This window comes from Pelodiscus sinensis, chromosome 23 (assembly GCF_049634645.1).
Source record: "Pelodiscus sinensis isolate JC-2024 chromosome 23, ASM4963464v1, whole genome shotgun sequence".
In the NCBI taxonomy this organism is placed as follows: Eukaryota; Metazoa; Chordata; order Testudines; family Trionychidae; genus Pelodiscus; species Pelodiscus sinensis.
In genome coordinates this window covers 14,770,129-14,841,967 of record NC_134733.1, presented here as the reverse complement: position 1 = coordinate 14,841,967, position 71,839 = coordinate 14,770,129, and the positions used below count along the sequence as shown (strand labels likewise).

At 48.6% G+C, this 71,839-nt stretch overlaps 1 long non-coding RNA gene across 3 annotated transcripts; it reads left to right on the top strand.

The window, feature by feature from the left end:
• The first annotated feature begins 16,591 nt into the window (after positions 1–16,591).
• On the top strand, positions 16,592–63,241 carry LOC102463651 (uncharacterized). Of its 3 annotated transcripts, none has more exons than XR_012897322.1 (3): positions 16,592–16,723; positions 59,001–59,089; positions 62,770–63,241. It is a non-coding gene; the product is annotated as an uncharacterized LOC102463651 (long non-coding RNA). The 3 variants fall into 3 exon arrangements; XR_012897323.1 differs by lacking the exon at positions 16,592–16,723 and adding an exon at positions 21,237–21,488; XR_332332.4 differs by lacking the exon at positions 16,592–16,723 and adding an exon at positions 58,597–58,724.
• The last annotated feature ends 8,598 nt before the right edge of the window (positions 63,242–71,839 follow it).

The window sequence follows — 71,839 nt, the reverse complement described above, 5'->3', positions numbered from 1 at the left end:
GAGACTTGGTCAAGATTGGCAGGGCAAAAGTTCAACCTGCTCTTTTTTTGCTGTTGCTTTTCTGGCTTGGTAAAGGCTCCAGAAATGTTCAGTTCTTGGGTTTTATTCCCCTACAACTGCTTCAATGTAAAAAACAAAGCATATGCCACTCGTGAAAAACCAACAGACATAGCCCCAAACACAGAAACACCTCTACCAAAGCAACCGAGTGTGTGGGGTTAGGGCAGCGTTCCTCCATGTGGGCCACGGGCCCACATTGGGAAAGTCACTAGTGGGCTGCTCTCCACTCTGTTTATCTACAGACTCTGTAGCCATGGAGCCTCGCAGCTCCCCATGGCTCCGGTTCGCCATTTCCAGCTAAGGGGAGATGCAAGGCTCCATGACTACAGATCCTTTAGGTAAACAAAGTGTCCTGGGTTCGCTAGCAGCTTTCCCAAAGCAGACCTGTGGCGCATTTTGAGAAACATGGGGCTAGGGTGACCATATGTCCTGTTCTGGACAGTCCCATTTTAATCCCTGTCCAGGCTGTCCAGATTTTTTTTTTTTTTTTTTTTGGCTAAAGTGGGTGTTTGTCTCCTTTGTTCTTGGCAAAAGCAATTATGGGACACATGCCCACTTTTGCAAAAGAATGGGATGCAGAAGAACATGGAGGGGAGGACGAGCCATGATGCCAGACCCAGCCTTTGGAAAATAGGGTCACTCTCTAGGATGTGCATCACCGTTGGAGAAGATCTGCCTGCCCACCAATGAGGATGGGGGCGTGGGTGAGCAGCTCGGTCAGCCTCTGTGCATAGGGGTGCTCAAGCTGGCAGGAGAAAGGAAAGGACCAGGCCTTCCTGGTGTTCTGTTTCCCTTTGGGAAATAAGGTCACCCTATCTGCAGGGGTGGCCTGTCCATATAGGCGAACTAGGTGGTCACCTAGGGCACCAAGTTAAATAGGGCGCTAAATGGTGGCAGAATATCATTGAAGGGTTTGGAGGAAGGGGCACCAGTTGCATGGTTCGCCTAGGGTGCCAGTTGCTGGCAGCTAGTCTAGGGCTGTCCCTGCCTATCTGGGACTTATGGTAGAATCCTTACAAGAGCAGACAAATACATACGTCTGCCTGAGTGCTCAATATCACCCCATCCACCAGCAAACTAGAGTGGAGCCCAGTGCACAGGAGCAAACAACAACTCAACACACACAGAAAAGTAATTTGAAAATAAAACCAACTTGTTGCTCTCTCTCTAAATCAGAGCAGTCTGTAAGCTAATTTGGTGGGAGTCTGGAAATACGTAATTTCCAAGGGGAAAACCAAAATGTTAGTGGCCTAACTCTGTCATCTCCTGGGGTTTTATTCATGATCGATACTGGTGCAAATGGAGAAACAGGCCCCAAATCATTGTTTTTTAATCTGGCTTGAATGGAGAATGGCTGAAACTTAGCATCTAACAGCTGCTTGGTGGCTACTGTGAGGAGAGTTGCGGAGAGCCTTATTATAATTATTATTAGCCATTTCTCTTGTGGTAATGTCTATGGACCTAAGAAAGGTTTAGGCCTTCATGGTAAAAACAAATAACACTGAAGTTGGCTACGTCTACACTGGCATGAATTTCCGAAAATGCTTTTAACGGAAAAGTTTTCCGTTAAAAGCATTTTCGGAAAAGCGCGTCTAGATTGGCAGGATGCTTTTCCGCAAAAGCACTTTTTGCGGAAAAGCGACTGTGGCCAATCTAGATGCACTTTTCCGCAAAAAAGCCCTGAACGCCATTTTCACGATCGGGGCTTTTTTGCGGAAAACAGTACTGTGTTGTCTACACTGGCCCTTTTGCGCAAAAGTCTTTCAGAAAAAGACTTTTGCCCGAACGGGAGCAGCATAGTTTTTCTGGAAAAGCACTGATGATTTTACATGAGATCGTCAGTGCTTTTCCAGAAATTCAAGTGGCCAGTGTACACAGCTGGCAAGTTTTTCCGGAAAAGCGGCTGATTTTCGGGAAAAACTTGCCAGTGTAGACACAGCCACTGTGCCTGCCCTAGAAAGCTCACAGTCCAGGATCTGTCTGTTTCTGGTGGACAAATATCCACATTACATGCACATGTACAAAATGGGAAACGACTGCCTAGGAAGGAATACTGTGGAAAGGGCTCTAGGGTCATAGTGGAGCATAAGCTAAATAAGTCAACAGTGTGACGCTCTCGCAAAAAAAGCAAGCATGATTCTGGGATGCATTAACAGGAGTGTTGTGAACAAGACACAAGAAGTCGTTCTGCTCTGCTCTGCTCTGCTCTGCATTAATTAGGCCTCAGTTGCAGTATTGTGTCCAGTTCTGGGCACCACATTTCAAGAAAGATGGAGAAACTGGAGAAGGGCCAGAAAGAAGCAACAAAAATAATTAAATGAGGGTTACAGGAGTCGGAGCAAGAAGTCCTCCAGTTTGACAGTATTTTGATATTATATCGAAATAACTGCCAACTGTGTAGTCGCGGACTACATTATTTCAAAAAGCCTTGTTCAACATTTTTATTAATGACCTAGATGAGGGGATGGACTACACCCTCAGCAAGTTTGTGGATGACACTAAGGTAGGGGGAAAGGTAGATACACTGGAGGGCAGGGATAGGGTCCAGAGTGACCTATACAGATTAGAGGATTGAGCCAAAAGAAATCTGACGAGGTTCAAGTGCAGAGTCCTGCACTTGGGACAGAAGAATCCCAAGCATTGTTACAGGCTGGAGACCAAATGACTAAGTAGCAGTTCTGCAGAAAAGGACCTGGGGTTTACAGTGGATGAGAAGCTAGATATGAGTCAACAGTGTGCCCTTGTAGCCAAGAAGGCTAATGGCATATTATGTTGTATTAGGAAGAGCATTGCTAGCAGATCTAGAGAAGTGATTATTCCCCTTTATTCAGCTCTGGTGAGGCCACGTGGAGTATTGTGTCCAGTTCTGGGGCCCCCACTACAGGAAGGATGTGGACACATTGGAGAGGATCCAGCAGAGGGCGACCAAAATCATGGAGCACATGACCTATGAGGAGAGACTGAAGGAGTTGGGTCTGTTTAATCTGCAGAAGAGAAGAGTGAGGGGGGATTTGATAGCAGCCTTCAACTTCCTGAAGGGAGGTTCCAAAGAGGATGTAAAGAGGCTGTTCATAGTAGTGACCAATGGCAGAACAAGGAGCAATGGTCTCAAGTTACAGTGGGAGAGGTCTAGGTTGGACATTAGGAAAAACTATTTCCCTAGGAGGGTGGTGAAGTACTGGAATGGGTTACCTAGGGAGGTGGGGGAATCTCCATCCCTGGAGGTCTTTAAGTCTTGGCTTGTCAGGGCCCTGGCTGTGTTGATTTAGTTGGGATTGGTCCTGCCTTCAGCAGGGGGCTGGACTTGATGACCTCCTGAGGTCTCTTCCAGTGCTCTGATTCTATAATTCTAGAGACTAATAAAATATGAAGATGGTATCATGAGCTTTTGTGGGCACAAGCTCATGATACCATCCACATATTTTGTTAATTTCTAAGGTGTTTCAAGACTTTTTGTTAAAGTTTTTCTAGTTACAGACTAACTCGGCCACCCCTCTAAAGCTTTTAAGAGCAGGTTAGACAGACACCTGTCAGGGATGGTCTAGATGGTGGTTGGCCCTGCCATGAGGGCAGGGGACTGGACTTGATGACCTCTCAAGGTCCCCTCTAGTCCTATGATTCTGTGATTGTCATAGAATCATAGAACACTAGAATTGAAAAGGACCTCAAGAGGTCATTGAGTCCAGCCCCCTGCCCTCATGGCAGGATCCAGTACCATCTAGACCATCCCTGATAGATGTTTATCTAACCTGCTCTTAAATATCTCCGGAGATGGAGATTCCACAACCTCCCTAAGTAACTTCCAGTGTTTAACCACCCTGACAGGAAGTTTTTCTTAATATCCAACCTAAATCTTCCTTGCTGCAGTTTAAGCCCATTGCTTCTTGTCCTATCCTCAGAGGCTAAGGACACCCTTTTAGATACCTGAAAACCACTATCATGTCCCCTCTGTCTTCTCCTTTCCAAACTAAACAAGCTCAATTCTTTCAGTCTTCGTGTAGTCTAGACCTTTAATCATTCTTGTTGCTCTTCTCTGGACCTTTTCTAATTTCTCCACATCTTTCTTGAAATGTGATGCCCAGAACTGGACACAATACTCCAACTGAGGCCTAATCAGCACAGAGTATTGGATGGTTCACTTAGATTGCAAGGCCTTGATCCAAACGACAGGGAAGTAAAGGAACTAAATATGTGGTGGCAATGAGAATAGCTCCACTGACTTCAAGGGGCTTTGAATCAGGCCCAAAGCTTTTGGAGCAGGGATTCTGGCTAGATCTTGCACCCACTGGTGGTCATGAATTGGTCTCCCGCTGAACCTGGGCTAGCCAGGACTGTCCATAATGGGTTTGCAGCCTGTTCTTGGGATGCTCTGATTTCCACTCTGTGTCAAAAGGAGTAAGTTCCATGCAAACGTGTGACGGTGTTGAGCCTAACCAAGATAAGGTCAAGGGGTGACCAGATCACAGTGTGTAGAAGTACTGACATGGCAGGGATCTTCAGCCTAGCCAGCAAAGCTCTAACAAGATCCAAGGGCCAGAAGTATAGCAAGGTATAGCTAGACAAAATGAGACAAAAACACAACACCGTTTTTCAACTGTGAGGGTAATGCACAGTCGGAACGTCTTACAGGGGAGGTGGTAGCTCCTCCGTCACCAGCAATTTTTAATTCAAGATTGGAGGGTTTTTTTTGGGGAAAGATATGCTCTAATTCAAACAAGAACTCATTCAGGGAAGTCTTATGGCTGGTGTCATGTGGAGGTCAGACTAGATGATCACAGTGATCTCTTCTGGCCTTGTAACTAGAAATTTGGCCAATTCCTTGCATTTGTTCATCATGGCACTTTAAGGGTCCAATCAGTGCTCCCTGTAAAGCTGTGCACTTGTGCGGCTGCTTAGGAGAGATTCCAATGCTGCCCCACTGATTAGCAGAGTGCCCCCAGCTGGGTTTTCTTTCTACTGGTGGTGCACATTCCCACATGTATTGGTGCATATAACAAAATTTAGTCCACACATGCATGGGGAAAAAATCCACACCTGGATGGAGAATATTTGGGATCATTTCTGCACACCTACTGCTGTGACTGCAGCCTCATGCCCTAACAGAGCAGCTTCTATTCCTTACATGCCTGAGTGGCTACACTGCTTAAATCTAGGCCTGTCTAAGTAAATAGGTTTAAGAAATAAACTCTACCTGCCCTGTGTGTTAATGAAGTAGGGGGCATCTTGTCTTCCTTTCCTTTCCTTTCCTTTCCTTTCCTTAGTATTGTTGCAGATTGAACCCTGGCTCACCCTCCTTTTTCCCCGTCTCTTTTAAGCCTTTCTTTTAATCGTTTGTTGACCCAGAGGTTTAGCCTCCACGCTTGCTTTTTAAGCCCAGATCAGGTGGAGAAAGAGAAGAGTCTAATGAAATATTTAAGATTTCAGGGAACAAGCCTTGGAAGTGCTGACAAAGGTTTTGTTTGTTCCCCTTTTTTGGTGAGAATTATGGGAGATGCGGCTAGAAGCAAGTTTCAAGGGAGACAGGGTCACTCCATATTGACGGGAGCTGTGTTGGCATTGGTCACAGCTGTGCTGCCTTCACTCCCAGCTGAGCCACCAGCCCCTCAGCCTTTGTCCCACATTGTGAGCGGGACACAGCGCCAATTTTACACAAAGTTGATTGCATGGCTCTTGCTTTGTTCCCCCCACCACCACACTCCCCTTCTGGATGAAAAAAAAAGGAGGAGGTGGTGACACTGTGATGAATTCCTTCACTGCTGGGCCACATAACAAACTGAAACACTGCAACTCCAGCTTGAAAAAAAACAAAAAAAACCAACCCCATATCCCACTGTTTTCCTCCTTGGAACCTGATTTTTTCCCACTAACTGCTCCCTGATTTATGGAGTCTCTCTTGTGTAGAGCATATGTGGCTGCAGGCATTTAGCATTCACTGACATTTCGCTTAAACAACTGTGAAAGGGCAAGTTTTCCTTGAAACTGAGCTGCAGAAGAAACACATTTAGCTGCTCCCCTGCATCTCACTCCCTTGGTGCAGTAATGATGCACATGAGGGTCCTTTTCAGAATTTCTTAGGGAAACAGATCTAGGTAGGAATGGTCCCCTGCCACCTATCTGTGCAGTATCCAGCTATAAGTGGTTCACAATCTCCAGTTGGGACTGAGACTATTTACCCCCCCCCCCCAATACTTTACAGCCGTGCATGATTTTAGCCTTTTGAGAAGGAGGTAAACTGAGGCACGGAGCGGTGAAACAACCTGCCCGAGCACATGCAGTGAGTTGCTGGCAGAGCTGGGACCAGAACCCTGGCTGGAGTGGGTGACACTTACCTCCTTGGGCTTGTGTTATAAACCATCAGGGCAGGGCAGGATGAGCTAAAGTCTTGTTACTTTCTTTTTATTCTTATACTATATGGATAGCCGTGGCCTCTGCCCTGCATCCTCCCTCCTCCCTCTCTGACTAGCTCCCCTGCTGTGCTGACCCTTTGAAACCTTGTCACATTTCACCTTTTTTAAAAAAAAAAATTAAACAAAAGAGCATTAGTGAACAGGTCAGTCTGACGGCTATAAATCTTCACGGGGGATGCTTTCCATGCATCACTTTAAACTAGCCCAGGGGCTGCTACTGAACGTGCGACAGGCAAAGAGTTTCTAATGTCAAATCAATAGTGAATCTGGCCTTGTATAATAAGGGCGCCCAGCTCTTTTAATCTTCAAAGCCGTTTGAACCAGTCAATCAGCATGATGCCCCCGGAGGTAAGGCAGTAATTATCATGTCCGTGGCATAGATGAAGAAACTGAGGCACGATGCCAGAAAGTGAAGCCCTTCCCAAGATCTCAGCTGGAATTGGTATCGGAAGCAAGATTCGCTCTCAGGCACTCCTGGCTCTGCCCTGTGTTCAGCCGCTAGGGTTGCCAAGTGTCCGGTTGTTTTTGCTCAACAACTTTGGTCCCCTGGTTTTGTTGTTGTTGTTGTTGTTGTGCTCAACCAATTTTTTCCCCGCCCGTTCGGTATTTTTTGTGAAAGTGTCTGGCAACCCTATCAGCCGCACCTCTGCCCGGGAACAGCTTAGGCCTCCATGTCGCGTCTCTGCTGCTTTGTGGGTAACTCCACAGCCCTGGGCACGGCTGATGATGCCTTAAGAAAATTCTATCATGTGGCCCTGCTGGACCGCGAAGGGAACAGCCACTTCCTCTCCTGTGTCAACCTACTGTGCAGGCATGAGGCCTTCACCCTGTGCTCATTCCATTCAGGGCGAGTCTTTGTTTTTTGACTGACTTCAGCCTGCATTGAGTCAGGCCCTTAGACCAGGCTGTGAGATCTTTACAGTGGGGATGGGCCTGATTTTCTTGCTTGCACAGCCCCAAGCACAAATGGTGGTACAAGAGTCTGCAAAAACGACTGAATTTTGCTTGGATTTTTAACTTCTATTTGCTCCTGGTGGGGGGTAATGTAGGCAAGGCCTTCCCATAGCTGCCGGGGAAGGCTGGGACCACTGCATGGTAGCCCCAGTTCTCCAGGTGGCCAGGAAGGATAGGGGTGGGGATGGGCAGGGCTTGGCTCCACAGGAAATAGGGGGAAGGTTGCTGAAGAGGCGGGGCCTCCGGTGGAAGGGGCGGGGCTGACGCTTGCCTTCCCCAGCTGGAGAAGGCAACCCATACCTTCACCCACCACCCATGCCTTGCCCTCAAAATCTTCCATATTCACTCATGCCATCTATAAACTTCATGTAATGTAATGTTGACAGTCCAGCTTCCCCGATTTTTTTCATGAGCCCTGTGCTATTTGATGTTCTCCCTAAAGTCCCAACTCCTGGAGCAATGCAGATATGTGAGAATTTCAGCTTTCATTTAAATAAAATCTCTAGTCCTTTTGCTTTCAGAGAAAAGCTTGAAGACATGACCCGAGTGAACCCTAAAGGCTAAACAGCGTAAAGGCCAATCCAAAGAATCCCAAATGCATTATTGTTAAAAATGAGATTTAAAAAAAAAAATTTTTTAAGCTAGTCTCCCGACATTTAGAGACTCATGACTTTTGAATACTTAGAGATGGCAATGCTGCTGCTAAGGGCTGATATTAGAGAGACAAGGTGGGTGAAGTTGTATCTTTTACTGGACCAACTTCTGTTCCCAAGAGACGAGCTTTCGACCCTCTTTTCGTCAGGTCACTGAAGGCTGGTACACAGAACAGAGCGGATAGAGATGGAGGAATCCTGACAAGATCACTTATGAGCTCCATCGTTCCATTTAATGCTGGATTTGTTTCTAATATATTTTCTCCAGGGCTCTGTCCCATCTAATTCTAAACATTTCCATCATCTCCTTGGGGTAAATGTATTCCAATACATAATTACCTAAGATCAGTGGTGGGCATCCCGCAGACCATTGGGGTTCTATCTGTGTCCCACGATACATTTTGTTTTCTATAAACTTAAAAAACAACAAAAGGTCTGGCAGCACTTTATAGACTAACAAAACATGTAGCTGGTATCATGAGCTTTCATGGGCACAGCCCACTTCTTCAGAAGACCATTGTTTTCTGTTTCCCATGTGCAGGGTTGCCAGATTCTGCTGGTTTCCATGCAAGTAGGTTTTTTCCTACTGGTATGACTAAAGGGACATGCACATAAAGCCAGGGCACGTGAAGTGAGGTGGGTGCTGATCGTGCACATTGACTGTGAGAGCCGTGCGCTCCCTCAGCTTCCAATCAAAGCGCGGCTCCGGTTCAATCGGCACCTCCCGCGAATTCTAGTACGCACGCACAGCGAGCAAAAGTGCCCTCTCCTGGGAGATCGTCCTGGTTACAATCTTGCAGCCCACAGACATGGAGAGCCACTCGTGTGGCCTACTCACTAGCCTAGGCTGCCCATCGCTGCTAAGATACATTCAGCTGGAACCCCAGCAAACAAAGCGAAGAGACACCCTGCAAATGCAAGCAACTGTCTTTAAAAAGAAAAAATAACAGTAAGGTGGGACTCAGGCGACCTGAGTTAAATTCCTACATTTGCCAGTGACCTTGGTCAAGTGCGTCTCCCCTTTGGGACAGTTTTCCCATATGCAGAGTAGGGATAATAATAATACTGACCCTCTTTTGTGACTTGCTATATAAAAGCTAGGTTTATTTGCTATTACTTCCTAACAGCAATGGTAGGTAGTGCTAGGCAGGCTTGCATTTGCAATCCATTTCCAAAAATGTTAGGAACTTGTTTAGCACCACAACAGAGCAGGTTAGCACTCTGAAGTGAGCAAAAATTGTTCTGACAAATGCCAGGCTTCCCCAGTTAACTGCTGTGAATCGGCCTGGATGGTGCAAATCACATTCAATGTGCCATTTAAATAGATGAGATGCCATTTAGCCTGAGTGTAGAGGACTTGATTGCACTAAGGCCAAGACTCATGTCCTTGCCTTCAGGAAGGGGTCAGTGTCTGGGGATAGCTCTTTGGTTTGAGCACTGGTCTGCTAAACCCAGGGTTGTGAGGTCAGTCCTGCAGGGGACTATTTTAGGGATCTAGGGCAAATCCATCAGGGATGGTACTTGGTCCTTCTGTGAAGGCAGGGGACTGGACTTGATGACCTCTCAAGGTCCCTTCCAGCTCTATGAGATAGGTATATCTCCACATAGTACCTGGAAAGTTACTTGGCATGGAGACCATTTTAATAAAAGAACTTTAAAAAGGAATCTCTGGCTCTTGTTCTATTATGAACTCTAACACCTTCCCCCTGTAAACACACACATTCATCAGGTCAATGAAAACATCCCAGTCTGAAGGTTATTTCTCCTAAATACAGAGAGAGTAGCCTGGCAATGGTGGACTGAGGTGAGAAGAGGCATGCACTTTGGACATCTCTGTCTTGTTGCAGTTCTCTTGTACGTGAATCAGATGGTCTACGGAAATGAGTTTTGTCCATGAAAGCTCATGATACTACAGTACTTACTTTTTTTTAGACTCTAGTCTAAGGTGCCATGGGACTACTCTCTTTTTGTAGTTCGCTTACAGACTCCAACAGAAACTCCATACGACTCCTCTCTGCAACTCCTCCTGGCCCCCAGCAGCCAGTCATGAGGTCTTGAGGTGTATGACATTTCCATCTTGCACACTGAACAGTTTGGGGAGGGGACAAGTGCTCAGGATGCTGCATGAATTTAAGCTTCCTCTTGTCATAGGTGCAACCACCTCAGGGAAGGGCAAAAAGAGGATTCCATCTCCCTCCATCCTCTTCATCTTCTTTCTCAAGGTGGCCAACAGGCTTGTGCAGTCTCCAGCATCATTTCTCCAGCCCTTTCTAGGAGCTATGTCTGGAGCAGGATGTGGAGGGCTCCGTCCGGACATCACAATAGCTTCATCTCCATTGGCTTCAGTGGGAGCGGAAGCCTAACTTAACAGCAGTGCCCACATCCAACAAGAATCAAGCCCCGAGAGCATGTTCGACAAGGGCTGTGTCCAGGGTTCCCTGTAAGCTGAGAGCTTGTGGGCCACTCAGAAAAGATTCCAAAGCCACTCAGCAGATTAGCAGAGCGCCCATCAGGAGCAGCCTGAGGCCGACTGTGGCAGCTGGCGCCCCAGGCAGAACGCACGATTGGCGCCCCCGCCTGCAGGGCCATCAGTGGATAGATGTCATCATCGGGCGCCCCAGGCGGCGGTGCCCTAGGCGGCGGTCGAGTCCACCTATAACCACGGGCTGCCCCTGGCACCCACTGCTAGGTTTTGTGATTCTCCTGGTGGTGCACATTCGCACCTGCCTCAGCACATAAAAATATTCCACACGTGGATGGGAAAAAAAATCCAGACATAAATGGAAGAGATTAGAGGAAGCATTGGCTGTGTCAAAGCCTCAGAGGTTCTTGATCTGTTTTAACCTCCCACATCCAACCAAAAATGCAGCCCCTGGCCAAATCAATGGGAAACAAGAGTTTCACAGAAACCACAGCTGCTAAATATTCTTTGCATAAAGGGACAAATCACAAGGTATCTCCTTGAATTGGCTTCACTTGCGCGCGCGTGCAAAACCCCCTCCCCCCCACCAGCAACAAGCAGATTGTGTGATTTCTTTAACCTCCAATGCACTCTGAATAAGCCTTCTCAAAGGTCAGAGGCAAGTTGCAGTTTTTGCACTGAATGAAAAGGCCAAATACAAGGCCTCAGAGTGGCCCAGGGACCCGAATCCTCCAGGGATTTTATCTGCAGGAGTTTGCAGATTTTTTACACTTGTCTGATTTTAAATGCCTCCCAAGGTTTGTTCCTGGAGAGGCATGACACTTCAGATGCACGAGGAACCAGGTAATGAAGCAGTTCTAGATCGTTGATAACAGACAGGGTCAAAAGACTCAAGCCAATTATGTGGGCTTCCCTGAAATCTCTTCTCTCCCCCGCCCCCCCCTCCACACCTTTTTTTTTCCTTTCCAGAATTTATTTGCAACTTAATTTGACATAATCAGTTGGGGAGTGCCTGAGCGGCAGGTTCATTTTTAGCTGTTCGACGTGTCAGGATTTTAAGACAGCAAAGACACTAATGATCTTATAACGAGCAACGTCGAGTCATTTCCATCCCGGAGAGGGTGATGTCTCTTTTCCTAAAAGAGGGAAACTGAGCTGCCACCGTGCTTCCCATCCACCTGTTTACGTTCAATGCAAATCTCTGATGATGAATATGCAAGGGACCCCCGTGAGATTATAAAAATGTGCCTGTGTTGGAGAAGATTTGCAAAGCAAGTACTGCTTTCTGGAGCCCTAGAGTAAAAGGCATAATGCAACCAGAGGAGCTGACAGCCTGCTCCTGTGCAAGGGGGAAGAGGGAATGGCTCCATGCGTCCAGAAGGGGTGGGGCCACGGGGGAAAGAGGCGGGGCTGGGGCAGCCAGCCCACAGCTCCGCCCAGAGTGCAGCATGCTCCCCAGCCCTTACAGCGGCACAGAGTGCACAGTATGGCATCTGGCGGCGATTTAAAGGCCCCGGAGCTCCAGCCACCGCCACTGCCATAGTAGCAGTGATGGTGGTCATAAACCTGGGCCCCTTAGAATCACTATGCCCCAAGGCAACTACCCCCTTTTCCTCCCACCCCCCGTCACTGGGCCTGAATGCAACCTGGTTTTCAGAAAGTGTTAAGCACCACCTTCTGGAAAACAGGCCACTGTTATGGATATCTGGCCCCAATCGCTGTAGTATCTGAGCATCTCCCCATTTGTAATGACTCACAAGACCCCAGAGAGGTAAATCTCCAAGCACTTTACAAAGGAGGTTAGTACCAGATAGGGAAACTGAGGCACGGGTGGATGCTCAACGTCACACTGGAAGAAAATCAAACATACATCACCTGAGTCCTAGATTAGCCCCCACTAGACCAGTGGTGGGAAACCTGCGGCCTGAGGGCCGCATGCAACTCGTTGAGGTTCTGTGTGTGGCTGGCCAGATATTTTGTTTTCTGTTTCCTGTGTGCAGGGTTGCTGGATTCTGCTGGTTTCCATCCACATAGGTTTTTTTTCCCTACTGGTGTTACTAAAGGGACATGCACATAAAGCCAGGGGATGTGAAGTGAGGTGGGTGCTGATTGCACACATTGACTGTGAGAGCCGTGCGCTCCCTCAGCCTCCAATCAAAGCGCAGCTACAGGTCCATCGGCACCGCCAGTAAATTCTCGGTACGCAAGTGCAGGGAGCAAAACTGCCCTCCCTGGAGATCATCTTGGTTACGACAGTCTTGCGGCCCTCTGAGATGGATCGTTCATGCATCCCACTCGCTAGCCTCGGTTGCCCTTCACTGAACTAAACCATCCTTCCCCGTCTCTGCTCCTTCCTTTTGACTAGCACAGGCTCTCCTCTGTCCCTACACACAATATCGCTTTTGTTCAAGTTAGATCCTTTGCGAGTGAGATCCTTTCTGTTTGGGACAATATATTCCTGTCTTGTCGTTTTATTTCTAATCTCCAGTGGAAAACCCTCGGCCACCACCTTGACATGTCTCTCTCCTTCTGCTAATTATTTTTCTCTGGTGTTGTGCTATTTCACAGTGGAAAAACACTCTTGGATGAAACTTGAGGCCTTCTCGTAGAAATGGTCACCCAAGAGGAAACGAAGAATTAATCTCTCGCCTGCTTGTGGCTGCACCGCTATTCGTAACCGCTCACTGGAAAAAGAAAAACAGGCCAACTGTAGGGGTGTGGTTCCAGGAAAATTAGCCCATCAATTACGTGCCCAGCAAAACAGAAGACGGATAGATGCTCAAGTATTTGGTTACCTTTTATTCAATACTTACACTACGTTCTTCAGCAAAAATTCTGCACACCTGTACAAATTGTTTTTGAACATTGATATTTGATAGCCATGTCTAAATATGTGTGTACAGGCATTTCACTCCATTTAACAAAATCACTAGAAATGGCATCTCATGATGATGCTCCTTCTGTAATATGGTACCGCCCTGATAGACAGAAAGACCAGGTGACTACATTCCTGTAAAATGTCTCCAAACAAAAGCTCACTGTTGTGATGATTGGTTTGTTTGCTGATATTTACATGGCAAGGATTTCAACTTGTGCAAACTTCCTAAGTACATGGTGTTAAAAAAATACCCTCCAGGTAGGATGAAACTTGCGTGAGCATGGGGGACATGCTTCAAGATGCTCAGATGTGCATTTTTAACCCCCTTGATAAACCATACATATCAGGATTGGGAATTAGATGTTCTGGAGTCTATTCCCCGCTCTGCCATGTGACTCCCTGTCGCCTCGCCTCTCCGTGCCTCAGTTTCCCGATCTGAGAAATAAGAGATGAATTACTTCCCTTTACAGCCTAGAGGGGTGACGTGGATTGACTTGTTAATGTCTCCTTCAGTGGTGTCTAGGGAGAGTGACTTGTGTCAAGAAGAAAATGTGTATTTGCTCACAAGATGAAAATACGTGATCTGAGTTGTGGTCTACAACTGAAACTGAAAGAAGGGTTTGAATCTGCCCCATTTCTGTGGGAAGGCCTTCCCCAGTTGCCAGCTGTTGCCTGTCCTGCAGTGCCAGGGCAGAGGGGAAGGGCAGAATAATTCTGGCTGCTCCAGTGCTGCCACCCCTGCCATGCTGGGGGAACCCAGAAACTAAGAGCAGGCGAAGGTGGAGAATGTCTGTGCCTGAGTCTAGGGAAATAATACAAGGAGTGGTTTTTTTTACACAAGGCAGATGGTATGTAAGCACCCTCTAGAAACACCTGCCAGAGACAGTGCTTTCTATTTTCCATGACTTGAACATTCATGTGAGCACCACGGCCAACTCCTGAAGAGCTACCACAAGTCTTGTGAGAGGGCTGATATCTTGCTTCCGCCCCTAGCTCCTGGAGTCAAGTGAATCTCATGACGATCTCTGCTTTCATTGAAAACAAATAGCACATGTCTAGCTGCCCTGGCTGCAGAGAAAAGTCTGAGAACAAGAAATGAGTGCTCCCTGAGGGGTGAAATACCACAAAGCAAAGGGAAAAAAAATTTTAATAGCTTGCGATTTTTAAGCCAAACTCCTGGTTTTTGAATGCCTGTGGTTGGCATAACATGAAAGAAACCAGAATAAACGTCCTGCAGAAACCGGTACCTTCTATTTATCTATGGAACAGCTGCAGCAGAGGGATGGCTGGGATAATTCATTGATAGTGGCATGGAAACCATTTTAAGAATGGGGATGCTGACACCCCCTTACCTCTGTCCTGCCCCCCGCCCCTGGCATGCAGGGCCAGTACATGGGACCCAGGGCACAAGGTAGCAGCAGAGCCCCCAGCACACAGGACCAAAGCAGAGCACCCCCAGCATTCAGGTTCAGCAGCTGGGACCCCAGGACTGAAGCCAGCAACAGAGCCTTAGGCCCACAGGGCAGCAGCTGGAACCCTGGGTGTGGAGCCAGCAGCAGCACCCCTGAAGCGCGGGGCAGCAGCTGGGTCCCCAGACATGCTGCAGCACCCTCCCCACCCGCACCCCTAGTTCCCATGCCTATGCCACATGGCTCAAATTGCAGCTTGGGGGAGAGGGTTGTTCAGACTCCATGACTCCTTTAATTCTTGTCCTCCATTGCTGCAGCCTGCTACCGCGAGGGGTGTTAATGAACGGCACTTGTTGTGGTGATGCTATGCCAAACTGTAACACCTGTGAGGAACTGGGCTAAGGACCCCAAACTCAGTTCTTGGAGAGCCATCCACTTGGAGCTAGTGAAATGATACAAAAAGTGCTCCATGCATGTATTCACAAGTAAGCATGGCAGGCTCTCTTTCTGGGTATTGCATAACCTGGTTTACTTGTAAAAAAAAATCTCATAAATTGCAAATGTTTCACAGCTGATGACTTAGCCACACCCTTGTACCTGAAAGTGCCGTGTTCACTATTGGTTAATCTCTTCTTTTTTAAAAGCTTCAGATATCCAATCAGGGAGCAGAAATAATACCATGTGATTGAGGTGGTTGACCACACACCATTGCTAATGAATGGAAAATAGTCAAACTGAGTAAGTCAGCAATTCATAAGCTGTGCAGCAATTGTATAAACAATTTGATGGACGTTTATGTGTAAAGGCCCAAATTCAGGACTGGTGTGACTCGAACAGAGTTGTGTCTGACTTCAAACAGGTCTGAATTTGGCCCAATATATGCATTCATAGAAATCGGGATCTCTTCCTAAATGTCCAGAAGAAGAGAAAAGGACTAAATTAATTGGATGCTTTATCCCCAATAATAATTCATGTATCTGGTAGGGCCCTGAGATCTAGGCCCCATTGTGAACATTGTGCACATCATGAAAAATTATCCTTACCCCTAAGAACTCTCTAGACAGACAGGTGGAAAGGAAAACTGAGGCCCAAGGTTACACAGCAGCTGAGTAGCAGAACTAGGAATTAAACCAGAGGTGAGTGAATAATGGATTTCTTTCCACTGGCAATTCTAGAAAAAACAGGTTTTTGGTTGAACCAAAAATTACTTTTTTTTTTAATTTTCAGCAAATTGCTTTGGCTCTACTAAAATGTTTCATTTTTATTTCAAGCATTGTAATGTGTTTTTCAAATGTCATTCAAATTAAAGAAAATTTCTAAACAAAGTCATTTTGAATAAAAAAAATCAAAACCATTTACTTTTAAAGCGACCATAAGGAACACTTTGATTTTTTTTTTTCCAGAATTTGTTTGTGGGGGGTTGGTTGGTTGGTTTCCCTGCCCTTCTGCCAAAACAGTTCAGTGAAATTGACACAAATTCATCAACTGTTTTTGTCCGAATCTGCAATTTTTCACTGAAAAAAAAAAAGTTGGGTCGAAAAAATTCACCTAGCTCAACTATCCACTAGACCACACTGCGTCTTAGGAAATGATTCACCCAGCTGAATTTGAGCTGCCATCATTTCTAAATGCACTATATTTAATCCTGCCTCAGTGCAGAGGGCTGGACTAGATCACCTCTGAGGTCCCTTGTAGCCTGACATTCCAATGACTCTAGGAGTCTGGTTTGATAAATATCCCTCTTGTGAGCAGAAGGGTCAGTTTCCTACTGTATTTTTATCCTTGCTGCATCACAGTGAAGTTTAAGACTTGGAACACATGTATTATTCCTTCAAAGGGCAGGAGGGATTCCTTTTATGCCCAGAGAAGGAGGGAACCTGTCCTCCATTCCGTTATCTCGGGTTTTATATGGGTGTGTCAGAAGGAATTGCAACAGGAAGGTAAGAGTGAGGCCATAAAATTGTGGCCGTGGTGGGGGTTTTTTCCCTGTGTGTGACAGCGCTGCCATTTCAGGCTGGGTTGGCACGCAAGGCTGCATAGTTAGTTGTTATTAATGATCCTTCTGGCTCTCGTCTGATCCCGGAGAGACATTCCGACTTTAATAAGCTGCAGCTGGAGGGAGGTTTCCGGGCCTGCCGCTGAGGGGGAGAAAGCGCACGGGCAGGAATAAGTAGGCGGACCACAGGCCCAGCACACGTCAATGTCCAACGTGTGGCTTCCATTTCCCGAGTGGGGTGGAATCAAAGGAGGGGAGGGAACCTTTGCCCCACCTTGGAGACGGGAAACATTCCAAGCAGTCCCGTCTCGTCCTCCTCCTTCCCTTCTGTGTGGTGGGGGGGAGGGGTGATATGTCCCGAGGGGCTGATAAAACCTGCCTTAAATCACGAATGTGGGTGGAAAGGGAGGAGATGCTCCCTTGCCACGAGGGGAAAGGGAAGAAATAAATGGTAGCATGCCTCCGGAAAGCTGGAGAGAGAGACAGCAGCCGCAACACAGCCCTGAGCGTGGGGTCTCTAATGTATTCCCCCACTGTCAGATTGAGTCGAGTGAGCTAAGGCATGAGTGATGACCTTGACAAGGAACCATGGCTGACTTCCATGAGCCGGAGCGTTAGCAATGCACCTTCTCTTCAGTGTGTACACAAGGCGCGGGGGCTGACGCAGCGACCTCAGCCCTTGGCTGCTGACCAGCCGGCTGCACAATTTGGCAGGGAGAGCGTGAGAAACCAGGGGGCGACACCCAAGTGTCATCACAGCTGCAAAAACTGCTGAGCATAAAAGCCTAATTACAAAAATATGCGCCCCGAGGCTTTTCCGCGATGGAAACAGAGCCGCATTTACCCTCGCCTGCCAAAAGTGCAATGTAAGTTATTCTCTGCTATGCAGAGTGGGATCTTTTAACTAGACAGGGGGGTCAGTGGAGACAAGGTCTCCATAAAGCAGAGTTGTCATCGCCGAGTGTTGCAGATCTGCGAGATGACGGAGGAACATAACACACCCTATTAAAATTAACAAAGCCCTTTTTCTTCCTCCTTTCCCGCCCCCCTTCCTATTTTTTTTTCCTTCTTGGCTGAAGCTATTTACAAAGCGGCTTTAGAAAACGAGTGTGCACATTAAACGTGGCCAAACACCGCCCTGTCTCTGCCCAGCAATGCTCAAAGGAATACACCACGCCCATTGATAAGTGATATTAAAACGGATGTACACACACAAAACACGGCCTGATTCTTCATTCTGTTGACACCAGTTTTATACTGGTGTAACTCCCTGAGTCAGTGGACTTATATTGATTTGAAACGGGTGTCAAAGTGAAAACCTGGCCAACTGTATGAAGGTGTGTGTGTTTTCTCTTGCACATTTACACACTCACATTTTGAGCCCTGCTTGCACAGTTCTTATGCTTTCCTTTCAAGCAATTGGTCCTGGTTGTCAGACGTTGGAACCGGATGAGACTTGTGTGTTAACCTCTGATCCTGTAAGTCAGGAGCTGTGGTCAGAGTTAAGGTTATGCTTTTGATTCCTGTGGACAGACTTCTAACCAATGCAGTTTGGCTGATTCCGTGTCCAAAGTGCAAGGGTGCTTGTTGGTGGGTAAGTGAGGAGTCTGAGAACACATTTGGTGATGTTTGACTGCTGCAGTGGGCGAAGGAAAGGTACCATCTCTGGCATCTTTCCATAGCCGAGTACTGGGGCAACCTTAACTTGAAGTAAACAGAGATTTTTGTTTGAGGATAAATATAAAATATATATCTTTTTTTCTTTCTCTATCTAATCTAGCTTCCCGATTATCTTTATTGCCATGCTTGTTTAAATGTTTGCTTTTTTTTTTTTTTTTTTTTAAACCAGCCAGCCCAGGAGATGCCATAAATTCAAGAATCACAGCCTGCCACTGGAGCTGTTCTCTCAAAAGCGCATGTTATTCCAATTAAAATCCAGCTGGCTTCTCCGGGGTTCAGTAAATGTGCTTCCCCCGCCCTGATCTCTGCCCCAGTACCACCACTGCCTGCTTCTTGAAAATGACATGCTTAAAAAACAAGTATTTCCCTCCCCTCCCCCCATCCTGCCCCCATGTATTCCTCAATTAAGTCAAACTAAAAACAACGAAGCGAACCTGACAGCAGCAGCATTAATGAGGCTTCCTGTAGGCCACCAGCTGTTTGCCAGGCCATGGATCTAAAGGCAGAAAATGTCTTTGTTTCCAAACACATTCTTTTTTCTGTTTAAAGTGCATTGGAGCTCTGGAGAGAGGGGCTAGATTGACAGGCCTGCAAGACAAAGTTGTCCCTTTCTATACAGAACAGGTAGCAAAGGCAGAGTAGCTTTCCCACCTCAGACCCTACTCCGAAGAAGGTCAAATCTAGGGATGAAAGTTCAGTCTCTAAGATTCCTTCTGGACCTGGCCTCTCTGTTGAGACTGACCATAAGGGAGACAGTTCTGAGCAGCTGACGTGACCTTTCTCAGCACACAGACATGTGTCCCTTGGGAAATGGACTGAGACCATCCACCTCTTCCCTGCAGGCAGCTGAACATTTATCAGATAGCAAGAACCTTTGGTCAAACTCAGACTTCGTGACCTTCCCGCCGGGCAGGGCGCTCTGTCCTATCGCCAGCCCCCGAGACGTCCAGTTCCCTCTTTGGATGGTACAGAGTGGACTTCCACACCCCCCGCCTCCATATCCTTGGGCTTGTTGACCTCCCATAAAACCCAGAGCAAATCAGGATCAGACGGGTGTGTGTCAGTGTCGCGGCTGAGTAGGTGAGGACCAAATTCCAGCCATAAAAGCATATCAGCGTGTTGACGGTGCAAAAGGGCAATTCAAGATACAGGACATGAGTCACCTGTTCGGAGCTTTCCTAAGGAAGCTGTTCTAAATCACATTTTAGTGAGTACACACACAGTCAGGTATACTTGTGCACACACATGTGCGCACATGCACGCGCACACAGGAAAAAAAGCAGCAGACCAGGGATATATCATAGACTCATAGACTTTAAGGTCAGAAGGGACCATTATGATCATCTAGTCTGACCCCCTGCACAGTGCAGGCCACAGAATCTCACCCACCCCTCCCAGAATAATCCTCTCACTTATATCTCAGATATTGAAGCCTTCAAATACTTTGAAGACCCCAAGATGCAGAGAATCCTCCAGCTGTGATCTGTGCCCCATGCTACAGAGGAAGGCGAAAAACCTCCAGGGCTTCTGCCAATCTACCCTGGAGGAAAATTCCTTCCCAACCCCAAATATGGCGATCAGCTAAACCCTGAGCATGTGGGCAAGACTCATCAGCCAGACACCCAGAAAGTTCTCTATAGTAACTCCTATCATCCCTCCATTGACCTATTCCCACTGATAATGAATGGACAATTAGTTACCAAGATCATGTTGGAGAAGCCTTTGAAACCCATCAGTTTGTTTACCAGCTGAGGAAGGGAGATTCTGCTCCTTAGCAGAGCATCTATTGCCACATCCCCATTTCATTTATGTTTACTGTCCAATGACCGGTTTAGTTGCAATCCAATCCAGTCTGCCTGCCAGACAAACAGTGGAGTAGAAGGGCAATGGGAATAACCTCGTCCCATGAAGAGGTAACACATTGTTTGAGTCAGGTCCAATGTTCCCACTAATCTTTTCCATTCATTTGTGGATTTTTTTCCATCCATGTGCAGAATAATTTTTATGTGCACAGAGGCAATGCATGTGCACCACCAGCAAAAACACAAATTTAGCTGGGGGCCCTCTATCTCCTGTGGAATTGCACCAGTGCCCAGCTTACAGGGGACACTGGACAGGTCACATACCCCCAAATGCGTCAGGCCCTGGATTTTTAAAGCCACAGTACCCTTTTACAGCGCTGGCTATGTAAAAACGGCACATTTTTGCACAGGGTCTAGTCCCTGTGTGCATTCAGCACTGAGTGTGCTGATTTTAGTGACCAATATTGGCATTTACTGTTTTTTCACCCTGATGAGCCTTGCAGAGCAGCACAGATTAGCCGGTCGTCTTGGGCATCAGTCACAGATTTGTTTACCAAGTTCTAATCAGCTTTCCCCATGCAAGCCCGCTGGAGGCAAGAGGGTTCATCAGTGTAGCTGAGGACGGTGAAGTAAATGGGGTTGCGCAAGTCCCCAAGGGGGCCTACAGTGGCCTGCAGCACACTGAACCCTGGTGGCTGGGTTTGCGAGGCCGGTGGGTAGAAAAAAAGTCTGTTCTTGTGCAATGCACGAATGTGCTGTCGACATCTCTGCACCTGGGGGCAAACACTGGAAACTTGCGGTGCCATTTTCACCAAATCCCTTTTCAGCGCAGACCCAGCCTGTAAGGGGCCAGGAGGCTCAATTAACAGCCCTACGTAACACAAGGTGTATAATGAAAACTGCCACTTAAAAAACCAAAATCCTAATACAGGGAGTTGCAAACCTTTCTGGTACCTCCTGCAAGGCAGACATGACATTTCCAGGACTGATTTATCCTAGCTTTTTCTCTCCACCTTTATTTCAGGAGTGGCAGGGTTTTCTCTGGTTTACATCCTGATTTGTGGAGAGAAGCCCTCCTTGGGCTTGTGAAACATCTACCCCGTAAGCAAAATTCTTCCTCTCCCTGTAGCTTCTGCCTCTGCCCCCTATTAGCACACAGTGGGAATTAATTATTTTGTGTTCCTCGCTCGACTGCCTTGCCACCCTCCCAGCCTGGATGCAGACGCGGTGAGTAATGAATCAAGGTGGCCTTAGTCCTTTGAAAAATAACTGAAAGAGGAATTTGAGCGGCTGGTGACTGCTCCGGCAGGGAGGGGAGAGGAAGGGGAGTGGAGCGAGCTACCACAGCCAGTCCCATAGTGACCGCTTGCTTTGTGCGGTAGGCGGTCTGCTTCGTGTCTGGGCTGGGCGAGCCAGGCACGCAGCCTTGTGCAGCCGCCCACGCAGCTGGAGAGGCTGAGCCGCTGTCGTGTGTCAACGGAGCGCATCGTCAGCCACCGTCCTCACTGCCCCTCCCCCATGCCCCTCTGGCTCTGCATGGCGCTCGGCTGCCGTTTCTTCACCGTCACTCCTTCGCTCTCAGTCACCCTCCATAGTATGGATGCGCTAGTTATTGGTGATTAGTTATCTGTTGTGTGATCTCATCTTGAGGCACATCCCCCCCAACCCCTATGGCTGACCAAACAAATTCCACACCAGCTACTTCAGATGAAGGCACAAGAAAAGCCACGCTATACGCCCTCTGGTATAAAAGAGGAAGCGTCTTCCTAGCTGCAGGCAGTTAGCAGTCAGCATAAGCCACAGAGCCCTAGGATTTATCCCTCCTATATATTTCTAATGATGAATGTCAAAACCTGGATGATTGCTGCCTTCTTTCTGCTTCTTTCTTTCTGCCCCAGTCTGAGCTGTCTTGGGGACTGATAAAGCACCAGCACTGCAAAGTCCCTTCAAAAGGGGGTGTTTGGCACCCTTAAAAATCAGGCCCTTTGACAACCAGACAAGTGGCCCCTTCTGAAAATGGAAGCCCTGATTTTCCATTGCATGAGGGGGTCTGCCCATGCCGGCTCAGCTGCAGGATCGGGACCTTCGTCTACACCCACTGTGATCGATGGTGTGTTTCAGTTGCCTTCTGGAGAAGTCAAAGTATGAGTCTCCCTTTAATTGCCCTCTAATCTCCCCTTCGCTACAAAAGACATTGCCCAGCCCTGCCTTTCAGCAGGTGTGTTAAAATGAAAATGACAACAGGTTAAACAAATGACTTTTAAAAACAGAACTAAGCTGCTCTAAAAGAAGAGAGAGACTCTTGCTACACTGCTTCCTGCCCATAATCCAGAGCTCCTGCCCCTTGTACATATTAAACTAAAAGCAACTGGAGTCAAAGAACCTTGGCAAACAGAGGGTATGTGAAACGAGGAGTAACGGTAGTTCGGACTAGGAAGCCTAGTCCGAACTACCTAGTCCGTGCCGCGTGTAGCCGCGCGGCATGGAGTCCGCACTAGCGGACATTTAAAAATGGCGGCGCCCGGCTTTATGCAAATGAAGCCCGGGAAATTCAAATCCCGGGCTTCATTTGCAACTCCGGTTGCCTACATTACCACCCTAGTTCGAACTAGGGTGGTAGTGTAGACATACCCAGAGCTCTTTAGGCCTGGCTTATGCAGTGTCCCATGGGAAAAAGAAAGCTCTGGGTTCTTTTTGTCTTAGCCCTTCTTTTATTTTCTGAAGTTAAGCCCTTGGAGTGAATGTATTAGCCAGTATACCGGAAACCTGACTCATTTTCTGACAGCATGAGTTAATTTTTTAAATACAGATACAAGACAGCTTTTGCTTTTCCCTGGGACAAGGAAAATGGCCCACTCTTCAGTTCTATATATCGCCTACTGTTGACCGTCAAAGCCTCCACTCTACTGGCTCTGAGCACTGCCAGGCAGACAATCCACAGCTCAGTAGGCTAAGGCAGTTTACAAAACCCCGCTCACTAAACATGGGGAGTCGTCTCTTGCAAGTGGTTTTTGGCCAGGCCACATCCGAGTATAAAACCCAAGTTTGTCATTGGCAAGAGAAACAAAGATGCTAAAAATAAAAACTGCTCCTTGGAGAAAGGAGCCCATGCCATGTACAGGGAAAGCTAAAATAGTCTTTCTGCTGGCACCTTTTTTAACTTATTACAGTAGGATACTGGAAATCCCGCTCCTTAGCACTTCTAACTCTTTCTGCCTTGCTGTGTGGCCTTTGGCAAATCACTCACAACCTTTGTTTACCCACCTGTAAATTGTGTATAATTCCTACTTCCCCAGGGAAGCTGGGAGGGTTCATTGTTTGGAGAATGCTTTGGGCTCAAGAATTTGTAGGAGCGCAAAGTCATATTCATATACAAATTTGGCATGTGCCTATCACCGAGCTATCCCCCTTTGTCCTATTTGCTGCACTGGTTGTCAGCATTTTGTTCGCGCTGCTTTGCTTTGCTTAATCCATTTTAATTACCTTTGGCTGATTGCTTTTGCCTTTTGTTAAAACATTTCAGATTCCTAATTACATCGCTGTGTTCTCCCCCCACTTGTTGTCGTGACTGGCTTTCATCAGCTTGACGGATTTTCTTCCCGATGCCCCCCTTTACTTGGGAACGACAAAGCACCCTTGAAACCTGATGCTGGGCCATGTTTGTTTGTTTGCTTTTTTGGCGCAGGGACTTAAGTAGGGTTTTACAGTTTCTCCAGGAAAGAGGCCACCCATTTTGTGGTCTGCACTTTGCTAACAGACAATTTAAGGTCAGGGAATAAACAGATGATTTTATCTGTCTCCTGTTGTAAATCAGTGGTTCCTGTGCTTTTGGGGGTCAGCTGCGTCTGCTAACCAGGCTGGAGATTGCCGGAGCAGTCTGTACTCCGCAGAAGAGGCATCAGCACACAGGCTCATCATTAAAGGCCACTTCCAGGAATGTGTGTACAGAGGACCCTCTGTGTGCACAAGGAGGGTCCGTCCCCTCTGCAGTGTTGTAGCCACCCCATCTTAAGCTTGTGCAGAGGGCTCTGCTAAGGGTAGGTAGCAAAGGTGCTGAGAGGGATGCCATGTTGGGTGGGAAATACGCATAGTTCACCCATTGACCTCAGAGATACCCTGGGGGTTTCTTTTCTGAGGCACCCCTTCTGCACAAAGGGATTAAAAACCAATCAGAGTCCCTGGTAGTGCATCTGTATTGGAGCCTACTGTCAGGAAGTGGTGGGGAGGAGGAAGACTGCCAGGGTAGGGCAATCTCCTGCCTCCACCCCTCTGGAAGATGAAGGCTTGGGAGGGTGGTCCAGGGTTCACTCTCTGAGTGGACCATCTGGAGCAGTGATGGGCAACCTGCATCTCATCAGGGTTCTATGTGTGGCCTGTGAGACATTTTGTTTACTGTTGCCAGATTCTGCTGGTTTCCATCTGGGTAGTTTTGGTGGTATCACTAAAGTGACACAAATATAGCAAGGGCATGTGCAGGGAGGTACGTATTGATCGCACACAACGTTGACTGTGAGAGCCATGCATTCCCTCTGCATCCAATCAAAACACGGCTATGGTTCAGTCAGCTCAACCCGCAAATTCTAGGTACGCAAGTGCAGTGAGCAAAACTACCCTGTCCCGAGAAACCTTCTTGGTTATGACAATCTTACAGCCCAGTGCAATGACTAGCTGAAGGTGCCCTTGCTGATCTGAAGGAAGTAGTTCAAACACACTGAAACAGGCAGAGGACAGTAGTTCTCCCCCTTCCCGCCAAACCAGGGAACCGAGGAGCAGACCTCCCTTTGCTTTTGCAGAACAGGGGGAGTTGCATGTCTGTCTGTGCTCTCCACCCTAGGAGTAGCATCGTCCCAAGCCTTCCTCTCCCTTGGCAGCTTTTAACACCAAAGGAGCATTCTGCCACAAAGACCTAGAGGGGAAGCCTGGGGCATCTTCCACACCTCCTGAACAGCAGCATTGCCAACTCTCTCGATTTTCTCACAAGTCTTGTGATATTTGGTGTTTCTCTTAAGGCCTCAGCTCCAGAAGTCATGTTATTTCATAAGACTCTTGGCTTTCACTGAAAAATAAGCAGGTCTCTTAGCCTGAGGGCTGCAGAGGAAGTCTTGAAAACGTGTCCTGAGTTGCACCTTAAAGGCTGACAAATCCAAGAAATACAAAGGACCCAGCTTTTTAAATATCTCTCGATTTTTAAGCTAAGTTAGAAAGCAAATCAGACAATTCCGCATAATTTATTATTTAATCTCGTGATTTTTTTTTTGTAATACATGGGGTTAATTATATCAAAGATTTCCCCTGTGGAGAAGCCCCTTTAGAATGTAAAACAGATGAAACTAACAGAGCAAGAAGGTGGTGGGTGGGCGCGGAGATGACAGCGTAATGAGACTGCGAGGGTAGGTAAATGTATGTGGAAGAGGCGAGTGGCTGTGTTTATACTGGGGGTATTTTTACGTTGTGTGTTTTTAGTGAGTGTACATGAAGCGTTAGTGAACGTGCATGAGGTTTGTATGTGGAGGGCTTGTAAAGGACGCGGCATTGCATGCACAAGTGTATTAGCGTGAGTTGATGTGTGCAGCATGCCACAGCGTGACTGTACAGTGTGTCATGGTATGCGGGGGGGGGGGGTACATGCATGCCAGGGTCTGTGCGTGTCTGTGCCACACTGTGGGGTGGAATGGGGAGTGCGAGTATGCCCCAGTGTGTGCACATGCCATCATGTGTATGTGTGTGCATGGGGTGCATCCATGCCTGCAGGGTCTGTGTGCACATGCTATACTGTGTGGGGGGGGTGCACGAGACGGGTGTATGCATACCAGAGTGTGTGTGTGTGTGTGTGTGTGTGTGTGTATGTGCCATTATCTGCCTTATTGTGTGAATGTGCATGGAGCATGCATGGCACGGTCTGTGGGTGCACATATTCTACAGCGTCTGTGCGCGCGCGCGCGTGTTCCACGTACTCGGCTGTGTAAGCGCGTGTGCATGGGGTGCGCGTGCCACAGCGTGTGGGTGGTGCGTGCGTGCACTGCACGCCCTGCCGCGCGGTAGGAGGCGAGCGTGCGCACGTGCTGGCGGGGAGCGGAGCCGGCGGGATGTGTTGCAAACGCCACACACGCAGCGCCGCCAGCCCTGCGGAGCGAGCAGCGGGGAGCGGCTGCCCCTGGCGCCCTGCAGCGTCCCCGCGGGGGAGCCGGAGGCGCGAGCGCTGAGCCCAGTCCCCCGCCCTTTCCTTCCTCCTGCGGCCGCCGGGCCTGCACAGCGCCAGCCGGCTCGGGCGCGTGGCCCTGCTCAGCCGGCGGCGCGTGCTGCGGCCCGGGGAGCTCCCCCGCCAGGTGCGGAGAGCGCAGGGGCCGGCTTGGCAGGCCAGGGACTGGTTTGCACCGGAGAGCAGCCCTGTACGTTCGTCATCCATTGCACGGGGGGGAGGGGAGCGAGGACATTAATATGCAAATCGCAATTAATCTGATCTTGCTGATCACTGCAGCTGGGGGACGTTGGAAGGGCTCCTGTCGGTGCAGTCTGGTGCCTCTTTCTTGGAGTCTCTCCCCTGTCTGCCCTGCAGCACAGTTCGCCCAGGCGGGTACAGCTTCGCAGACTCTGCCATGTGCGTGTCTAATGCCTCTTTCTACCAGCATCCTTCCTGTTCTTACTAATGATTTTTGTTGTTAATACCCCCCCCCCCAGCTTCTGTGTGCTGAACACCAGCCACATTGGCTGCTATATTTCCTGTGCTCCTGTTTCTATTAAGAATATAAGAACAGCCATACTGAGTCAAAATACAGGACTATGTAGCACTTTAAAGACTAACAAGATGGTTTATTAGATGATGAGCTTTCGTGGGCCAGACCCACTTCCTCAGATCAAATAGTGGAAGAAAATAGTCTCAACCATATATACCAAAGGATACAATTAAAAAAATGAACACATATGAAAAGGATAAATCAAATTTCAGAACAGAAGGGGGATGAGGGAGTCAGACCAACAGTCCATCTAGCTCAGTATCCTGTCTTGCGGTCAGTGGCGAATACCAGATGCCCCAGGGAGGGAACACAACAGGGAATCCTCATGTGATCCCTTCCCTGTCACCCACCTCCAGAGAAACAGAAGCTCGTGACACCATTCCAACCCATCCTGGCTAATAGACATTGATGGACCTATCCTCCATGAATTTATCTAGCTCTTTTTTGAACTCTGTTAAAGTCCTAGCCTTCACCACATCCTTTGGCAAGGAGTTCCACACGTTGACTGTGCGCTGAGTGAAGAAAAACTTCCTTTTGTTTGTTTTAAACCTACCTATGAATTTCACTGTAAAGAGATGAAACCCGTTCCATTTGGTGCAACCTGGGTAGGCAAGACCCAGTTATCAGAAAATGGACAGGCCTTAGAGACAGCTCTGACCAGTGTGTGAGCGGGGAAGGATTCCGCATGGCCAATTCTAAAACTTCTGGGTAATTCAGTGGCACTTCTGCCTATTTCAAAGGTTCTTCTGAGCCATGAGCCACCTCCATTTCCTCAATGTGTCGGTGGCAATGAACTTTACACTCTTTGGACTTAGTTCTCCACCTTCACTCCTGACTGTCACCAGACAGCACCTCAACTCATGCACAACCTGCTCTTCCAGTCCGGGCTCGCCAGCAGATCTGCCAATGCACTTCTTTTATCCTTGACCTGCAGCATCAGGCCTGTGTCATTCTGTAAACTTCTGCTGTTTCACCACTGTCTGGACCTGTTGCCTTCCTATTCCATTCCTGCTCCCGTCTCGCAGTTCTGCATCTGCACTGGCCTGCCATATTGTCTGCCATTCCAGTACTGGGCTTCTGCACAGTAGGGAAACTCAGTGGGCCACAGGTCTCAGAGGGGTGGCCGTGTTAGTCTGTATCTGTAAAAACAACAAGGAGTCCTGGGTTTTCTTGGATCAAAATCACTTTGTCAGATGCATGGAGTGGGAATCACAGAGGTAGGGAGACACACGCACTCAGGCTACTTCTACACGATGAGTTTTCTCTGCAAAAAGTATGCTAATGAGGGACTCATTTGCATGAATCACAATCTCATTTGTGTATTTTCTGCCGATCCGTTTTTGCGCAAAAACAAGTAGTGTGGAAGTTTTCTTTTTGCACAAAAAATCCTTTTTCCATAAGATCAGTGGGGCATAAGGATCTTGCAGCAAAATGGGTTTTGCGCAAAAAGAAAACATCTGCTTGTTTTTGCACAAAAACCCCAGCGCTAAAACGGATCAGCAGAAAATATGCAAATGAGATTGTGACTCATGCAAATGAGTCCCTCGTTAGCATATTTTTTGCCAAGAAAACTTGTGTAGACGTAGCCTCTCTCTCTTGTCTGTTAGGAGGGTGAAACCACCAAACGAATTGTCACCTGTGTCCAACCATAGGTTTTCCACTTATCTCTTCGGTGATGGAAATGAAGGGGACAAAACATTTCTGCCCCTGACTTAAAGAAGAACACTTCTGCCCTTGACTTAACGATCCGTTGACAGGAAAGATCGAGTAGACAAATCTAACTTCTGGAACCTCTCCAACTTGAATTCACAGGAACCCAAGCATCTGAGCGCTGGAAAAGCAGCAACAGGAAACGAGGCCAGGAGGCAGGGGGGAGAGTTTAGGAGCTGCTGAGAGGGCTGCAGTGTTTTACATTCCCAGAACTCAGCAGGCAAGCAGCTGTCTGGGCTTAATCCTTTCCCAGCTTCTCTCCTGGGCCGTGCTTCTGTTACGCTCCATGTGGCCTATATTGCCGACAGAGCCCTCCCCCCCAGTAGACTCCCTTGTTGGTCAGACACAGGGAGCCACTGACGTGGTTAAATGCCCCAAGATCTGTGCAGTAGCACTGGAAAGGAGGAGGGGAGTTTGCTCACCACAAAACCCAAGCAAAGCAACTCAGGCCATTATTGGACTCCCCAGCCCCTGACTGGACTCACTGTGGAGGTGGCGTTCACAGAACAGAAAGGAAGGACCCTAATAGATGGCATTGCTGCTCCATAATCAAAAGGGAAGCCTGACTTGCTGAGCCAGTGGGAACTGTGCTAAGCTGTTCTCAGCTGGAAGTTGCCATTACCTCCATCCTATTTTTCTTCCCTCTTGGCCCAATTACGGAATCTACTGGCCAGGCACCCTAAGTCGACTTGGGCAATTAGCAGATGTCTCTCCAGGCCTAAATGGAATTCGTGCATCACAGCGGCTGTGTCAAAGGAAGCTTAGAACAAGTCGTTCTATCTAAAAGCCCATGGGCCTGGTCCAGCCTGAAGGATATCCCGCTGGAATGGGTCAGGAACTCTTGAGCTGCCCTCCCTGGAGGAGATCCTTTTAGGTCAGGGTTGAGACCTCTTAGCAAGGCAGAGTGGGGGAAGCTGTGCACCAACAGAACTTATTCTGTGTGGATAAACAGAGGCTGGTCTGACACCAGCGTGATCCGCAGGAACCCCTCTTGTAGACACTACCTTGGCATCCACAGGTTACCACTGATCTCTGGAATGGAGCCAGCTCAAGCAAATCTCTGCTGGCTGGTGGCTACCTATTGAAGTCTGAGTAGAAAAAGCCCAATTTTCCTTCCTTGTCTCCCCCCCCCCCCGCCCCAACTTTGTCAGTAGCCCATCATAGAACATAGCCCCGCCCTTTTCGGTGGTCACATTCCATCGATATTTTGTAGGAGCCTCCAACTGCTCCACTCAAAATTTGAAAGGTAAGACCGGTTGAAAACGAACACACCCCCATGCCCCAGAGCTAGGAGTTGGGGGCAGGAGATGAGAGGAGGGTGGCTGGGTGGTTAGGAAAAATCTCCTGCTGGCCTCTTTAAAGGTGTGCTATTTGTTCAAGGCTGTCCAAACATTTGCAGAGCGCCGGCAGCCCCGGAATGTGCTCCGCCGAGAGCACAGGCAGCGTGGCCTAGGCGTGGGAAAGCTCTGCTCTCCTCAACCTTTACAGGCTTGTTCCCCCTCAGGCGGTGATTCAATAAAACCAGCGCCAGAGATTTATTGAGCTGATAATGACAGCTTCAGTCAGCAGGCAGACACCGGCGAGGCTGGGAGAGAGACTCCGAGAGAGGAAAGAAACATTAATGCTTAGCCTGTACATTACACAGGGCCTTGGTTTAATAGGGTTTTAGTGGGGGGGAGGGAGGGAATCGTTAAAAAAAATAATACTGGTGCGCTCCTGTTTCATTCCCGAGGTGCCTAAGACCTGTGGCCCTCTTTCCTGGGGTAATTAGCCCTGCCATGCCAAAGAGAGAGTGTGCCTCACAGGTGTGCAACAATAGCCCCAGTGTGAGAAGAACCAACCCACTTCCTAAAGGGCTGACTCCCAGAGGTGCTGGGCACCAGAGCTCCCATTGACTTGTAACAGATAAGACAGCATGGGCCAATGGATAGGGCGCTGCACTGAGAATCAAGAGACCTGACTACTATTCCTGCCTCTGCCCTTGGCCTGCTAGAAGACCTTCCCCTCTCTGACCTTTCCCCTTATTATTCTGGTTGCAAGTGTCAAGGGGCAGATCTCTTATGTGATCTGTGTACAGCACTTTGCACATCTCAGCCTGCATCTCTAGGTACTATTGCAGTACAGGTACGTGCTCAGCCGTGCTGAAACGTCTGCCCTGTACACCTCTACTACAGCTCATTTATCCCCAGAGTTACCCCGGAAGTCCTCCTGAAAACCCACTTGGAGCTAGGAGCTTGGTTTTGGAACCTGGTGAATTAATGCTGCCAGGTGTGACCAAAGGCTTGAAGGGCTCCAGTGCAGTGTTCCCTGTAAGCTGTGCACTTGTGTGGCCACTCAGGAGAGATTCCAACGCTGCCCAGCTGATTGTAAGATCCACACAGCTAGGTTTTGTGTGTCTGGTGATGGTACACATTTGCACATGCCTCAGCGCACACCAAAATTATTCCGCACATGAATGGAAAAGTTTATAGGGAACGTTGCTCCAGTCTGAAGTGAGACATCCGGGGAGCCACTAACCTTTGTGGTATGATTATGGGGGGCATTTTAGAGAGCAGGGACCTAGCTGGCTCACTATGGCTGGGTCGAAAGTGAGTAGAATGCATCCAGGGGGAGGAGGAGGAAGACCTTGGGCAGCTGTTGGCTGGGAGAGGTTGTGAATAGCATGTGGCACCCTAGAGCAGTGGTGCGCAAACCATGGGTCGCGACCCTCAAGGGGGTCGTGGATGTGTCCCTGGGGAGTCGCTGCACCATGCGTCTGCCAATGGCCGGGCCCAGCTGTGGGAGTCGCGGTTCAAAAAAGGTTGCGCAACCCTGCCATACAGGACATGCCCCAGGACTCTAAGGCTGGTCTTATGTAGCGCTCCAGTGTCTAGAGATGGGGAGGAATGACCAGTGAGAGATCACTGCAGCCGGAACTATCGCTTAGCCGGCTGGCCATGGACAGGATGGCCACAGTCACATGACAACTAGGCATTGGTTTCCCCTTCCGAGCATTCATGATTGTTTCTTAGATAAAATACCAGGAAATACATAGCAGGGAAGAAGCCTGGGTAAGCCAGGGACAAGGTGGCCTAGAAGCCCTAATAAAACTCAGTGTCTTTGCATCTCTGAACATCCCATAACCCTTTATGGCCTTGGCACCATCTACTTTATTGTATCAAACCTGAGCTATTTATCTTCACTTTGGAGGCCCTTCCCAACCTGACCCCACCCTATCTATCCTCTCATTCCCAGTTGAGAGTTTGATGCCTGCCTCTGATCGGCTCAAGGTGCCAGCCTCCATGCAGGACCCTATACTGCCCCTCCCACTTGGGAGGAGCTCCCCATAAACATCACTTTTCCTCTTTCAGGCCCATCCTCACGCTTCTGCTCTGCCGCAGTGCCCACAACAGTCTTGACATTAGTTATTCTGTTGGTGCGTGGAACCGATGGCATTTCATGCTGACTTGTGTTCTCTGAGGCTACGTCTACACTGCAGGCTTCTTGCACAAGAAGCCTTTTGTGCAAGAGTTTGAGCACAAAATCTTCTTGCGCAAGAGCACGTCCAGACCTCAAAGCGCATCGCAAAAGAGATGTGCTTTTGCACAAGAGAGTGTCCACACTTGCGCACCTGTGCTTTTTCTCATAGGAGCATCTACAAAAAAGCTCTGATGGCCATTAACAGAATGGCCATCAGAGCACCCGTGCTTTTTCTCATAGGAGCATCTACACTTGCCTTTTTGCGCAATAGCTGTAGCGCAAAAGGGAGTTATGCATCATAGAAGGAAGTTTCCCTACACGGGCAAGCCCTCTGTTCTGCCGTTTTACTGCTGATTTACTTGCGCAAAAGCACATTTGAGGTGTGGACGCTCCTCGGGTTTTTGCGCAAAACACCTAGCAATGTAGAGGTAGCCTCTGTTTGTACGCTCCCCTCGGGCAGTCCCTTACCCATTCATTGGCTTTTGTCTTATGTTGCAGGGTGGTCAGAGTTTTTGTTCTGTGTTGGCTCGGCACTGAACACATTGGGGTTCGGGGTGCCTCGACGTTAACCACCAGTGTATTTGAGAGTTTCAGCAGCTCCATTTGAGTAATGGGAAACCTGGGAGATCTTTTGCCCACGAAGACACAGTGGCTGTGTCTAGACTGGCAAGTTTTTCTGCAAAAGCAGCTGCTTTTGCAGAAGAACTTGCCAGCTGTCTACACTGACCGCTTGAATTTCCACAAGAACACTGATTTCCTACTGTCTGAAATCAGTGCTTCTTGTGGAAATACTATGCTGCTCCCATTCGGGCAAAAGTCCCTTTTGCGCAAAGCTTTTGCGCAAAAGGGCCATTGTAGACAGGTCAGATTTGTTTTGCGCAAAAGCGCTTCTAGATTGGCATGGACGCTTTTCTGCAAAAAGTGCTTTTGCTGAAAAGCGTCCGTGCCAATCTAGACGCTCTTTTGCGCAAATGCTTTTAACAAAAAACTTTTCCGTTAAAAGCATTTGCAGAAAATCATGCCAGTCTAGACGTAGCCAGTGAATCAGTGAATCAAACCCAAGAACCCTAACTCCCACTTTTAGGCTTTTTTGGCACCAGTGTCTATGCAGGGGAATGCCAGCTTTAGTGTGTGTGCATGTGCATGTTTGTTTACGGTAAATACATGAGACAGAGGTGTGGAAATGTGACATTTCGAATTCCACACTTGGTGTGATTCTTACCTGGTTTGACCAGGCTCTAGGGTATCTAATGTGGCCAGCTCACATAGCTTCTTTCATTTAATTATTACTATCTGGGTTCTCTTGGCTTTTCTAAGGTTTGGAGCCAGGGAGCTGACTTCCTTATGTGAGTGCAAAATATTGTTTCTCAAGCAATAGCACACTGTGGTGCAGGAGGGGATGTGTCTGGGTGATCAAAGCCTCAGGCCTGGAGGATGGAGAATATTTCTCAAGCAGCATGTTCAAATCCCAACAGGGTCTAGCCCAGGAGTGGGCAATAAGCCGCCTACGAGCCAGACACAGTTTGCCAGTGTTAGCCCTTGGCAGGCTGCCAGCCCTTGATTTACCTGTGTGTCCACGGGTACAGCTGCTTGCAGCTCCTGTTGGTCACCTGTCACCATTCCTGGCCAATGGGAGCTGCAGGAAGTGGCGCGAACCTGGTGACTCACAGGCAAATAAAGCGCCAGCAGCTCGGCAGAGCTAACCTTATTGCCCGCCCCCAAGTCTTTTTGTGCTGTCTAGAGAGCGAAATGGAGTTTTGTGGGTGTTTCAGACCAAACCTTCACTCTGCATGGACATTACAAGACATTGCTAGATTTAAGTCCTGCCTTGAGTGCAGGGGATTGGACTAGATGACCTCTCGAGGTCCCTTCCAGTCTTTTGATACTGTGATTAATGTTTCAATGGGTCTTTTCACTCACGCTGGCAGCTGGGAGCAATGACTAACGTCAGTGTTCCCTGTAAGTGGTGTGTTTGTGCAGCCCTTAGGGAGAGATTCAGATGCCACCCAGCTCATTAGCAGAGTGCCCACTGCTAAGGTTTTTGTTTCTTTTGATGGTGCACGTTCTCTCGTGCCTTGGTGCACATACCAAAAATTTATTCTGCACATGGATAGAAAAAATCCTCACCTGGATGGAAGAGATTAGAGGGAACATTGACTAATGTGGAAAGTTTCAAACAGCAGAAATACAGCCCTTCTTTGGGCAGGTGTAATTTGCATCAGAACTTAAACTTGAGCATTTTGGGGTCCTTCTCTATTTTATTGATTTGCAGCTTGTAAAAGCTGGGACCTGGATTTTGTGGATGCAAATAATGTTCTTAGGCCTTGTGGGCATTTTGTTTCTAGGTTTTTTTCTTTTAAAAAGAGGGTATTTTTAGCAAATATATGAAAAGCACCCAAACTGATCATTGTTGGAGCACTTACCCCTGTCATTCCAGATGTGCAAATGCCTGGCCATCCGCCCAATTTCGCCAGGCAGTCTGAAATTAACCAGCAACAGCAGCAGGGTAACAGCTGGTGAGACAAAAACCAGGAGCTAGGTGAAAACTCTGAGGGAAGAGGCTGGGGGTGGATTTCAGCTTTAGTTGCTACGCATTTGAGGGAGTGTTGTCTGGTAAGGAAACTGGGAAGCTGAATTACTGGATTCTGTTCCCAGCCCCACCACTGAGTTGCTATGCGACCTTATTTGTCATGCGTCCTCTTTGTGTGTGTTTCTTCCTGAACAAAAATGACTATGAGTTCGTATTCTAAATGCCGTGTGAGCCTAAATCCATAATCCGGTCTTGTATTGCAACCGCAGTCATTGCAGGCCTCAGGAACGCAGGAAACCAATTATGTCAGTAGGTGAGAGAGACACATGGGCATCCTAGTGGAGACACAACAAGGACAATGAAGAGGGATGTATTCTATAGAAAGATGGTATATTATTAAACACTGCCTCACCCTAAGGAAGTGGGGGGGGGTTAAGTCACTGGGAATTTGTGCAGTAGGAGGAGGAATACATTCATTTAGTTCAAAAGACTGGCAACAGCCATGGGACAGGTTCTTTTAGGAGACTGGCAATGGGCGTGTGTGAACAGATCTACACTACGGGGGCAATGGTGACCTAACTTATGCAACTTCAGCTATGTGAATACTGTAGCTGGAGTCGACATACCTTAGGTCGATTTGCCGCAGGGTCTCCACTGGGGGAGGAGTGTTGACGGGAGAAATTCTAAGGCCACAGGCGACTGGTGCAGAAGTATCTGGGGAGCTGCTGGCCGCTTGACCACTCGGAGAAGGGCCAGAACAATCCCCTTTGCCACAGACCCTACCTCTCTCTGCCCTCCCCCCACCTCTTCCCCCAACCAAAGTGGCTCGAGGAATAGCAGAGCCAGGGAGCCCCTGCTGGTGCCAGGGTTCATCCGCCTGCCCCCCCACCCCACTCACTGGTAATCAGAGCAAGGGGGCCCCAGCTGCTTTGTCGTCTCCTCCCCCCCCCCCCCCCCCGGGTGTGTTGCTCTGCTCTTTCCAGGAAGCGTGGGGGGGGTGTCTTGCCCCCTCGCCTGGAGCAGTGTGGCGGGGAGAGTAAAGCAACTGGGGTCCCCTTACTCTGTGTGGGAGGGTGTGGACCCCTGCTGCCAGCACTGGCCCTCCAGCCCCACTGGTCCTCCTGCCAGCTGCTGACCGGCTTCTCCCGCCCACATGTTAGAGGAGCACATGACTCCTCCTTCCCCCTCCACTCCCATCGACTTCCCTTATTCTATTCTGGTGGTGTACCAGAGTCGAGGAGAGACCGACTGGCGACCAGTTTAACAGGTCTTCACTAGACCTTCTAAACCCCTGGGGGATTGATCACCACAGTGGAAATCCCCCTCCCCCTCATGTGCCTTATGTATTGTTCCAATATGTGCCCTATGTATTGTTCCAGTCACATGTAGGGCTCTTAATGAGAGATAAAGAGTGCCATTGTACTAGGAGCTGCACATAACAATAGTTCTTGCCTGACTCTTTCTCCTTTCTCTACCCTGCTTTGAGCAGACGGAGGGCCTATGTTATTCAAACTGGTCCCTGGTCCCAAGTGCTACCCCCAGCCATTTAAAAGGAAAATCCAGGGTGGCTCTTTCAGTCTGATCATCTGTGACTCCATGGCCCTGAGGCACCCGCCTGGGGATGAGTTGTGTGCCTGTGTGGAAAGCTGGAGAAAACGGGGTTCCAACATGCGAACGGAACCCCACTGCAGAGAATGGGCAGGGATGGGTGGCTCAGAGCATGAGCTCTGAGCCCTGCCGGCTTTGACAGGGCAGCAGAGGCAGCCAAGCAGGGCTCGTGTTAGGCAGGTTCCTGTGTCAAAGGCGTTCCAGGGGTGGATTTATCCCACAGTTCAGCAAAGGAAGGCCACTGGACCAGCAGGGTGCCTTCCCTCCTGCCTCCCCTGCCAGACAATAGACCAGCAGTTGGGAACCTATGGCCCAGAGGCCGGATGTGGTCCCCAGCTTGTCTGGATTTGGCTTCCAAGGCTTGGAGCTCCAGAGCATCGGGGAGCTGGGCTGGCACTTCAGACTTACACCTGCACCCCCACTCCCTCTCTGCTCCTGCACCCTACCTCCCACCCACCTTTCCTACCCCCGGCCTGCTCCTGCACCCTACCACCCTCCCAGGCCTACCAACTCCCAATTCACTCCTTCACCCTCCCTCCTGCCCAGCCTCCACTTCCCACTAGTCCCTTCCCTCAATTTTGGCCCCACCCCAGAGTGTAAGGGAGGCCCATAAAATCTACTAGCCTGGCCTCCCTAGGCTCTGATGTGCAAGGGGAATGTGGGGAGTGTCTTTCTCCTTCTTTGGGTAGTGTCCCCATGGGTGCTCCACTCTAGGTGTCAGGCTCATCCTGGCGCCGCAAATCGGAGACTCATCAGCCATGGTTCAGCCAGACCGCGCGTGCGAGGCAGCGGCACATGCTCTTCGCGCTGTTTGTGAGTCTGCGCGCAGTCCGGCTCCTGCCAGTTCCTCCTAACCGTTCATGGTAGTAGGTGGAGCAAACTCCTTCTCCTCAGTCTGACTGGAAAAACCTGTAAAAGTTGTAGATAGTTAGCCGAAAGTTTGTAGTTATAGTTTTAGTCTGTAGTTTAGAGTTCATCTTTTCTAGTTCTTGATTAAAAAAAATTCTCATATTTGTTTATACCTATATTCTTTTTACTTAATCAGTATATAGATATAGTCGTCTACTGAACTTTTAGCTTACTTAAAAAATCTCCGACATGCCGGGGTCTCCCGGTTTCAAGAAGTGCGCAGCATGCCACGATGCGATGCCAGCATCAGACAGACACTCAACCTGCATAAAGTGCTTGGGAGAGGATCATATCCCTCAGAAATGCCTGCACTGTTCTAAGTTGATGGCCCAGGCCAGGCACGACCACGAGATGCGACTTAAAGTGCTCTTATTCAGTAAGGCGTTGCAGCCTGCTGATACCAAGCCGCCCAGACCTCCAACGTCCTCAGGAGCATCATCGGGCAAGAAGTCACCCACTCCCCCGACACTCATCCTCCTCTCAGAAAACTGTGGGTGATAAGCTAGATACCTCAGGATCAACCATAGTCCAATATGCTGAAAGGCACAAAACAAGCCGCAGCATGTCAGAGCTGAGTCCGACCCTTCATAGGGAATTGGCTCTGATACCAGTCACCATTCCAAGGCCTGACTCCGCCCCGGCACCGACAAAACAAAAGCCGGTGGCACCGACCACTAAGGCACCGTCGGGACTGGTCTCAGCACCGACACCTGCAGTCACAGCAGCACCAAGCCCAACGGCCCCGGGCACTATGGCACCATCCTCGGCACTGTCCCCGAGCGGCTCATCTATAGCGAGCTCAGCACCGATCGTCACAACGGCACCGAGTACAATGGCACTGGGCTCACTTGAGTTATTGGCGCCGCACACAACAGCACCTCCCCTGCTTGCATCGTCGGCACGGCTACAGCATACATCGCAGCCCGGCAGACACCCTTCCCTGGTGCTGGGGAAAGCCAAACACAAATCCAGAAGGATAATAACGCCTTCTCCAAGCCCAAAACCAGCTGTCTTCTCTCTACAACCGCAGTCACCAGCCTCTGTTTTCTCAGTGCCACTACAGCATGAAAGCTGCACCACGTTTACTACCCAACAACACAGACGTTCCCCACAGTATTCACCATCACCACAACAGTACCACAGGCACTCACATTCCCCATTGTACACGAGAGGCAGATTTCAATCTCCTAGATCACCCACACGATCTTCTTCGTGCTCCAGATACCGCTACGGGGCTAAAAGGAGGTGCTCGCTGGACTATTCCCCAAGAGGGTATTACCATGACCGATACCATCAACATCGAGACTACCGCTACCGGCACCGCTGTTCTTCAAGCCATTCTTCTTCGAGGTCTCCGCAACACTACCGATGGCAGTCACATAGCAGTGTGAGATTACCAACACCTCCTCGACCACCTACACCTTCCGGAGATGTTCCTCTGCCAGCATGACAACCAGACCCAGTAGAACCACTGGCATTGGAGCATACACAGTCCCAAGTGCAGTCTCCGACTGACCAATCTTCTTCCTCACCGGATGATGCAGTTTTTCCTGGTGACTCTTCTCCCACAGATGACATCCATCAATTCCATGACATTTTTAAGAGAGTAGCAGAGTCGCAAGAAGTGCAACTGAGTGAGGTTCAGCAGAAACAACACCACTTCCTGAAAAATCTTCAACCATCACAAAAATCCAAAATGGCATTATCATTAGACGACGCAATTCTAGAAATTGTGAATGAGATTTGGCAGACACCAGCTTCCTCTCAGCCCACACATAAGAAAGCAGACAAGGAATATTTTATTCCCTCGAAAGGGATGGAATTTTTATTCACGCACCTACAACCGAATTCTTTGGTTGTTGGTGCAGCTCAACAAAAAGCCAAGACGCCGCAATATAGAAACGCAGCTTCCGATAAAGAGGCTAAAAGGTTAGACCTCTACGGAAGGAAGGTTTATTCATCCGCCACACTAACCCTGAGGATGGTGAACTATGCCGCTTCTCCTCTCTAATCACAACTTTGATAGTTATACAAAGTTAGTGACACTTTTGGAAAACTTACCTGAGGATAAGTGGCAGACTTTGAAATCAGTAGTCCAAGAGGGCTACACAGCCTCAAGGGCAACCTTACAAATTTCCCTGGACAATGCGGACACAGCGGCTCATACCACAGCAACATCTGTGGTAATGCGAAGATCGTCTTGGCTCTAGTTGGCTTCAGTGCCTAAGGAACTGCAGGCCAAAGTGGAGGACTTGCCCTTCGACAGGCAGAGTCTTTTTGCCAAAAGGATTGATCAAGTTCTCCACTCAGGCAAGGACTCGAGGACAAATTTGAGAACTTTAAGCATGTACGCGCCACCGTACTGCCGCAAGCATTACACGCCGTACTACAAGCAGAGTCTTATACTCCGCACCCAGATACAGGCAGTATGATGCACAACAGTGCAGTAAACCACGCCAACAGAAATGCCACCCTCAAACGGGTAGGATGTCCAGTCCTCAAAATAACAGGCAGCCAGTTTGACTGTCTGGTCAAGGGACTGCAGACCATTCCCCAGAATCACAGAAGCTATTTCACCATCATCTAAGACCGTAACAAGTCAGGTGGTTTGCCATGACCACCAACCGTTGAGTCCAGGAACTAATAACATCTGGCTATACAATACCACTTCTTTCTCTTCCTCCTACCTCCCCCCTATCCCCGTCCCTCTTCAGGGACCCATCTCACGACACCTTCTTAATGCAGGAGGCTCTGCGCCTGATAAAGATTGGGGCAGTGGAGAGAGTGCCCGAACAATTTCAGGGCAAAGGATTTTATTCTCGCTATTTCCTCACCGAGAAAAAATCAGGAGGGTGGAGGCCTATCCTGGACCTTTGATGGCTCAACCGGTTTCTGCAGAAGCACAAGTTCAAGATGGTGACATTAGCTTCTGTCTTCCTGGCACTGAACATGGGAGGTTGGTTCATAATTCCTCGATTTACAGGACGCTTATTTCCATGTGACGATACATCCAGCACACAGACACTGCCTCAGGTTCATCATAGGCACACAGCATTTTCAATACAGAGTCCTTCCATTCGGCCTATCGTTGGCACCCAGGGTCTTTTCCAAAACATTATCAGTGGTCGCCGTGCACCTACACTGCCAGGGTATCATGATATTTCCATACCTGGACGATTGCCTAATCAAGGCACATATGTACGATCATACACTTCTGGCCACCGAAATCACAAAGTTATTTTCAGCTCTGGGTCTTGTAATCAATATCCCAAAGTCCTCATTCATACCACAAAGGTCTCTCGAGTTCATTGGGGCATGATTAGATTCTTCTGGAAAGATTTCACAAAATACAGAACCTCGTGCATACTCTTTCCATCAGTCCCAAGGTGCTGATACATACCTGTCTGCAACTCGTGGGGTACATGGCAGCCACGACTTATGTGGTGCAACACACAAGGCTACACCTCAGATGCCTCCAACATTGGGTAGCTTCAATCTATTTCCCAGGCAACCAGGACATACACAGGCCAGTAACGGTACCCCTAATAGTGCGACAATCCCTGACATGGTGGACTTCTCCTATTAACATGCTCTCGGGTGTTCCTTTCCACCGTCCACAATCCACTGTACAAATTACATAGGACACGTCTCTTCTAGGTTGGGGAGCCCACTGCGTGGGAGATCACGCACAAGGGCAATGGATTGCACAGGAGGCTCATCAACATATCAATTTTCTGGAGCTCAGGGCAGTATTCAATGCATGCAAAATATTCCTACCAGAAATTCGCGGCCACACTGTTTAAGTCCTCACCGACAACACTACCACGGTTTATTATATCAACCATCAGGGCAGAGCCAGGTCCAAGTTCCTCAGCGCAGAAGCCACAAGATTATGGAACTGGTGTATACGCCATGGAGTCAACATCATTGGCACATACCTACCAGGCAAGGACAATACCATTGCTGACACCCTCAGCAGGCACTTTTCCCCCCAGCATGAGTGGGAACTCAACCCAGGTGTCACCCATTTCCTCTTTCAACAATGGGGGAACCTATTTGTGACATATCTCAATATGAAGAGCCCAAAATACTGCTCCAGAGCAGGACTGGGCCCAAAATCCCTTGGGGACGCATTTCTGCTAGATTGGAGCTGTCACCTACTTTATGCCTTTCTGCCAATTCCACTTCTTCTGAAAGTACTGGAGAAGATAGCTGAGGACAGAGCTACAGTCATACTTATAGCCCCGTTCTGGCCCAGACAGACATGGCTTCCCCTTCTCCTCCAAATGTCTCTCCGACGTCCATATCACTTGCCAAAATGACCCAACCTTCTGATGCAACGAGGACTGTCCATGATACACCCTCAAATCGATTGACTACATCTCATAGTGTGGCTCCTAGCTGGTTCCACCAAGCAGAAATAATCTGTTTTCAAGAGGTGAAACATGTACTAATGCATAGTAGACACGATTCCACACGAGCAACTTACCTTTATAAGTCGCATTGATTTCACTCTTGGGCTGCGTCTAGACTGGCATGATTTTCCGGAAATGCTTTTAATGGAACAGAGCATCTAGATTGGCATGGACGCTTTTCCGCAAAAGCACTTTTTGCGGGAAAGCGTCTGTGCCAATCTAGACGCGCTTTTCCGCCAAAAAGCCCCAATCGCCATTTTCGCGATCGGGGCTTTTTTGCGGAAAACAAATCTGACCTGTCTACACTGGCCCTTTTGCACAAAAGGACTTTTGCCCGAACGGGAGCAGCATAGTATTTCCGCAAGAAGCACTGATTTCTTACAGTGGGAAGTCAGTGCTTTTGCGGAAATTCAAGCGGCCAGTGTAGACAGCTGGCAAGTCTTTTAGAAAAAGCGGCTGATTTTTCCGGAAAAACTGGCCAGTCTAGACACAGCCAAGGTGCGCTACCAATAGTCTCAATGTGCTGTCCATCCTGATCCATCGTATTCTGTATTATGTATTGCACTTACAGCATTCGGGACTGGGGCTCTCGTCCATCAGAGTTCGTCTCTCGGCCATCTCTGCATTCAGACAACCCGTTGAAGGTTTTTCAGTATTTGCTTATCCCATGACCAAACAGCTTTTAAAAGGCCTAGTGAATTTATACCCTCCGCGCAGAAAACCCCCAGTACTATGGAATTTGGAGCTGGTCTTAGACACTCTCACATATCCGCCATTCGAACCTCTAGCCACCTGTGACATCACTATGCTCACGATGAAAGTCGTCTTCGTCTTAGCTATTACATCGGCTTGACGGGTAGGTGAGCTCTAGCCACCTATGACATCGCTATGCTCACGACGAAAAGTTGTCTTCCTCTTAGCTATTATGTCGGCTTGACGGGTGGGTGAGCTCGCTGCTCTCTCAGTCATTCCACCCTACGCTCTGTTTACCAACCAGGGAGTAATATTTCAATCCCATCCTAACTTCTTGTCAACGAGCCCATATCTTAGACGTCCGTAGAGCCTTGGCTTTTTACCTTGAGAGAATGCATCCTTTCCAACAGTCGCAGCGTCTGCTACTATACATAGACGAACGAACCAAGGGCCAACCCTTGACGTTGCAGCGTATTTCTAAGTTAAACGTAAAAGGTATTGCAAGATGCTATTCAATACGTAACAAACCAATACCTACCTCAATGAATGCTCATTCCACTAGAGCGATGTCTACTTCGATGGCCTTCCTCAAAGGTGTCCCAATGCAAGACATTCGCCACGCGGCAACCTGCTCCCGGACATAATGTTTACAAAACATTATGCTATCAATGCTATCATTCAGGACTCTGCACTGGCCTCGGCAGTGCTCCCCGCAGCACCAAGATCTTAAGTCCGATCCCACCTCCGGAGACCAGAGTACTGCTCTGTACTCATCTAGAGTGGAGCACCCACAGGGACACTACCTGAAGAAGAAGAGGAAGTTACTCCCCTTGTGCAGTAACGACGGTTCTTCAAGGTGTGTGTCCCCGTGGGTGCTCCACGACCCACTCTCCTCCCCTCTTCGGAGTTTCTTCTTTATGTCTTCCAGGAGTGACCCGATTAGGAGGAACTGGCGGGGCGAAGAGCATGCACCGCCCAGCTGAACCACAGCTGACAAGTCTCTGACCTGCGACGTTGGGACGAGCCTGACACCTAGAGTGGAGCACCCACGGGGACACACACCTCGAAGAACCATCGTTACTGCACAAGGTAAGTCCTCTTCTCGGTTGGAGTTTTTTTAATTTCTTCTCACTTGTGTGTGGCCCCCGACTGATTTTTCTGTGGGTCAGTGGCCCCCAACTCAAAAAAGTTTCCCCGCCCCTGCACTAGAGGAAGGTTTCATAAAAGGCTCCCCTGGAGCCCTGGAATCCAGAGGCAGTCCTCTCACTGATGCCAGTCAGGTGACGCTGTAAATCAGATGCCCACTGGCCAGGAGCAGAGCATGTTGTCCAGCTGCAAGGCATCTTCTCAGACAACAGGAGAGCACCCGGCCAGAGGTGAGGAAGCGCAGCACACACAGCCTCTGTTCAAGCAGAAAACTGTCGCTCTTCTCCATGGTGGCGTAAGGTTGCTCTGTGCAAAACAAATGACTGCCTGGTGAAGCTCTCCCTTCAGGAATGAGAACATCCGAACGGCCACGCTGGGTCAGACCAAAGGTCTGGTGAGCTCAGTATCCTGTCTTCCAACAGTGGCCAGATTTCCCGTTCTGCTCATTCCCTCTGGGACATTATCAAGTGATCCCACCCCTGTCTCCCATTCCCAGCTTCTGACAAACAAAGGCTAGGAACACCATTCCTGCCCCTCCTGGCTAATAGCCATTGATGGACCTAACCTCCATGAATTTATCTAGCTCTTTTTTTAACCCTGTCCTGGCCTTCCTAATATCCTCTGGCAAGGAGTTACACAGGTTGACTGGGCATTGTATGAAGAAATACTTCCTTTTGCTTGTTTAAAATGTATTAACTTTATTTGGTGACCCCTAGTTCTTATGTTGTGGGAACGAGTAAATAACTTTTCCTTATTCACTTTCTCCACACCAGTCATGATTTTATAGACCTCTATCATATCCCCCTCTTAGTCTCCTCTTTTCTAAAATGAAAAGTCCCAATCTTATTAATCTCTCTTCATATGGCACCCTTTCCAAACCCCTAATCATTTTTATGCCCTTTTCTAAACATTTTCCAATACCAGGATATCTTTTTTGAGATGAGGCGACCATATTTTCACGCAGTATTCAAGAGGTGGATGTGTCATGGATTTATATAGCAGCAATAGGATATTCTCTGTCTGATTCTCTGTCCCTTTTTTAATGATTCCTAACATTCTGTTTGCTCTTTTGACTGCTGTTGCACAGTGAGTGGATAATTTCAGAGAACTATCCACAGAGACTCCAAGATCTTTCTCTTGAGTGGTAACAGCTAATTTAGTCCCCATCATTTTGTACATATAGTTGGGATTATGCTTTCCAATCTGTATTACTTTGGGACTGCCTCGCAGATCAAGCATCAAACCAACCCAGTTCCCCATGAGGAACTGCAAACACAACATGTCACCCCATTCTGTCCTTCAAAGGGCTCCTCTCGCTCCCCTGTCCTTGTCAGTATCTGTCACTCTCCTTGTTCCTCAAGTCCTCTGTGGACACGCTCCATCTCACCCTGCAAATGTCTTCATCTAATATAAACAGTAACCTATAGGGTTGAGGGCTGAGCACAAAGGTCCATATACAAGAGCAAGCCCAGTGTCAGGACGTGTATGTAATGATCCCCTTAGGTGGGAAGATCATCTGCAGGGATGGAGCCCAGGACCTATGGATGCAAAACATCAGCTTCTATTGTTTATGCTGAAAGATCAGCTCCGTTAGCTCAGAGTTAATAGCAAATTCATAACTACTAAACATGGTCTGGCCGTCAGAAGATGGTTGCCTTAGCAAGTGTTAGACTTTCCCCCTGCCTGGGAAAGTTCATTCTTGTGGTATATTGAAAACTGTGATCAAATTATAAAACTACAAAAAAAAGGTTGAGAAGATTTTAAAGTGTAAAGTACCCCTTTGTTTAAAAAAAAAAAAAGTACCCCCAGTACCTACAGTTTTCAGACACACAGGGTTTTTTTCCTACCATTGCAACACATTTGTTTAAACAACTTAAGCGTAGTCGGGCAGGCGATGAAATTTTTGGGTGTAAAAAGTACAAAAATAATAAAGCGCTGTAAAACTTAAAACAGAGTTCAGTTTTCTCCAAATTTCTCTAAATTTCAGTTGTGTTAATGTACCCCCCAGACGTCTCACCTCATACCACTGGCTGAGAAACACTGGGCTAGGGGGCTCTGGAGCAATCTAGGTTTTACAGCAGACAGTCTGCAGGCAGTTAGGCTAGCAAAGTGGGATGATTTCTGCCTTACCACATTAGGGAGCAGCCCACGTTGTCTCACTCTGGTTTTGGATCTTGTGAGCTAGGGATCTGGATTCTAAGGGGGGGAAAAGGCATTCCAGCTAGAGTATTCTAGTTTTTATTCAACTTCTCTGTGTGTTTGCTGGGAACACAATTCCTAGGCTACGTCTACACTGCATCTTCACACCAAGCCCATTATTTCGGGCTTGCTATTCCAACATCCCTGTAAACCGCATTCCACAAGGAGTACGGGATGTTTCGGAATAGTGGGTTGTTTCAAAACTACGCACTGTGTAGACAGCACCAAATTAGGATAAACTATTTCAAAATAAGATTGAAATAAGGTTCAGTCATATCTATAGGTTCGTATCTTATTTTGACCTACAGTGCAGCGTAGATGTATCCCTAATGTTGGAGGCTCACAGCAGTTCAGATCAGAGACAGGGCGAACCTACATGTACTGCCGCAGTCTATGATGCTTCCACCAGCCTCTTCTTTATGAGTGGGTTCCCCTTACTTCTGTCCCACGCATCCTCCTAACTGCCTGCAACTCCCCCCCTCTCTTCCCCGGACTGCGGTTCTTTGGCCTTAGATTTTTTCCCTTTGAAGGCAACTATACACGTCTCCAAGCAGGGAGGACAGAGGACAAGATTCAACCATTGCTGCCTCTCTGTAGTGCCAAGTTGAGATGAGACCTTCGACTGGCAAATAAGTCAGCAGCAGGCTTAGATAGTGGGTGGGACTCAGGGTGAGCAGCGGCTTGGGATAAATCTCTGTTGTTGAGCAGATTTGTCCAGGTATGTTTATCAAGCCTGTTGGCTTCTACCTCACTCCCAGGAGGAAAGGACAAGGGGAGCGATTGTCCGAATATTTGCCAAAGTTGAGGTCTGATAAGCGGTGTTGACTTTGCGAGGGCTCCTTCCTGGCTTTATGGCCAATATAACAATAATAGGTGGAGTAGGTCATGCTGGAGAGGAAACGGGGGAGAACGCCAACCAAACCCACCATCATCTCTTTGTTTGCTGGATTATTTCTCCAAGATTAACTCTTGGTTAAGCGCCCAGGCTCACCCCAATGCCTTACGCTCTCTGTCTCCCCTCTTTGGGAGCAGCGGGATGGGAGGCTTCCTCTATTTTGAAGCAGAGGGGATGACGTGGTGGGCTGGCTGGGCGGAAGGCTGGGGACATTCAACCTGATGCTTCTCCTGCTTATTTTTTAGAGCTTGATGTTGAGAGGGAAAATTTATATGGAATATCAGGAGAGCTTCCCAACAGCGAGACCTAGATCTCTGGGCAAGTTTCCCCCTGGGGCAGCAGTGGAAGTTCCACAGTTTATGATAGACTGGAGAAAACACAAGAAGCCAGACAATGGCATGACTCTTAATTTGCATCAACCAAGGAACTGGCCCTAGAAAGGGTCAGAGCCATTCAGCACCAGCTGAGAGACAGCCAGCATGTTCTCACAGGCCCCTACTTCCCTCTAGCTGACATTATTCAACTGAAGAGATGGTAAATCTATGCTTGGAGCCGGAAGCCTCAGATGGTGTAAATCAGCATCATTCCACTGAAATCAGTGGAGTGCAGTGTTCCCTCTAATTTTTTTCCATCCACGTGTGGAATAAATTCTGTATGTGCACCAAGGCACGTGCATATGGTGCATCTCCAATAGAAACACATGGGCTCTGTGTCTAGACTGGCAAGTTTTTCCGCAAAAACTGCTGCTTTTGCGGAAAAACTTGCCAGCTGGCTACACTGGCCGCTTGAATTTCCACAAAAACACTGACTTCTTACTGTCTGAAATCAGTGCTTCTTGCGGAAATACTATTCTGCTCCCATTCGGGCAAAAGTCCCTTTTGCACAAAGCTTTTGCGCAAAAGGGCCAGTGTAGACGGCTCAGATTTGTTTTGCGCAAAAAAGCCCCGATCGCGAAAATGGCGATCGGGGCTTTTTTGCGCAAAAGCGCGTCTAGATTGGCACAGACGCTTTTTCACAAAAAGTGCTTTTGCAGAAAAGCGTCCGTGCCAATCTAGACGCTCTTTTCAGCAAATGTTTTTAACAAAAAACTTTTCCGTTAAAAGCATTTGCGGAAAATCATGCCAGTCTAGACGTAGCCATGCTGCCAACTGTGGGCACTCTGCTAATCTGCTGGGTGGCACCTGAATCTCTCCTGGGTGGCCACCTGTGCGCTCAGCTTAGAGGGAACACTGGTGGAGAAGCATTAATTCATACTAGTTAAAGGTCTGGCCTTTGATATGTAGAGTTTGGGCAAAAGAAGATACAGGGTGGCCAAGTCTGCCAGAAATGGCTAGGGATTTCAGGTGTCTTTGCTTTTGGGGGGCCTTGGCTGAGATGCCCGAAATAGTTGTAATAACCCAGCACTGGTGTAGCACTTTGCGTCATCATATTTCAAAGCAAGGGCAGTCTCATCATGAGTATCTCTGTTTTAGATGAGGAAGGAAGGGGCTTGATAGCAGAGGTGACTACTCAGAACTTCCTGAAAACCAGGCCACTTCCAGGTGTCTCAAGCTGAGCTCTCCAAGGGTGTGTCTATACTACGAAGTTAATTCAAACTAACAGCTGTTGGTTCAAATTAACTTTAATAGCAGCTATACATACAAACTGCTATTTCGAATTGAAATCGAACTAGCGGAGCGCTTAATTCGAACTAGGTAAACCTCATTCTATGAGGACTAACGTCTAGTTTGAATTAAGTAGTTCGAATTAAGGGCTGTGTAGCCACTTAATTCGAACTAGTGGGAGGCTAGCCCTTCTCAGCTTGCCCTGGTGGCCACTCTGGGCCAAACCAGGGAAACTTTTCTGCCCCCCTCCTGGCCCCAGAGCCCTTAAAGGGACACGGTCTGGCTACAGGGCTCGTGCCAGTTGGAAGCCTGCCAGCACCCAGCCAGCAGACCCTGTACCTGGCACGGCATGAGTCAGCCACCCACTGCCACCCAGCCCTCCGCCTCTTCCTAGGACCAGGCTGGTGGCTCCCAGGAGCCTGCCCGGGGTCGCAAGAGGCGGGCGCCTGCCTGGTCTCGTGCGGAGATTGTGGACCTCATCCAGGTTTGGGGGGAGGCCTCCAACATCTACGACCTCCGCACTAGGCACAGGAATGCAGCCATCTAGGGCAGGATAGCTGCCAGCCTGGCCACCAAAGGCCACATGGGAACCCAGGAGCAGGTTTGCATGAAAATGAAGTTGGTCCAGTGAGACCCCCTGACCCTGAGCCCTGAGCTTAGAACATAAGAACGGCCATACTGGGTCAGACCAAAGGTCCATCTAGCCCAGTAGCCTGTCTGCCGACAGCAGCCAACACCAGGTATCCCAGAGGGGATGGACCGAAGACAATGACCAAGTGATTTGTCTCGTGCCATCCATCTCCAGCCTTCCACAAACAGAGGCCAGGGACACCGTTCCTACCCCCTGGCTAATAGCACTCCATGGACCCAACCTCCATGAATGTATCTAACTTCTCTTTAAACTCTGTAATTGTTCTAGCCTTCACAGCCTCCTCTGGCAAGGAGTTCCACAGGTTGACTATGTGCTGTGTGAAGAAGTACTTTCGCTTATTAGTTTTAAACATACTGTCCATTCATTTCACTTGGTGTCCTCTAGTCCTTCTATTATGGGAACTAATGAAGAACTTTTCTTTATTCACCCTCTCCACACTACTCATGCTTTTTTTAGAACTCTATCACATCCCCCCTCAGTCTCCTCTTTTCTAAGCTGAAAAGTCCCAGTCTCTTTAGCCTCTCTTCATATGGGACCTGTTCCAAACCCCTAATCAGTTTAGTTGCCCTTTTCTGAACCTTTTCCAAGGCCAAAATATCTTTTTTGAGGTGAGGAGATCACATCTGTACACAATTCTGAAGATATTGCGTACCATAGTTTTATACTTCCCCTCCTCCTTCTTCCCCTGGCTTCCCCCTTCCAGCTCCCTCCTCCCAGGTTTCCCCCTCCCCTCTTCCACCCTCTCTCTTCCACTCTCCCACCTCCTTTTCCCAGTCTCCCCAGAGGTTAATCATCCCCTCCCCCGTCGCCAGTTTTGTTAAATAAAGAGAGTTTCTATTTTTGAACATGTCCTTTATTTTGTACATCAGGAAGGGGGGCTAGAGAGGGGTAAGTGGAAGGAGGTGAGGGAGGAATGGGGCACGAGCCCCCGATGGATGGGGAGGACTGATGTGGCTCTGCGGGCTCCTCGGGGTGGAAGTTCTCCTGCAGGGCCTCCTGGATCCTGACAGCCCCCCGATTGACCCCCACGGATGGCAGCCTGCAGCAAGTACAGCCGGGCTGATGGGCGAGTGTGGGCACTCAGGGCACTCCAAGACAGGACTGCTTTGCTGTCCCTCATCGAGTTAGACAAGCAAGCGGGGAACCCTAAGAACTGTCTGTCCGGGATGGGGGTCGGGTCCCTTTAAGCACAGCCCTTAGAGTGTGGAGCTGCTCCCTCAGGCTAGCCAAGTCCTAACCTGATGCCCTGCCAGCACTGGTTCTGGCCAGCCTTAACTTCGGTTCAGAGTCCACTCAATGTGGACATGCTATTTCAAATTAGCAAAACGCTAATTCGAATTAGTTTTTAGGTCTAGATGCACTAATTCGAATTAGCTTAGTTCGAATTAACTAATTTGAACTAAGTTAGTTCGAATTAGTGCTGTAGTGTAGACATACCCCAACAGTCTAGGCTCCTAAATCCTTGGTCATTTTGGAAAAGTCTTTGGCCACAACATCTGGGAAACCTGTAGCCTTTGAACCCTCTTCCTCCCTGGAACACAGAGGTTCGAAGTGGCATCTTGTGGTGACTTTCTAGGGGAGACAAAATTGCAAAAAGTGTCAGTTTGCCCCTTTTAATCAGCAATCCTGAGAAAAATGAAACTTTGAGTAAATGCATTTGATTGGAGGGGCTGTGAAGGCAGGTTGGGGGGGGGGGGATTTTAAACAGAAAAAGAAAAGGATTTGACATCCTCCAGAAATGAAAGAACAGCTGTTTTAGTATGTACAGCACAGGATAACATCGGTGGACATACACAATAAACAATGCATAATCTCCGGGCTTTCCTCTTTGTTAACGCTGTTGTTTGTCCCTGACTAGGAAAAAGTCCCTTTTTAAGATGCTTGTGTCATTTAAGCATTTAACTTTAAGCAGATGCTTAGACGGAACTGAGGTTTTCTGCTCCTTGTGTGCCCAAGCGCGCGCGTGTGTGTGTGTCTGTTTTTGTTTGTTGCAAGCAAGTCCCTGTTACCACAAACTTTTCCATGGTTAAGTTTAAGTGCCCTCTTGCAGAGCAAAGCTGATAGGGGTGTTTACTGTAAACATCCCAGGTTCTCCAAGGGCCTGGCATGTTTGAAGTTATATGACAGGGCAGAGCTGCCCACGCGCCACTATCGCTGTAAGAGCAAGCTGGCTGCCAAAACCATGGAGCATTGTTGATTTTCAGGCATATGCAGTTGGGTCTGCAGCTCTCGGGAATGACTGGTCCCGTGTAACTGCTCTCTATGAGGCTTGATTATTTGAGCAGACCCTTGGCTCACTTGCCCAGTGCAGTTGTGACCTCTTAGTCAAGTTTGCCTCCCTATCCTTGCTTGCAAGGCCAGCTATAAACACTGAAGGTCCCGGATTTTTTTTTTTTTTAAACAGAACAACAATTATCTTAATACTTACGTTGCTTAGCAAGTTGGAGGCAGAGCAGTGAAAAGTCCTCTAGTTTCTTAATGGCACGTCACAGATGCAGCCAAAAAAGGATTGGATTCTTCATTGCTTTGCACCTGTCTTGATTCGGTAACATTTTCCATCCACTGTGCATGGTGGCACATGTTGAGACAAGGCAGAAGGCCATGGAGAATGAATTCCCACATATCTTGCATTAAACACCACTTCTGCTTCAGTGTGTGGCTAATACCAAAGTGATATATTTGGGGGGCTGGGTGGAGCTGGCACTTTTGGGTGAGCATTATGCTGGCCCTGACTTGTTGGGTAACCTTAGGCAAGTCATTTGATCACACTGTGCCTCAGTTTCCCTATCTGTAGAATGGGGCTGAGAAGTTTTTTTGTTCTGTGTTTGTTCAGCACAGTGGGCTTCTGATCCAGACCCATGGGTCTTACGATCTCCAGTAATAAAAATAAATAACTCCCTTTGGTGGCGAGCGTCTGAGGCTAAAGGGTTGACTGTAGAGCATACTGAGGTATAGGAGGGTAGGGGAGATGAAGTTCCAAATACAAGAAAAGCAGAGAGCCATTACAGTTGCAGTTACTATTCAGGATAATTATTCATTACTGCAGGAGACAAACTTTTTTCAGCAACAGATACTCCGGGTGGGGTGTCCTACACAAGGGGCCTGCTGAACTAGCTCCTTCCCACAGGGTAAACACACCTCATTAGGGGCCCCTTCTTGCTGCTTTTGGGAGGGAACCAAGTGTTGCTCTTGGAGGTTGTAAAAAGTGCCTTTTTAGCAGGTACTTATTGAAACCAAGTTTCTCTCTGGCTCCCAGGCAGACTGGCTGGGGTCGCACATGGGGAGCCAATTTCCTTCCCAACAATGCCCTGGTCAGGGAGGGGTGGGAGAAATCAATTTGCTGCTTACTGGGATACACCTGTGTGCTTACCAGCAGGGCTCTCAGGCACCTGCTATTTTGGTACAATGGAATTCCAAGGCTTCATTGTGAATGCTACCAGGGCCCACCCTCACCTGTAAGACAGACAAGCCTACACTGTGGGAACTCTCCACCCACTTGACTTAGGGCCATATATTATATCTATCCTGGGGCTTGGCCCAGTCACTCAGGTTAATGAATTATACAGGGGTGGGGGAAAGAAAGAGGCTGGTTTCAGAAGTCAAGTATGCGGAGGCCTTTAACAAATTTTATGGTGTGTCTCTTATCAGCAGCCCCATCTGACTGGCTATTGCCTAACTCGTGCTCAGCCCTGTGAGAACACAGAGAAGAATCTACCTGCTTAACTCTTTGAGGCCTGAGGCAGGGTTGGGGTGGGTTGCCATGGTGCTCACTGAGAGTGGCTGGGACACAGAGGTAGTCCCATGGTCAGCCTGCACGCATGGAAAAATGCTGTGCCCAGCCTGGTGTTCAGCAGGGCCAACGCTGAACGCCACACATGATTATCCTCTTGCACATCCACTTGCTACGGCTGCAGGAGAAAATTAGGCTCTTGTGGGAGTGAATTTTTATGGTGGCTGAGCATGCAGTTGCACACACGCAATTGCACGTGGCTGTTAGAAAATTGGGTACTGCAGACCAGCTTCTCCACTCTTAGTGCCAACCCAATTGGGTACTGCAGACCAGCTTCTCCACAAGTCGCGCACATAGGGACAGCGACAAAATGCCAGCAATGGAGAGAACAGGAGCTCCAAAGTTTACCAGGTTGTAGGTGAAAAATGCAGGATCCCTCCAAGTCCAAAGCAAATCCCACATCTCTGATGCTATTTTTCATTAAGGCAGCACCAGCACACACAATCAATGCCATCTTTTTCTGATGACATAGCTTTGCTCAAGGCCAGAAGCCAGCAATAAGAACTTTTTGCCTGCCCCAGGCTGGAGACTCTGCAGCATTCAGTAACCACAGAGAAATTCTAGGAAGAGCCATGAGGCTCAGGAAACCTTTGGTCAGTGATATGTGGATCTGAACCCCCTTGTCTCCTAAACAACCCCAACATTCAGAGTCAACCTCGGCAGAAGCCTCCAAATCATGCTTGGTTGGGGGTCAAAATCATGCCCAACCTAGTGCGGTTCCACCTGACCCAAATTGACTTGAAAGGCAACCTGATTCTTGCAGTCTCACTTCTTAGCTCTCCTCCTCCCCTGTCAGGGTCCTGACTATAGATGTAATAGTGTAGTTGATTAACCGATAAGCAAAAGCGTATAGGTTAATGCTGTACTAGACGCATTTCCCCCACCTCCCTTTGCCAGTAAATTTTTTAGCAGGCTGGGCAGCAGCCTAGCTCAGTCCCGGCTTGCATTGGGTTCTGGACCTAGCCCCCCTACGGCTCTGCATTTAAAGTGTATTAGGAGCCAGGCAGGCAGTCTGGCTCAGTTCCAGCTCTTAAGGGGTCTGGGAGCTCAGACCCTCCTCCCACCCCCGGTCAAGGGCTGCCTGGGGACTATAGAATAGACGACTAACCAGTAAGAATTCATGAGGTTAATCAGCTATTCAGTTAAACGATATGTAACATCCCTAGTCCTGACTAGAGATGTGGTTTTACAGACCCCAACAGCTAGATGCATCCAGGCCTACCACATGTGGGTCCATAGCTGAATGTTCCCCAAAGCTTGGGGTGTTACGAGCAAGGTCTTTTGGTTAAGGTTCCTCTCCAGTTTCAACCTCCAACCAGCTACAAACACGAGTAATTACTCTCCCTCCCAACCTGCATAGAACACCACTTCTCCTTCATGGTCTGCATCAACAATCTCTTAGGCTATGTCTACACTCTCGGCTTCTTGCACGAGAAATATGCAAATGAGGCTAAGCGAGGAATATCGCTGAGCCTCATTTGCATACCTAATGAGCCGCCATTTTTGCAGAAGAGGCTCTTGCGCCAGAAGGTGCTGTCTACACTGCCCCTTCTTGCGCAACAAAAACCCTCTTGCGCAATGCCGTTCTTCCTGAAAAGTAATCGGCGTAACGGCATTGCGCAAGAGGGTTTTTGTTGCGCAAGAAGGGGCAGTGTAGACAGCTCCTTCTGGCGCGAGAGCCTCTTCTGCAAAAATGGCGGCTTATTAGGTATGCAAATGAGGCTCGGCGATATTCCACGCTTAGCCTCATTTGCATATTTCTCACGCAGGAAGCCGCGAGTGTAGACATAGCCCTCTAGTGTAAGATTTGTACTGGCCTGAACCAAAGCCCAGTGAAGCCAGCGGCCGTTGGACCAAGCCCAGTGCTGAATGTATTTATTTCACTATGACACCAGATTCCACCCATTGATCTGTCTTGGGGAGAAGCTGCTTTCCAAGGCCACATAGGGCTCATCAGGACCTGCCCTTGGCTCCCACACAAAGCAGAAGGGCGGACAAACAGAGGTACTGCAGTATTGTCTCCCAGAGTCCCGCCCTGCCCGCCGGCTGCTCCACCCAGTTCCAGAACCAGGTGTGGCTAATTGCTTGTAATTGGCGTGCAGCAAGACATCTCGCCAATGGCAGGCAAGCAGAGGCAGTTGAGCAGCAGCCTGGTCCCGATGCCTTTTCTGCAAGAATTGGGGAGTACAGTAGCAGGCGTTGCCTAATCCCCACAATTACCATGGCTGCCTCATGGATCCCTCTGCAGTCTGGAGGGGAGAGTGAGTCACTGCTCCACACAGCAAACCTCTGAGCTTGCCCCGGGTGCATAATAATCAGGTGCACAAAGATGCAATAAAATAATAAGCTGCAAAAGTAAATAGCGTGACACAGGATAACCCAAGGAAAGGGGGGCGCATAATTAATATTTTGCCCCGGGCACAAAAATACCTAGTTATGGCGCTACCTCTGAGGCTCACTGGGACTTAGAGAGTCATTGAGATCACTGAGCAGAGAGCCAGGCAATTACCTTCACAGACTGCACACATGCCACCCGATAGTGCCAGGACAACACATGGCACATTACAAGTGCCAAGGGTTAATGGCTGCAAAAAAAGAGTGCCATACAATGTTCCCTCTAATCTTTTCCATCCATGTGCAGAATAATTTTTTCAATGTGCACCGAGACATATGAGAATGTGCACCACCAATAGAAACAAAAAAACCTACCTATGAGCACTCTGCTAATCAGCTGGGCAGCAAGTGAATCTCTCCTGAGCTGCTGCACAAGTGCACAACTTGCAGTGAACACTGCTGCCATGATACCTCTCTTCCTGAATCCCATTGCCCTAGCAATCCACAATTGCTGTTGTCCTTATTTATTGTTTGTACTGAGGACCTCTGGCTGAGATCAAGACCCCCCTCTGCTAGGGGCTGCACAGACACCTATCAAGCCCTGGTTGACTCACAAAGTTGCACTGGTTTAAGCATAGGTGCAACATTGCACCCATGTAGCTAAACTGGTGTAGACTTGTACGTGGGCACTCTTACATCGGCTTCAATGTGGAGCACATAAGTTTAGTTCATGCTTGTATGTTTATATGACACTTTTAGGCCTTGTCTATACTAATCCCCACCATCGATCTGATCTGATCTAATAGCATAGCAGAAGTCGACATTCTCACTGTGGCATCTTGCATGCAGTAAGATCAGCGCGGCTGCTCTCCTGACAATACTGGCCACTCTTCTTGTACTGGTGGAGTACCAACATCAAGAGGCGAACGCTTGGAGATCAAATTATCATGTCTAAGCATACACGATAAATCAATGACCGGTGGATCGATCACTGTGGCATCAGTTCCCAGCGTAGTAGAGACATGCCCTCATCAGTTACATCAGTGTAACTTGTGTATGTAGACAAGCCTCTAGCGCTTGAAATCTTATGCACGCAACAAAATATTACCCCCTTATTAACAGATGAGAAATTTAGGCTCAAAGAGATTGCATGGCTTGCCCAAGGAGTTTAGGATGGTGCTGGGAAGTGAAGTCACAATCCAGATTCGACCCCTAGCATAGCACCAGCCTATAGCTTTCACTCAGTAATGGCTGAACCTATCTGAATGACTTTGGGGGGAAGGTATCAACTAGAGAAGATCTTTAAGAAAGACAACCAGTTTTGCCATGAGAACTCTTATCTCCAAGACAACATGGGAAAATCTTTTGCTAAGAATATTCGGCAATAGTGATACTTTAAATCAGTGGTCACCACTGGTAGATCTTGGAGCCTCTGACAGGTGATCCTGGCTGGGGTTTGGCCAGGAAGCTATCAAGCTCTGGCACTTCAGTTGCCTCACCACCCACTGTCATGCTGCTCCTGCCCTCTGCCTTGGAGCTGCCTCCCGGGAGCCTTCTGCTTGTTGTGCAGGGTATGGGGGGAAGAAGAGGGAGGGCTGATGTCTAGGTGTACCGTATCTCCACACAGAGAGAAGGGGATGGGGGAGCTTGGCAATGCAAATCTCGGTCACTCTCACACACTGTGTGTGTCTCTCATTCTCACAAACACACACTGTCCTTCACTCTCATCTCCTGACCCAACACATACATTGGGGGTGGGGGCTTGTGGTTACTACTTTTATTGCTTGTAAAATGGGTGATGTTTGGTTTGCGACTAGTCTCTGCATTTCAAAATTTTCATTTCTCTTTTATACTTAAATATAATTCTTTGACTAGTGAGCTCTAAAATGCTTAACCTATCGTGGCTGGAGTAATCATCCCTGTGGTAAATGCTGCTCTTGGAAGTAGCTGGCATGTCCCTGCAGCCCCTGAGAAAGGCAGAGCGGTGAGGGAGAGGGGGCGGAGTGACTACACATGCTGTCCTTGCCTGCAGACACCACTCCTACGGCTCCCAATGATCAGTAATGGGGAACCGTAGCAAGTAGAAGCTTATGGGCTCAGTGCCTGGAGACGAGGAGCATCACATGGTGCCAAGGAGCCATTGCTGTACATGCCAGCTGCTTTGGAGTGGTGCAGGGCCAGGGCAGGAGTAAGCATGCCTTAATCCTGCTGCTCCACTACCTGAAAGCCATCTCAGTTTGGTGCCAAGCCAAAGCCTGCATCCTGAACCCCTGTTGCAGCCTTGAACCTCCTCCTGAACCCAACGTCCTGCCCCAGATGTGAGTCCTCCCTCACCCAAACTCCTTCTCAGATAAGGTTTCCAGATGGTTTCAACAAAAATACCGGACACACTTGACATTGCATCACCATCTACATTACATCGTATTTAGTAAATACCGGACATTTATATTTTCTCAACTTGTTTCCTGAACAGAAACCTCAAATACTGGACTGTCTTGGTTCAAAACCAGACATCTGGCAACCCTTTTCTCAGCACTTGCACCCTGAAACCCCTCCTGGACCCCATTCCCCTGCCTGGGCTGAGCCTGGAGCCCCTCCCACACTCCAAACACCTTGGCCCAATACCAGAGCCTGCAGCCTAATCCCTTACCCCAGCCTGGTGAAAGTGAGTGAGGATGGGGAAGGAAGGGGGATGGAGTGAGTAGGGTGAGGCCGTGGAGAAGGGATGAATCAGGGGCAGGGCCTCAAAGAAGGGGCAGGAAGGAAGTGGGGGCAAGGGTATTCGGGTTGAGGTAGATCTTACATTGGACTTAAATTGCAAAAGTGATCTTGTGGTTAAAAAGGTTGAAGACCACGGCTTTAAATGTTGGCTTCAGCATCAACAGCACAGTGATATGAAATGATTTTACCTTTTCCTGCTAGCCCATTCTGGTCCACCTGCAATTGTGATGCTAACAGGCAGGACCAAACCTGGGACCGCTGGAGCTTAGTGCATGAGCTAAAAGCCAGCTGGCTCTCAGCTAAGGCTGTAGTGTAGAGCAATATCACACTATCTCTGTAGGTGGTCTAAGTGCCACTACATGGGACAGTGAACCACACCCATCAGGTAGTGGGTTACACAATGATCTGCCACCTCTCAAGCAGGTTTTTGGGCTGTTTTCTCATCAAGTGGATGAAGGTTGCATGCATGTGCAGAAAAGTGTGGGCTGCCCCGTGTTCCGGTTACTTGGCTTACATTTCCTTCTGCTCCATTTCCTGGTGTGTGTTTGGTGTTGCCTTTGGCTCCTGGTGCTGTGCTCCTGAGACTCTAGCTTTGCCTACTAAAGAACCCCACTCAACATCCATCTAATCTGAAAACAAAATAAACAACCCAAATCTTACAGCTGAGAAAACAGTGCAGGCATCAGTGAAAGCCAAGATCAATAGCAGGGAGGTATAATCCCACCCCTTACTTTGTCAAATAAGGGGGAAAGGCTGGAACCCGCCACTAATGAGTCATGAAAATAATAAGGCGAGAGAAGCCAACTTGGTACCATCCATGAAGCATGGCCCAATCACTGATGCTTGTGATTTAAGTGGGGGAGGATTGAAATGCTTATGACTTGAGTTCCTGGCAGTAACACTTGAGATAATTTGCAATGCACGCCAGCAGCTATGAAAGAGTTAATGATCAGCTAACTGAAGTGGGTAAGGGTCCTTGAAAGACTGGAGTAGTTCTCATGGTAAAGCTGGTTGTCTTGCTTCAAGATCTGCTCCAGTTGACCCCCACCCCTGAAGCCATTCAGGTAGGTGCAGGAATTACTGGGTGAAAGCTATGGGCCAGTGGTACGCTGGAGGCCCCGCTAGATTTCAAAGGCTCAAGGGCTTGATTTTTGCATGACTTATCCTGCATTCCTAAAGCAAATGGGTGTTTGGATTGCACAAGGAAGGGAGGAGTGGATCCTTACAGAGGGTGATTGGCGTCACCCCCTTGCACCATGGGTAGGATGCGACTCTCAATGAAGTGTGATGCCTGACATTAAAGGCCAGGTTGATGCAGGTGCCTGTATTTTTATTTGCAGGTGTAATTTGTGCTTGCGCAAGATGGGCCCACCTAAGAACAGTGAGGCTGTTGAAGGGGGAGCTGCAGGAAGCATTTTTCCCAAGAGAGGTGAGCAGCTGCTCCGCCGTTTAACAGGGGGTTTGTATCTGCGCTGCCAAGGAAGGTACAATTGTAGCCTAGGGTGTCATACCCAGGTTGCTTTCATCTACAGCACAGATGTGGTTGGCATGGACTTCTGCACAGGCCAGCAGCCAGAACACCTACCCAGGGAGCCTGCTGAGTGACTCTGGGCACGTTCCTTTGTTGTTGCTGCCTCCTCTGGGGATGATACTGGCCTCCTATGTAAAACACTCTGAGATCCACTGATAAGCATTATGTACAAGCTAGTTATTATTACCACATGTCAGTGCCCACACATGAAACAGACAGTGAAAGCAAAGACTCCTCTCGTTTTGGCAATCAGAGAGTCTGGATGACCTAGCAAATATCTGTGGTAAGTCAGAAACATTTGACCTATTTGTATGGAAACTTATGGCAAAAGGAGCTCCTCTTTTGCTGCTACAGGTTGAACCTCTCTAGTCCGGCCCCTCGGGACTTGATGGCTACGTCTAGACTGGCATGATTTTCCACAAATGCTTTTAACAGAAAAGTTTTTCTGTTAAAAGCATTTGCAGAAAAGAGCGTCTAGATTGGCACGGACGCTTTTCCGCAAAAGCACTTTTTGCGGAAAAGCATCCGTGCCAATCTAGACACGGTTTTGTGCAAGAAAGCCCCGATCGCCATTTTTGCGATTGGGGCTTTTTTGCGCATAACAATACCGCGTTGTCTTCACTGGCCCTCTTGCGCAAAAGCATTTGCACAAGAGGGCTTTTGCCCGAATGGGAGCAGCACAGCATTTCCGCAAGAACACTGACAATCTTACATGAGATCGTCAGTGTTCTTGCAGAAATTCAAGTGGCCAGTGTAGACAGCTGGCAAGTTTTTCCGCAAAAGCAGTTGCTTTTGTGGAAAAACTTGCCAGTCTAGACACAGCCGATCGGTCCCAAACCAGAGAATTTGCCAAACCACCAGAAGCTGATATTGTCTAGCAGCATTACCAACACTTCTGCTGCTTACTTGCTTAGAGGGGGTAAATTAGAACTAAATCCGTGGTGGCCAACCTCTGGTTCTTGAGCCACATGCGGCTCTTTGCTTACAGAAATGCGACTCTCGGGGTTACGGCTCGTTCGGAGCCGCATGCCCGCTTTGTGCACATGCCCCAGTTCCTGGAGGGAGAATTATGTGGCTGTGATGGTGGCAGCTCCGGTGAGACCCAGGCATTGGGTTAGAATGGAAGGAGCCTGGGGGTGCCTGGCTCTGGGGGGGGAGGGCATTGGGTTAGAGTGGGGAGACCTGGGGGGAGCCTGGGGGAGGGGGAGGAATGTGTGGCTCTTTGCACTACTATCCACAGCTCTTTTGGCTCTTCATGTCTAACTGGTTGGCCACCCCTGAGCTAAATAACAGCACAGAACACTGAGAACCAGGACTGCTGGCAGTAAACAAACTTTATGGAACCACAGGAAACTTGGCCACACCCATAAATGGACATCCGGCTCACTAAAATCACGCCGGACCATGGATGTTGCCGGACCAGAGCGTGCCAGACTAGAGAGGTTCAACCTGTACTATGTTTCCATTAAGAACCTTTCAGAACAGCTCTTGTTTGGACTGGAGAAGAAGTTTTTTTCTGTCAGTTTTCTCCAAGTCAGAATGCCCGGAAAATACAGGGCGATGCCAAAAAATCATCTGGATAAAACAGATCAATCAATTCACTCCTGTTTTCTACCCTCTGCTCTATCCAGTTCCACTCCCTTTCCAGCTCACTGACATGGCAAGGTTTGCATGAGTTGTTAATACATCAAAGTTCTCCCTCTAGGAGCAGGTAGTTCTCAGCACCATCAAGCCCTAAAGACTTGTCAACTGCACAGACTGGCTGAACATTGTGTGTTAACATCCTCATTAAATAACAATGAGCAGAAGGGAAAGCTCATCTTCCTCAGGGCAGCAGGGTCAGAGGGCAGCTGCATTTGGGAAGAGGGGTTAAAAATAAGCCTTAGTGGGCCTTGTTGCTTTGGGGTTAGTCCCAGTTATTATTTGTATTATGTAGCTCCTAGAGGTTCTACCTAATAGCTGGGCCCCATTGTGCGAGATGCTGCCCTGAAGAATGTATAGACAAGACAAGACATTGTACTGATTGGCTCAGAGACTTCCCAAAATCACACAGCGAGCATAAGTGTGGCAGAGGCAGAAATTCAATCCAGCTCTTCCAAGGCCTACTGCCATGGCTGGAATGGAGGCAAATTCCCAGGGTAAAACAAGCCCCACATTTCCGTCAGCTTCCACCGGTGGATTGAAATGGAGAGAGCAGTGTGCTGTGTAAATAGCAACCATGTTTTACCTCAGAGGTATCTGCCTTTCAGTGGTGAGTAGAGCAATGCCTGTGTTTGGAGCAGTTCAGGATCCTTAGGAGGAAAGGTGCTCTAGAAGCAAGTTACATCTGCTTGCCAAGTGGTGCTCCAAAATATGCTAAATCTGAGGCTACGTCTAGACTACATCTCTCTGTCGAAAAAGCGCCATTTCGAAAGTAAAAGCGCAGTCTAGACACGGTTCTTTCAAAAATAGAAGCCTTTTTCGAAAGATCCTGTAAATCTCAAAAAGTGAGACTGCGGTTTTACTTTTGAAATGACGCTTTTTCGAAAGACAGCCATGACGTGATTATGCAAATGAAGCGTGGGATATTTAATTAGTGCCTAATTTACATCCCTCTGTCGACAGAGGGATGTAGTCTAGACACAGCCTGAATGAGACAGATTCCCCCCTCCCAAGCATTTACAGTCTAAACAGGCACAGCAGACTGAATAGTGCCAATCTGACTAACAGAGGTGAAGAGGAACCCGGAGGGGGGGGGGGGTCAAGGCTATTTATCCCTTAACTGCTTATGACAGGGTTTCTTGTACCTTTCTCTGAAGCATCTTGATCCACAGATATCGTCTGTCTAGTCCAGGACCCTGAGTCTGATCTGGTGTGGAGAGTCCTATGTTTCTAGGAGAAACGTGAGCAAAAGGGCTGAAGTGTTTTGTCAGACCCATGATTTTTTTCCCCTCCGCACTCCTGTGGAAGTTGTTACTTTTCCTTAGTAGTTATTGTTTTCAGGGATTGCTCTGGAGTAGAGAGAGTTACCCAGGGCTACCCATGGAGTTATTCAGGAAGAGGTATTCAGGAGTGAATTAGGATAATCCACTTTGGAAGTAGCTATCCAGAAATTATTTTTGTTCCAGAGCAAGTGTGTCCACACAGGCAGTTATTCCATATTACCTATTCTGCTTTACATTCGCCTCCTCCCTTACTCTGGAATCACTTCCATGTGCTGACAAGGCTGATGGGGGGCACCTGCCGAGTTACATCCTCTTGGCTTGTGATTCCAGCTTCCTTCCAGACTTGGTGAGCTCAGAAAGGGTCATGAGCTAATCAGAAAGCAGCAAGCTAACCCCACACAGAGAAGGTTTAAACTGAGAAGCTGTAGGGCAAAAGACATTCCCGGCCCAGCTCCGGCAGACAATGGTGGGAAGGAAGTAGGAGTCATTACCGCCATGGTTTCAAGGCTTCGGGGACTTGGGTAGTAGCATCTCGACGCTCAAAGCCCAGACCGGCTGGAGGGGCCTCCGCTGCGTTCCCACTGCTATGGAGAAAGGAAGCTCGTCTTGCGGGTGACTGGCAATTAAAATGGTTTCTCCCCTTCCTGTTATCAGGCTTCTGCAATTGGGCCAGATTTAGACTGCAGGCTTGGACCGAATGGCAATGTTAAAAGGAGCCAGAAAAGCAAAGAGCCTTAATGTCCTGGCTCTGCGTCAGCGCAACAGTGGATTTCGACAACCTGTTTTCCAGATCCCTTGGCGTTCTTCCACCAACTCCCTGTGCATGCGTCATCACTTTGCATGGTTGTTCTGCTTCCCATGGGTCCCACACACCCCTCTCCGTGCAAAGACACACACACTTGATTTAAAAAAAAAACTTAAAAAACAACAGACTAACTGGGCTACCCCTCTGAACACTTTATTTAGTTTCTTGCTTATAATGTAGTATTCTCAGGACACCTTTCATCTGAAGTCATGGAGTAGGTCTACATCTACACTAACCAGGTCTCCTGGCTCCCACGCATGCCCTGGGGCGTGTCTACACTACAACTGGGAGTGTGCCTCGACATTTGCTGACTCACTTTGGCAAAGCTAGTGCGCTCAAAAAAGCATGGGCTAGGCACCTGAATCCAGCCCATACCCTGTCTCTGTACGTGGGTGGCGAGCCCAGGCTGCTGCCTGTGCCACCGTGGCCATCCTGCTGTTTTTAGCATTTTTATTTTTTCGCTGAGCTGTCTGGCTCCTGGCTCTAGAAAGCACAGCACAACGGTTGTGTAGCTATACTCTTATGTGGTACACTACATGCTACTTCTGCATTTTGCTGCCCACACAGTCCCCTTTCAGGAACTCCAAGTCCTAAGTGACCTGTTCTCTGGAAGCAGGCACCTGAAGTGCATCTGCAAAGCAGGCAATTCCACAACAGGTGGGTGGTTTTCTGGCTATTTTCATTCTCTCTCTCTTTTGTCCCCGTCTCCCCCTCCCCCCCCCCCCCCCCCCCCCCGCCTGGAGGGAATGATACTGGCTCACAAAAACATCCCCTTTCTCCTCTGGGCTGTGGTGGGAAGAGGCAATAGGACTTTCACGCCTCATTAGGCCGGTGAGAGATTTCACCCCACTCCTTTTCCTGTAGTTGGCTGAGAGATGCTGATCCAGCCTTCTGGGTCCTGCTGTTTGTTGTCCATCTAAGGCTGCTTTGTGGTTGGCTTCAGGGAGCCTGTCAGGTCTTGAGGGTAAGCAGGGGCCTTAGGGTATGTCTACACTATCACCCTAGTTCGAACTAGGGTGGTAATGTAGGCAACCGGAGTTGCAAATGAAGCCCGGGATTTGAATTTCCCGGGCTTCATTTGCATAAAGCCGGGCGCCGCCATTTTTAAATGTCCACTAGTGCGGACTCCATGCCGTGCGGCTACACGCAACACGGACTAGGTAGTTCGGACTAGGCTTCCTAGTCCCTTTGCTTCCTACTCCAAACTACCTAGTCCGTGCCGCGTGTAGCCGCGCGGCACGGAGTCCGCACTAGTGGACATTTAAAAATGGCGGCACCCGGCTTTATGCAAATGAAGCCCGGGAAATTCAAATCCCGGGCTTCATTTGCACCTCCAGTTGCCTACATTACCACCCTAGTTCGAACTGGGGTGGTAGTGTAGACATACCCTTAGAGAGTGTCTGGAAGGAACTAAGGCCTGGTCTACACCTAAAATGTAAGTTGACCTACCTACATTTCTCAGGGCTATGAAAAGTTCCCACCCTGCAAGACATAGTTAAGTCAACCTAACCTGTCTTGTTGACACCAGGAAAAGAATTCATCTGACACCTTAACTACTGTTTTTTGGGGGCTGATCTACAAGAACAAAGGAAACCCCCCTTCTGTCACTGTAGCATGTGTCCACTGTGGCTGTACTGCTCTAGGGCTGGTAGACATAGCCTGAGGCGTGCACTGGAGTTAGATAATGTAGGCCCTCATTCATAGACCAAAGGGTGGTCTATGCAACACACAGTCAATCTGTGGAACTCCTTGCCAAAGGATGTGGTGAAGGCTAGGACTTTAGCTCTTTTTTGAACTCTGTTAGATGTTAGATACATTCATGGAGGTTAGGTCCATCAATGGCAATTAGCCAGGATGGGCAGGGATGGTGTCTCTAGCCTCTGTTTGTCAGAAGCTGGGAAAAGGTGACAGGGGAGGGATTCTCTCTTCTGTTCATTTCCTCTGGGGTCACCAAGCATTGGCTACTGCCAGCAGACAGGATACTGGGGTAGATGGACCTTTGGTCTGACCCAGTATGGCTGTTCTTATTGTCTTATGTTTTTAGGTGGGAGCCTACAAGGTGGCCCACTAACATGGCTTCAGATGCATTAGCCTTCATCTTACCAGGGCTTTTCATTCATGTCAAGCTGACACACCTAAAAACAGGCGTTTCGTGTCCCCTCAAAGCATAGCCTTAGCGCACACCTGTCCCTAAAAGGTGCTGAGCCCTCTCGGCTTCCATTGCAGAGGCCTGGCCACTGCTCTTGGGATTGGTGAGCCAAGGCAGAGTCACAGTGGGAGAGACCTGAATCCAGCACACAACAGCAACTAGCTGCTGTCCCCAAGTCTGTCCCACATGCCAGTCAGCCTGCCTTCATTTTGTGGGTGATGCTTGCAAGCCATCACCCACTGAGTCCTTCATGGGATAGCTGCCCTGCCTGGAGGGGAGTGAGAAGCACACTGGACTTAGATGCTGCCATGCTCCCTTTGCTCCTGCATACGATGCTGTGTACGGGGAACAACCTTCAATCCTTGGGCCTCCGAATCCCATCCAGTTCTTGGTAGAAGGAGGAAGGGCTTAGGTAATTAGGGGGAGGAAGATGCTCCCACACCTCAGACCAATCTCCTTGGACTGTGGCTGGCACCCCCATTGTGTTGGAATAGTTTGTGTGTTACCCATCTCTCTAGCTGTTGTTCTCCTCTGTGGGTGTTGCTCCCTTCACCTTCCTGTGCATTAACAAGACACAGGGGTTCCAGGGTGCGATGTCAGTACACATGCATGTTTCCTTGGCTGGGGTGATGGGTTCTCGGAATACACATGCCCAAAAAGAAAGCAAGTGGTTATTGTTTATGGCTTGTGTATCACAATAGTGACTCAACACTAAGCGCTGCACAAGTACAAAAGCCAGAGATAATTTTGCCCTTGATCCACGAAAAAGGCAAGCCCGACAGAGTAAGGCCATGTCTACACTACGGGCGTTTCAGTGGCACAGCTTCAGCACCATAACAGTGTAGACACTCCTCAGAGTAGCAGCAGGGACTTTTGCTTTGCTCTAGGAGTTCCAATTCCTTGAACGAGGGTACCTGGGTCTTCCAGTGACCTTGTAGCAGCTACACTGGGGCTGTGTCTAGACTGGCAAGTTTTTTCGCAAAATCATCTGCTTTTGCAGAAAAACTTGCCAGCTGTCTACACTGGCTGCTTGAATTTCCGGAAAAGCACTGACGATCTCATGTAAGATAGTCAGTGCTTTTCCGGAAATACTATGCTGCTCCCGTTCGGACAAAAGTCTTTTTCCGAAAGACTTGCGCAAAAGGGCTAGTGTAGACGGCACAGTACTGTTTTCCACACAAAAAAAGCCCCAATCGCGAAAATGGCGATCGGGGCTTTTTTGCGGAAAACCGCATCTAGATTGGCCATGGACGCTTTTCCGCAAAAACTGCTTTTGCAGAAAAGCATCCTGCCAATCTAGACGTGCTTTTCCGAAAATGCTTTTAACGGAAACCTTTTCCATTAAAAGCATTTTCGGAAAATCATGCCAGTGTAGATGTAGCCTGGGAGTTAGGTGGGCATAGGATGCCATGCCTCTGCAGCTAACTTTTAAGCATTAACTAGCAGGCTGCACCCCATGCTTGCTACACTTGCCAACCCCATTCTCTCTGGCCACTTTCACAGCCAGAGAGCATGATGACATCATGCTGTCGCCTGTCAGGAAAAAGTTTTTTATAGATAGAAAGACTCAGCATTCCTATTATAATTGCCACATAACAGTCAGGAAGCTAAGGCCCAGAAAAACAGTGATTTTAAATGACTTGCCCAAGATCACACAGGAAGTCTGTGGCAGAGCCAGGAATTGCACCTGAGCCTCTAGCACCATTCCAACACCTTACCCACTTCCTCTCCATATTTCAAGGTCTTCTGTGTGGGATTTGTCTTCCACTTCAGGTTCATCTCTAACTCTATTCTTCAACCAGCTAGAAGCATGCCAATAATTATTACCCAGACCGTCTATGCAGCACCATGGCTCCTTCCTGCACAGTGCAGGATGAAGTGTAGGCTTCTTGTCTTATGGCACTGAGCCTGATCCAAAACCCACTGAAGTTCACTGGCTTCTGCAAGGGATTTCTCTTGAGTATGTGGGGCTAGGATACAAACCCTCCCCATCACCAAAACGGAGTAGAGATCAAAACAAATCCGGGGCTTGAACTGAAGAAAGGTGACTGACAGGCCTTCAAAACATCACAGCACACCCCTTTCTCCAGGGATGAGATGAGACCCTTACGGTGGCATTATTGTTCCATCTCAGAGATCCCAAGGTGCTTTCCCGATTATACGTATTAATGTCTTTCCAAAGCAGCCACCTCTGGGATGGAAGTTAGTGACTGAGCAGCACAAAAGTGAAGAGAAACCGGGTGTCCTGTTAAAACTTCCTGGGGAATTTAAGGAGACAGAAAGCAATTAGCCACATTGCAATTTAGCCAGGACATTGCATTAAAGCCCCTCTTGCAACAACAACAAAAAAGTTCTATGGGCTCTGAAATGCCCAGGAGTGGTCAGGGCTGTGCCTTTCCGGCTGCGTCTACACTTAACAGTGTAAAGTGCAGTCGCGGCAGTGCCGTAACGCAGCAGTGTGGCCACAACACGAGCGCTGGGAGAGAGCTCTTCCGGTGCTCTGTGTAAACCACCTCCACGAGGGGAGGAGCGAATAGTGCAGGGAGCACGGCGCCAAGCACTGTAGCCTGGTTCACACTTGCGCTTTACAGCACTGTCACTTGCTGTGCTTGGTGCAGTGTTTTTTCAACAGAGGGCGTTTGCATCTATGACTATGGAGCCAGCAATGGTACCAGGTACCACAACAACCACAGTGCACAGCCGAGTCCTGTCTACCCACAGATACAAGCGTCCCCCATGCAGCTTGAGTAACTTGCCTCAAGCATTAGGAACAGCTCTATTCAGCCTGACAGGCTCCCCTCTGAGGCTACATTTACACTGCAGGCTTCTTCCGCAAGAACTTTTTGCGCAAAAAGTTCTTGTGCAAGAGCGCGTCCACACTGCCATGTGCTTTTGTGCAAGAGATGTGCTTTTGCACAAGAGCATCCATGCAGTGTGGATGCTTTCTTGCACAAGAAAGCTCTGATGGCCATTTTGCCCGGGCTGTTGCCCGTCCACACATTCGTTTTTGCACAAGAGCTCTTGCGCAAAAAGGCTTATTCCTCATAGAAAGAGGAATAACTCTTGGGCAAAAAGCCCTGTATTCTTATGATTAACTGTACATTTTCTTGCACAAGAACGTACTTGTAGTGTGGATGCTCCACACGTTTTTGCGCAAAAACTCTGTAGTGTAAACATAGCCTGAGAGAGCCAACGCGGGGACCAATTTGTGCCACATCTGATGGTGTTTTCTATGCTGTGGACTGACCAGGTTCTACTGACCAAGACCCACCCACCAACTCATTTCCTACTGGCCACAACCATCTGCCACATTGTTACAAGCTTGGGAACATTCCAGTCGGGGTGGAAGGTTCCATAACGGATCCTCAACTCCCTCAAGCCATCTGGTCCCTTCCCCTGTGCCCCAGAATTTCCCTCTCATCAGAAAAATATTGTGTCCCAAACAAAGCTGCACTATGCGTGCAAAACACAGGCCTGGCCCTTGGGAAAAGGGAACTGGAGCACTAGGGTTTGCAAAGCAAAATGTCGCCACAGCTGTCTACATGTGTCTGCACAGCCTGCCTCCGCGCAGGGGGGAAAGGAGTGTTAGCTAACCCAGGGTAAAGTCCTAGTGCAGACAAGGTCGTCGTCGTCAGTAGTTTTCAGAGCTGTTAGCGGGACCAGATAAACAGCAAGGGGGGAACTGAGTTAGTGTTAGTTAGCTAATGGTCATACGAACCTCTTCACCTTGTCTCCTAATGAAGACAAGGCCACAGTGCACTAAGGGATGTAGGTTCGGGGATGGGAGCCATGCAGGAATGCCTTAGGAATATGGGTCAGATCAGAGGGACAAAGCAGGCTGGTCCATGGGATTGTGGAATCAGACCCCATTGCTCTGGGCTTTTGTGGTCCTGGAATGACTCAGTCCCAGGTCTGCTTAGTCCCAGGTCTGGGTCACTTGGGCCAAAAGCTGGGGAATAGTATGCTGTTTCCCCTGCCACTGGCAGCCCAGCAGCCTGCAAATGGCAGGGAAGGATGTACCACGTAGCAAATGGGGTTTCTGCAGGGCTTCGGTGATGGTAGCAGCTGGACATGAGAACCCCAAAGAGTGCCAGTGTCAAGACATGGGTGAGAGTCGAGCTGGGGAGGTAAAGTGCATCTAAACAACCCCATGGACTTTGTAAAGAGACCAGAGGAGAAAAAGCTGGTCCCATTTTGTGGGTCTGCCTTCTTGCAGGGTATTAGCAGTCCTCCAGCCCCTGTGGGGGGGCCTGTAAATAAACTGGAATGGCATGTGTCAACAGCAATTAATGTTTCACACTTGGCATAAGAGGGCGATAAACATTCACACTTAAGCAAGAACTGCTGCTGCCTGGGAAAGGGTGCCAGACAGGGTGGAGGGAAGGAAGCAGAATAATGGGCCCCTAAGTGCTTTGTCAAGTGACAGTCACAGCTTAGTGGGAAAGATGCACCATCCTGGTCTCCCCATTGTTGTTTGCCTTCCTTTACGGGTGAGGCCAATAAGCATTAGGGCTGGCTCCATGCAAGGCTGTTCTAGTTCCACTAAAGCTGGGATACTGAGTGGATTTAGTTAAATAGGGTGTGTGTGGGGGGGGTCTGCCTGCCTGCCTGCCTGCACTTAACCCCATCTCAGCCTGGTGCATGTCAATTTAGTGGAAGATGGCTGGGAGCAACTCTGAACCAAACTAAAATACACCAGCCACCAGTGTGTACACTGGATCTTGTAGGAGTTTAACTGATGTTTTTAACCAATTTAATGTAACTTCCTTGTATAATGCAGGCTGTAGTAAGCAACCTGTGCAAAAACTTAAAAAAACAAGTGTGTGTGTGTGTGTGTGTGTGTGTGTGTGTGTGTGTGTATATATATATATATAGTATCGTGAGCTTTCATGGGCACAGCCCACTTAAACTCAATCCATATAAGGTAGGTTTAACATATGCAGATGCAGTGAGTCACTTTAATGTCACACTGTCAATAATCATATCCATGCAAAGTCTTCACGTAGACAAATAGAACAGACTCTCTCTGTTCTTTGTCTGTGGGCTCCTGTTCCATGATGGGGGCTGATTAAACACGGCCATTGTACAAGCAGTAAGAACAGCCAGGCTCTTAGATTCTTCCTTTAGTTCTCTCCCCCTCCTCCCCCCACAACCTTTGCAAGGGACTAATAGAGGTGCATTAGTGGAGGTGCCACACTTTACCATGGGTGTAAAAAAGTCACTCTCCAAGCATCCTCTTGAACCTATGCCTGGCTCAGGAATGGATCAACGCACTGCTGGCATTTCACCAGATGGACTGTTCTGTTTCTTAGACAAGTCTCTGGTGTCTTGTTGGCCTTGAAGAAGAGTGATCAATGCAATGAACTTCTATCTGTCTTGATACAGGAGGGATTCCCCAAGGGTTTCACTATATATAGAAATCTACTCTGTTCTCCACAGAGCTGCAACCATCTCTGGGGTGAATGGTGGCAGCTACTTAGCAGCCTACAGCAACACTGCATGACAGATTGTTTAGTATAAAGAGTGAAGAACACTCCTAGAGCTAACTGAAGCTACAAGAAAGTTTGCTACAGAGCAGAATGCAGCGACAGCCACTGCACAGGGCGCTGGGGCTAACACCTCAGCTCTTGCCAGGAAAGAGGAAGGGAGGTACAGTGGTTAGAGTGCTATTCAGGGACGTTAGATGCCATTTCAAGTCCCTACTCAGCTGCAGACTTCCTGTGTGGCCGAGGCAAGTGTCTTTTGGAGCTCAGTTCCCAGTCTGTGCAGTGGGGGTGCCCTATCTCACAGGGGTGTTCTGAGGTTATATATATTAAAGGCGGAGGTGTTTGGATGCTCCTGGATGGGAGCCATGTAAGAACTTAAGATGGATCATGGATCTTTAATGTCTACAAGTCACCAGGACATTGGTTTTGACCCTTCACCCAAAAGACAGCCAGCTGCGTGGCACTTCACAGAAATGCAGGGCTGGAAGGGCCCTCGAAGTCACCCAGCCAATCTCCCGGCACTGAGAGGCCTCACAGAACCCTCTTGGCTGGCTCCCTTGTCTATGCTTATGCGTGGCTCCTGCAGACCTCAGCTGAGATCAGAGCAGTGTTCCCTGTAAGCTGAGTGCTTGGGCGGCCACCCAGGAGAGATTTAGGTGCCACCCAGCTGAGTGGCAGAGCTCCTATAGCTGACCACAGCCGGCAGCATGTTTCTATTGGTGGTGCACATGTGCATGCCTTGGTGTAAAAAACAAAATTTATTCTGCACATGGATGGAAAAACTTAGAGGGAACATTGCATTAGAGCCCCATTATGCTAGGCAGATTGCCATCCCTGTTTCACAGGAGGGAAAGGCCCAGAGAGACCGAGGTAGCCAAATCCCAGTGGGAAATGGGTGCCTAAATCCCCTAGGCTCCATGGAAAATCCCAGACTATCTCACCCAAGATCACCCCAGTGCCCAACACTGAACACAGTGCTCTGCTCACAGAAACAAGCCTGTGTTCTCAGCCAGTCAGTCCTGCCCAGCGTCAGAGCTCAACATGAGACTAGCACCAGGCATCCAAGAGATGATGTCAGGCTGGAGGTGGGGCAGCAGGCCATAGGTCTAAGTTTACCCTGGGGCCAGTCTGTCTTGGGCTGATCCTCTAGGGCCTGATCGAAAGGCCACCAAAGTCAATGGCAAAACACCCGGGGACACTCGTGCACTTTGAATTGGGCATTTCACATGTGCGGGGCTGCGCTTGGCTCTGCGCAGCATCATACAAAGGGGCTTTGTGGATCTG